Source organism: Condylostylus longicornis, unplaced genomic scaffold, assembly GCF_029603195.1.
Source record: "Condylostylus longicornis isolate FDR11 unplaced genomic scaffold, ASM2960319v2 ptg000155l, whole genome shotgun sequence".
NCBI classification, from domain to species: Eukaryota; Metazoa; Arthropoda; class Insecta; order Diptera; family Dolichopodidae; genus Condylostylus; species Condylostylus longicornis.
In genome coordinates, this window is record NW_026578123.1 from 916,836 (window position 1) to 988,924 (window position 72,089).

At 27.5% G+C, this 72,089-nt stretch overlaps 1 protein-coding gene across 1 annotated transcript; it reads right to left on the reverse strand.

Moving 5' to 3' along the window:
• Window positions 1–35,575: 35,575 nt before the first annotated feature.
• Window positions 35,576–38,173, reverse strand: LOC129615966 (PR domain zinc finger protein 13). Its single transcript, XM_055531409.1, has 3 exons — window positions 38,125–38,173; window positions 37,597–37,911; window positions 35,576–36,708 (listed from the first exon to the last, which is right to left on the reverse strand). Exons 1-3 carry the CDS (start codon window positions 38,171–38,173, stop codon window positions 35,576–35,578), a joined length of 1,497 nt encoding a protein of 498 aa, XP_055387384.1.
• Between the last annotated feature and the right edge of the window lie 33,916 nt (window positions 38,174–72,089).

Sequence of the window (72,089 nt, forward strand, 5' to 3'; positions counted from 1 at the left end):
AAATGCCAAAGGGGAATCAAATTGTTTCCCTAGGATTAAGAGACACTTTTGTGAAAAATGAATGTAATGTGAAAAAATCAATATTCTATAAAGACGATTTAAATGTACCTACCTAATGACCTTATAATTACAAGGATTTTTGGGAACTAATTGATAAGATACACAAATTTAAAATTGTAAATTTTTTGGTAAAAATTTTGGATATTAAAATTGCAATGCTGAAGTAGATTAGATTAGAATTGTAGATTGGTTGGGGTCAACCTCCCACCAGGTCACTAAGGTCGTAAAGATTTATTGTAATATCCCACCACAATCCCCTATAATCCCCAAATAATTAGAGATTCATCCAAGCGCCAATTTCAACAAGCCCGAGGAGCCACCCTCGTACTGAGGATGAAGTGAATCAATCGCCTCCTAGCTAATGCTTCACAAAAGCAAATAATATGCTCATAATATACCCGTCTAATTTTCATCACGGCAAAATCTAAACCCAGGTAGATTTTTTCAACTAATCAGGTTATTCCAATTTGTGTAAATGATGGGCTACTATGCAGTACCAAGTTAGGAGGTCAACCACCAGCCTGGCCTCCCCTCTCCTAGACTCCAAAAGTTCTTTGGCCTTTCTGGGACACGGACTAGGAATAAATAGACGCATTTGCCTTATTCCCGACGCTCGATCAAACACTTCTGTTGAAGGCGACCCTTCGTTCAGCCCCATACAACTTCATTTGACAACTCGACTCGGGCTCGGGCTTGAAAAAAGCCATCATCGTACCCGAACTTGAAAGACCTGGAGTAATTTGAGCCTAAAATAATATACCGATTTGTGTATACCGAAATCTTCATCTGATTTTTAATTTCACGTGAAGATATCGATACACAATATGATGGTACCATAATTGACTTAAACGGAACGGTTTTATAAGATTGCACTTACAAGGACCACCCACACCCACAAATGTGCTTTTTTGCTACCCCCCTGATCACCAGGCCGTCATTGAGCATACGATTACAGGTGTTCTATCTAAATGTTAAAACCGTTTTCACAAAACACCAATTAAAGATAAGACCGCTTTGGGTTCAGAGGACAGTATACATGCAAAAAACAAATCGCGTATGCTATTCAAGCATAATGTGAAAATCTGTATTCTTTTTTAAATCAAAATAATACAACAATTATATATATATATAATAAAATTGATTATTACTTTAATTTCGAATTCATATTTTACTCCAAAATGTATGCAATTATATTTATGACACCGAAATATCAACTACATATACTCAAACGCACAATAAATATGACTAATTACATTTTTCTGTATGAAATTTATTACTTTTCATGGAAGTAATTAGATATCTAAAAATATAAATTACAATTAAATTCATAGTCTTTTACAATATTGACTCTGTCTATATACATAAACATAATAATACTTATGTATATGTAATACAGTAATGTACCATATACACATTTACACAATAATATTATTATGAACTAATAATGACATAAAATTTGAAATAAATCTAAAAATTAGTTAAATGCAAATTGGATAAAAAATTTATTTGTGCATATGTTTTAGAAAATGTAAAGTAATATAAAGATAAATAAAATATTTTTGTTAATACATACACATATAGCCACATTAATGCACATATATACATGCATTTAGTACCGTTAAGTTCCATATAGCAAATTCATAGTGTTATACTACTTTAGCTACAATTTTATTATAAATAGAATAAATAAATATAGAATTGATGTTAACACACACAACAAGTTTTTGGAACAAATCATGTGAAAATTTTACATTTACAAAATTTGTAATTAGTAATTATAAACAGGCCGTAACAAATTAGATTTTTAGCGTATGTTAAAATAAATTAGTATGAATACAAACGTATATATAAACATTCTTGTAATATATAAATATAATTGTACATTAATATGTTTGTATACTGTGTATATTGTATTAAGAGTGATATTCTGCAGGGCATTTTTACTTTAAACGTATATAGGTAAAAATGATATTAATGAAATCTTAAAAATCAAATTAAGTATAGTAATTTTAAAAAATAAAGTAAAATCCCACTAATATTATTATAGAAAAACATGCGGGAAACAGAGAGGAATTTTAAAAATATTTTTTAAATCAACATAGAATTTACAAATTTTGGGTATTACTGAAATTGGCAGAGCACTAATTATCAAATATGAGGAATAAAAAATTTAAAAAAATAAAGAATGAGAAAATTCAGCGTCACTGAGCAGTTAATATTTGATATGTCTCCAAACTTATACTGGAAGAAAATTTTGAAACCAGACAGACTCCAAAAATAAAATTATTATGAAAAATTAACAAACAAGGTTCATTACAGAGCAGTGAAAAAATATTAAAATTTCAAATGTGGCAAATAATTTCAGGGATATTTCTTTGATCAATTATTAGCAAAAAATTTTGTGAAAAGAGGGGCGCAGATAAACTCGTTCTCGTACTACAGCCTATTAAGAAAAGGTACTAGATTCTTCCTTCATATAAATAAATGCTTATAACTTCAGAACCGTGTGATATACAATAGCCATCGAAAAAAAATCAAAAAAAAAAAAAAACAATAATAACAAAAATTTTTGAGAATGCGTTGCGCTCACTCGCATGAGAAAGAAGGCACTAGGAAACCACTACTTCACTTCGGCGGAACTGTCATCTACCAAGCCTTCAAAGTTGCTCAAGTTCATAAGGGGGGATGGGTCTCAAGGGAGTGTTGTTCGACTTTGTTCCACACCTAGTTGAGGGGCAACAATAAATCTATATATTTTCTGGTTGCGGTACTTTACATTCATAGAGTTTTTTGCTGGAAATTGATCAAAAAATCATACCTGAAATTTTATGCCACCTTAATATACCTGAAATTATATGGTAATAATGTTCTTGGAATTAATTTCTTTCTCAAATACATACCTTTCATTTACTTGCATCAATTAAGCTGTACATTTTCTCTATATTCAAGTTTAAATACCAAACACTTTTCACAAAATTTAAATTATTTCATTATACAATGGCATCATTCACGATACTTCACTGTTACCTTACAATTTAAACATGTTGTCTTCACTTAAGAGCGATACAACTACAAATCAATTCTGGTACATTTGATAACTATGATATGTCTGCCCGGATTTAATACGAAATGTTGATTTAAAATATAATATACTTTAATTTTAAGCTCCAATTTATAATTTAATAACAATATTTTAAAAATTGATTTCCGAACCATTAATTAAACCCATTTACTCTTTTATAAAAAAATTAATTTAATTTTTTTAACTCCTATATTTACAAAAATTCTCTTATGAAATTCCATCTACATCATAACCTTAATGTTATCAATTCACTTTATAATAATGGAGGGCAAAAAAAAAAAAAAAATTCCCTCAACCTATCCTCCTATATGTCAAAATATTAAAAAAATTTAACAAATTTCTACCATAATTATTTTGTTACTCTCTAAATAAAAATTATTCAAAGTATTTGTTTTACCACAAATTCAAAAAAACAAAATTTGGAAATTCTTAGAAACAAAATTTAATATAATTATCCAACAAAATTTAAACATCATGTTTCCCCCCTCCATCCCCTCATCCAGCAAAAAAACAAAAAAAAAATTGACTTTAAATCAAATACAAAGCAAATTTTAGGGCTAATTTTTTTTACATTTTTTTCGTAAATTTTTTTTTTTCATCTTGATATTGCCAATAAAATGAAGTCCCAAAAATTTCACTGGGAACACCATATTTTATTGAATTTTTTGTTTTGTTTTATTATGATCCCCTTCCATTTCTGTTTAAACATCATCACTAACGTCGTCGTTGATTCCGGCTTCATTATATGATGATAATCTGGACCCATTTCAAAATATTTTAAACATTTTTATAATAATATCCAATATCTATACCTGTGTATATCTATTCCGTGTGTTTGTATATAATTTTTGTGCCTAAATCTAAATTCCAATCTAAATTAATTCAAAAATCAATATTTATGGATGAGCCTAATTTATTTTTTTTTGTTTTGGGTTTTTTTTTTATAATAATATGTGGTTATTGTTGCTTTCCTTTTATTGTTATATTGCTTCCATGTGCTATTATCATCATCACCAATGATATATGATGGGCGACGGTGGTACAAAATTTTTGATTATTTAAACCATAAACGCGTGATTCGCATATATAAACAAAAATCATTTTAATCGATCTCAATAATAATGATGATAATAATAATATGAACGACCCTCTTTTGGCGCATCCTTAAAGCAAAAAAAAAATAAATTTAAATAGGTAAAAGGTATCTTATATAAAAAAAAAAAAAAAATAAAATTAATTTAAAAATAAAATTCAAAAGTTCTTCCTTTTTCATTAAAACAAAAAAAAAACAATATCAAAAAAATTTTTCAATAAGCTTTGAAGGTTCGTTTTTTTTTTTTTTTAAAGAAGAGCCACTTAACACGATTATATGAACATACCAATCAATTATCATTAATTTGAGGCTTCAAAAAAAAAATTTAATTTTTACTCGAATTTTAATTTCCTTTTTGTTTCAACTCTGGCTCTTTTTATTCTAAAAATCACACAGTTTATCAAACAAGAGCGCCATACAATTTCAAACATATGAAATCACGGCTCAAGAGCGCTAAAAAAATGAGCAGTATACAAAATAAACAAAAAATAAAGATTTTTACATATATAAAAATTATTTTTTAAAATTACAGAGCAAAAATTAAATGGAAGATGAAAAATATAACAGAAACAAGAAACCAAAAATTGAATTAATATTAAGGATACCTGTGGGTATATGCTATATAAATTATAATTTTAATAAAAGACGTTAAAATTTTCAGGGAAAAAATTAAACGATTACTGTTTTGGATATTAATAGGCGGAAACTGTACGAAAAAGATTTGATTAAAGAAAGATCTTTCAGAAAATATATGTTTTTTTCGTCAAAAACCAAGAGAAATCAACAAGAGAAATCGAGAAGTAGCAATTTAAGACTAATATAATGTATGTTGATTTATATGAAAGGGTTTAGCCGTTTGAAAATTATTCGATCCATTAAATTAGATTCAATTTTAGTTCAATATTCCCACTGTGCTTTGCTATGAATTTGTCCAAAACTATCTTGGAAAAGTGGCACAGATTTATTAATTTTTTATAATATCTGTTTGAATTTGAATTTTTATCAGTGAATAAACTTTATGCAATAATTAAGCCCATCCGGATAATAGCCGAATATTCGACACTATTTGAGTGTTATTGAAATAAGTCAAATATAATTGAAGTTTTTAACGCCTAAAAATATGCAGTTTTGTTCCATTTTTAATTTTTTGACAAGGTTACGGTTCTTTTAAGCTGATATATCGTTGTATTACTTCGGAAATCCTGTTCGTAAGTCAAGCTACAAATCGTGTTTAAACACGCAGTATAAAACAAAAGATTTTTGCAACTCATTTTGACACACAATTTCAGTACTATTAAAGCAAAGAACAGCTGTACACCCGATTAATTTTAACATAGCTCACAAATCGTTCATTTTAAACATAAACAAACTTCGCTCATTTAAAAAAAAAAAATATGAAAAATGGGCCGATATACGTCTCTATAAATAAGATTAATTATTATCAAAAGTGTTGACCGCATTTTACAATTGCAATTAAAATAAGGCATGTATCCTAGAATCCTGATTTTATGTAGGAACATTTGCAACTTATCTTTCTTTATTTTGCTTTTATATTTAGATGCTTGAGTGAATGTAGAGCATTAATCATTTTGTATTATAACGACTTCTGTGATTTACGCATTCAATATGTCGAAGTACCAAAAACAAATTTGTAAAAAAAAAGTATAAGGATCTACTGCATTAATAAAAAATGTGTAAAAATTTTTACAAACATGAAATTTAACAACTCTATAGAAAGTTGCTTAAAGTTGTTAAATTTTATGCGAAAGTGCATAAATATAAGTTAAATCTGGATAATAAATTAAGGTAAGTGTGTGTGTGTGTGGGTATGGAAAAATTTATGTGCAAGTATTATGCATTTTCTGTTTAATCCCACTATATCTCACAACACAATATGCACACATTAAATTTATATGAGATAGAAATGGTTGTTGCACATGTATGAAAAGAAACGAATACTTCGATTAAAGGTTAAGAATTTTTAATGTAAAAATGCTGTTTTTTTTTAACATTTTTATTAAAGGTCTTAAATTCTGAGAATCCTTAGGGTAGTTTATATGTGATACAGAAGAGATTTCAATAATAACTATTTGGGTCAATATACGAAATTCATTTATGTAGATATAAATTTTTACTACTTTATATTTATGTAGATATGTGTATACGGTTTGGGGTTCTTATATGCAAAGACACATTAAAATAAAAATTTCCATTCGACAAGGATTAAGATCAATGGACATTTTGAATATAATGTGCATAGCTAAATAAAAACTTTATTACTTCGTTTACAATGTCAGTACAATGTAGGTCAAAAATTTTGCGATTTTCACTACCCACATTAAAGCAATCGTGAGAATAAAAGAGTTAATGAACTAGTTAGTAGATCGAAATAACTATATACAACAATACAACAAAGTACATAACGTATATTTAAGCCTTTCTAATGTAGTTCAAATTTGTAGGAGCTATGAGCTCTATTGATCGGTTCTGATAACGCATCTCCAGCCAAATTAATATATATTATGGAGGTCACCCTATTCTCTACGAGAATCGTCGATAAGTGCTGTATAGACTTAACGTATATTCCACGAAAGCTGAAACAATGAAATATTGTCAAGATGCCTTTTCATTCCTAACAATTGAAGAAACTCTTTAGCTACCAAAAAGATCTTAAACCTTTCAGTCTAACATAATTTCTATTGACAATATTGGAAAAGTTGATAGATGTAAGGTTGATGTCCCCGGCTCAACACCCGTATGGAAAGTATATGTGAACGAAAACGATCCTGCCCTTTCTTATACACTGTATAAGGCACTTTCTTATACACAGGGTACAGAAAACTGCAGACTGAAAGGAGTACACCACTGCCGTCCCGGATGTTGAAGACGCCTTCAATAACGTTAAATCGCTGGAGATCACTGATTTCATCTCTGATGAATCTCACTTCGTAGGATTTTAAGTCCTCTGATAGGAACCTTGCTGTCAAACAGAGCTATCAGGAATAAACTTAGAGGCTCATAATTTGAGCGTAACGTTGTTTGGGATAACCTACAAGTAATCAATGACTCATATGCCTGGGGGGAAGGAAGGTCAATAAAGCTACGTTACATTGGTCGTGCAGCCAACGCGGCGTTCTTCCATTCTTCTGGACTTGAGGCCATGGTTGAACAATTGAAAATCAAAAATTATATTATTTTAATATGTTCCTAAGGTTGTGTTGTTCAAGGAATCGCGAATTTTTATTAGTTTTATTTTTACATTGCTAAAAGACGATAAAATGCATAAAAATTAAAAACGTTCCCAATTTTTTCCCAAATTTACTTAATTCGTATATGTATATATAAGATTTTAAAGGTATTGAAAGCTAAAATAATGAAGCCGTACACCAAGTATTTAATAATACAAAAAAAATCTGTACACCATTATACAAAGAGAATTTACATTTTCAATAATAAAATTAAGAAAGTACACGGACAACAAATAAAAGTATGTGCACCTACGAGTATCTTGATTCGGGTATGTATGTCTATAAGCACACAAGGTAAGGTAATATTATATACGTACATGTGTAATTGAATATGCGGAAATAAAATGCTGAAAGCGTACAAACGCGATTAATTTAAGTGGAAGCTTAATAAAAGTGCTAAAAATAAAGATAAATTTTCAACCTCCGGTGAAATGATCATGATTGCACGTTATGTAAATGGGAAAATCCATTTCTACTGAAAACTTTTTAAATTTTAATTCTATTTTCTGGTAAGAATTTTACAGCTTCCTTCTTTAAATTTGATAAAATAATTATAAACTACCAAATCTGGGGTGAATTTGAGAACAAAAGTATTGTACATATACATTTGAATATAAAACATATCAAATATTGTTATCAAATTCAAAATGGAGTAAGATCTTGCCTTTCGTCGGTGAAAAGTATTTGTATAATGTTTGTGATTCAAAATTTCCAATATAATAACTAATATTTTACTATAACTTTTAAAATGGCGATATGATTTGGATTATATTTCCTTAATTCGGCTTCTAATTCTTTCTTTAGAACATTTTTATTGGCGATATTTTTTGGGGCTTCCACAGGATTCTAACGACATTGATAAGGAAAGAGGAAGGACTTCATACTGCGGGTATAGCAGTCAAGTTATTTTGTTGAAACTATTAACAGACCCTTTGGGAAGAATAAAACGACAAATTGAATAGGATAACATTGTATAAACAGAACAAGTTATTAGAGGAACAAGCAACAACATGAGCATCTTTGAGTTCTGATCATCGTTCTACGAATTTGATAAGTAAACAGCTAAAGAAGCATTATATCCGGATATCTGAAACCAGCAGTTAATGATATAAATTAAACAGCTTGTTAATTAATTCTTCTTATTTGAATATTATTCACAATAAGCACTACTTTTTCTCCGCACTATATAATTGACACTGTGTTACAAACGCACCTAATATATACCGTCACTTTAAAATCAATGAAATTTTATATGACAGTGTTAAAGTCAAATGTTTGCATGTGCATCCTAAATATTTTCAATATGATAAAAAATTACGTGACGACGAATATTATTGTGTCATCCATCCTATTACAAAATATAAAAATCTTAAATTATCAACACTAAAATTTAAATACAAAAAAAAAAAAACCACTATAGTCCCAATTTATTAAAGTTGAACTTTAATGAGCTGCGGTTACAATGAATTATAATTTTTTTGTGTAAATGTGAAAAGGTTTAAAAAGTAAAAAACTTGAATAAAATTTCACTACTTGATTTATATATCCAGATTCCAGACCAGGTTTTTATCTCATTATATTTCCTCAATATTATTTCTTGTTTTTATCATAATGAAGGTCTTTACCGACACAAGAACAAGGAAAGGCAAAAAAAAAATTTTTTTTTTTTCCTCTGCGTTCTTGTATCCACGAAATTATTGTGCTTTGGAATGCATTAATTAGGTGACAAGGTTAAATTCACAATTAAATAAAAAGGACGATGGACCGACCGAATTAAATTAATTTTAAATGATCTCAATGATGTTTTAATAATGGTTAAAATTAAGGTAAAAATTTTACAAGGTACAGAAAACAAAATAAGTGATTTTTAAGTAATGGTTGAAAAGAAATCGTAAAAATTATGTTGCATAGGCATTTAAACAAAAAATCCAGCTCTTTTAATATAATTGTTGTGAATTTTTATTAAAAATTTAATTTCTGAATGAAAAATTAAATTTTATATATACTCGTAGATTTTTTTGCAATACAATAGCTATTATTAAAAGGGAAGGTGCTTCTGATGCTTTAAAAAACAAACATTTAATACAATATAGAGAAAAAAACTGAAGGTGTTCCGCGAATAAATTATTTGACATTTGAATGATAAAATTGTCAAATTTGATCTAATAATTTATGAACGCTGTTTCCGATATTTCTCATTATTCTATTTTGCATGATATCCTTTGTAAAATTTCCTTTAATTGTAAGGTATGTGTGGTATCTGCATTCGAACAGACATCCAAGGAATCTAGCATTGTCGAATTGATGATAATGTATTTGGTTTTAATTTGATATAAGAATTGAAGTTCTAATCGTATATTACTAAGGGCAACACAAGCACTTCCAGCACATACAACTATTTCAACTAGAGATTTATTAAATTTTTAGAAAAGGTCACTTTTCTACACTAGTAAACAATCTGCTAAAATAAGGTAAATAATACTATGTAACTACAATATTGCAGGATACCTTAAACTCGGCAGTCGTCTCAAGAACAAAAATCACTTTTGAGACCCAAATTATCCCAAAGAGAAGAACCTAAAAAAGGAAAATATCAACTATAATTTTTTATATATATGGACGTATTCTATCACTTTGCTTCAGGAATACGATCGAGTCTCAAGCACCCTATATAATATAAAATATATTACAAATGTCACGAATACAAAAAATGTACGATTTTTTCAACTAAAACTTTCTAATTAACTTTCTAATATTTTGTTTACATTAGCTGATGTTGTCTTGAAAATAATTCGAGTAAAATAAATAAAAATTTATCAAATCTGAGATTTCACATATCTTATACATTTTTCATTCAAGAAACGATTGCTTTTACATGTTAAGGCATAAAACTTAGAATATCACAAAATCGGACCCTAAATTTGTTTTGACCTATTTTCTTCTTTTTTTTTTGTTTTCAAATTATAATTCTAACTTGAAAATTTGATTACGAGTTTTACTAGCTATCAAAAACAAGAAAAAAGAAATTGTTTATTTCCTTGCAAATGAGGTCAATAAATTTTGTTTATACAGGTGAAGATTTGAATTTTAAATGACTAGAAATGGATTTTTTCTTTTTAGAACTTTTCCAAAAAATTTTTGAAAAAAAGTGCTTATTAGATTCACTCTGTCCGTCCTTTCGTCCATCTGTCTGTGTGTCTACACCCTTGAAGACAGAAAGCTGAAATTTAATACGTACATAGAACTTTACTAGAAACTTATTTTCGTGGAAGAAAATTTTTACCTACCTCCCTCCCTCTACAAGTTTTACCTCCGTAAAACCCTAAGAACGGCATTTTTTAACAATTTAGTGCAGTGAAACCATAAGCATTTTTAAAATTTTGGAAAAGCAGAAAAATAGTAATAGTTAAAAAAACAAAATGGCCGTTCAAATTTACCGTTATCTAAACTCCGTCTCCATCTCCACCCCCTCTCAAGTTATCGCCTTTTGAAATTTGTAAAATTTGAATTTTTGGCGCCTTATATTTCCGACCCAGCAAGTTTTTTCAAATTTCTATAAACGTAAAAAACTAACTGTGAATTCCATGACATTAAAAAATATAATTATTTTTTTGAACTCAGACAATTAACCTTTAAAATCGAGCATTATGTTAACCCCACTTTAAGTTAATTTTTGCTTTATTTCAAAGACTGCATAAATTGTTCATCCTAAATATATGCAATCCTACTATATTTAAGAGAAGTATTTTCACTAATTGTTGAAGGGAAAAGTGCTACAATACAAAACATTGGTTTGACCCAACTTTATTTTCTATAACATTATATTCTCCTTGTTTTTTGGCTATACCCATAAGGAATACTACTTTATATTTTGTACAATGCATCAAAATAAAAATGAAAACGAAATTATTGTAAATATAAAGTGCAAAACTTGTTGATTTTCTATTTTTGTTTTTTATTCTGTTCTGTTTTTATACGCTTATCCTTTAAATTTGCATAAATATAAATAAAATATCAGGATATAATAAAATAAAAACAAAAATGGAATCCTTTATTTAGGTTAAGAGTACAGAATATTAAAGTCATAGGTACGTACATACATCAGCTATACTATAGTAAAGGATGCAGGTACCTATGACTTTAGCTATAAACATTCATGTATAGCGCAAGTCCAAAGTTAATAAAACTTATGCAGTCATATTTTTTGTTTCTTTTAAATACAAAATCCTATAACAAATATATTTGAAAAAATAAAGGGTAACAAAAAATATTTTCAACAATATTTACAAAATAATTAAATTTCAAAAATAAATGAATGCACCTCCCTCCTCCCTATGGTCCCAAAATTTTTTAATAGATAAAAAATTTATGTTTTGTTAAGCTATTATTAGAGAATCCAATTAAGTATCTGCATTAGAATTAACTAAAATTTAATTCATTGGTCTAGAATCACTATGGGAAAATTACAGAAATTCTGAATGCGAAGTCAATTAAGTATTTTTAAGGTTTACATTAAATATGCATGTATAACACTATTTTTATTTGTTATTCAAAACGATTTCAATAGTTTGATTTAGATATAATCGCACATAGTCGCACTGGTGATAACCAAATTTCATGCAACTAACTTTATTTGTGTTCAATATGAATGGGAGCCATCCTTGGAAGAAAAGTATAATAATAGACTGTAGCAAAAATATTTTTGGAGATATTTAAAAAAAATCTTTTGCAAAACTTTAAACGCGTTTTCTGGCTAAACTAGAAGAGATAGAACGATTTTAAGTGTTTTTTTGTGATCACTGGGAGTCCACAGATTCTGCCAATATATGATAATATACTGTAGCAAAAATATTTTTGGAGATATTTAAAAAAAATCTTTTGCAAAACTTTAAACGCGTTTTCTGGCTAAACTAGAAGAAATAAAGCGATTTTAAGTGTTTTTTAAGATCACTGGGCATCCACAGATTCTGCCAATATATGATAATAGGCTGTAGCAAAAATATTTTTGCAGATATTTTAAAAAAACTTTTGCAAAATTTTAAGGCGTTTTCTGGCTAAACTAGAAGAGATAGAGCGATTTTAAGTGTTTTTTAAGATCACTGGGCATCCACAGATTCTGCCAATATATGATAATAGGCTGTAGCAAAAATATTTTTGGAGGTATTTAAAAAAATCTTTTACAAAACTTTAAACGCGTTTTTTGGCTAAACTAGAAAAGATAGAGGGATTCTAAGTGGTATTTATGATTAATGGGAACATACAAACACTGCCAGTATATTATAAAATATTTTCATACTATACACGGCGCCCTTGACTCGTGACAAAGTTAGTATACGCTCTATGCAAAAGTTAATATTCCCCTTCACTAAGGTGTATTAAGGCCAATTTCATGTTTTTCAAAGATCTTTTACTTGTTCAAGAGAGAATTACTTCTTTATAAACTGACTCAAGTTGAACCAAATTTATTTAACTGTTATTACTCTACCAAAATGCCATATTAAATGGTATTGAGGACAAAAACAAAGATTTTAACCCTTTCCCACCCCAATATATTTGTTTTAATATTTTCAAAATAGGTTATTATTGAATTGAACTTATTTCGTTTTATTTTACATATTTTAGACTATAATCCAATATTGAATACAATATTAAAAATAAAATAGTAAAAAAAAAGACCATTTAAAAATTAAAATAACCCCAAAATAAAAAGGAATAGTAAAACAAAAATTCATTTTAAATGTTAAAAGTTAAAATAAATAATTTATTTTAGTAATTATTGCTCTCAACACCTCTAAAATCGTAATATAAAATTTTTATTCGTTAATTTACGCTTTTACTTTTTATTGTTTAGGTAGGAATAGGTCTATAGTTTTTGTCCAACCAACAATAAATCCAGCGATGCAAAATATTGGGCAATATAAAATTTTAATTTTGATCATTTTTTGTATTATACATACAAGTAGTTAGTCCTAAAAAAAATTTGAAGTGGTCAGCATATTATCGACCGCAATGTATTTTACCTAGTATAGTTAAAGTGTAACAGAAGATTGAAAATGCATTTTGAACACTTTATTTCAATTTTAAAGAAGTTAGCAAGCTTTTAACTAACATACCAAGAAAAGTGTTAATTTGGCTCTCAGAAAAAGTTCTCTTTGTGCCATCCGAATATCCTGAGAAGTTCACCAGTTAGTTTCGGTTTTATCAGGAATACAAATATCAAATTTTAAGAAATTCAACCAAGTAGTTCTGTAGATATAGTAAAAAATGTAAAATCGAAAGGACCAGTTCCTGAAGTATGATATATCCCAAAATTTGATCAATTCGTGATATAACCGACTCACATATAAAAGTTGATCAAAGTTGGTTCAGCCAAACTTGAGAAACACGCGTGCACATACAGACCAACAGACCGACATCTCTCTAAAAGTAGTTTATTTACGCTTCTCTTCTATGGGGAAGTGCTTTCCCACCGAAATTTTTTACCATCACATAATATATCTTATTGTAAACAATACGATTGAATAAAATATTGGGTCATACGAGTATAAAATAACATCAATATGTAGGTAGTATTTTTTAATTATATACAAGGAAAAAAATATAAACAAAATTTTATTAAAAACCAAAAATTAATTATTCAACTTAGTCTGTGTACACCTATACTTTAGTACTCTGTATATGAGAACAACTAGACCGAATAATTGTATACGCGGTACCTCAATATAGCAGCCGTATATGGTGGGAGCCTATTTCATTGTTTTAAATTTAAAATTCTAATTTTATTTTTTTTATAAAATTATTATTTGTTTTCCAATTTATAAATTCATAATTTATGTTCAGAGCTTTGCTTTTAGAACTCAAAACTTATAATTATCATAATGAATATTGATTACATCAACCTCAAAATTTATTTTAATATTAATTTTATTGGTTTATACTTACATAATATATAAAATAAATTAATTTTTCGTTTTTAACGCTTGATCAAATTTTAAAAGTGATTTTAATTAAAAAATTATCTAAATATTATATTGTGCATAAAATAGGGTATGGAAACTTTTCAGAAACCGACTAAGGTCTCTGGCATTACCATTCTCCAGGACTGTAATCCGTTAAAAAATTAATGAAATAAGCCATTTAAATCTGTTCCTTGCCAAAGCTGAATGTGAGCAAAGGAGAATGAAACAACGTCTCATCCTTCTTTTCATAGCAGCGTCTACAGAGATCGTTCGCATGTCTTTCCATCATCCTGTCATGTTCGTCAATATGTCTGCGGTGGAGAAACAACAGATCCCTGTTGCGATGCAGATCTAGCCTTGGTTATTGTTGTTAGTCGACTTTCATGTTGTTCCGCTTAGACATCTTCAATAGGCTTACTCAATTGCCGCGTTGCGCAAAGAAAATGCCAGAGCATGCCCCTTTCGGGGCCTCTCATGGTAGACCGTTCGATACACAAACCCCCAAAATGCGCGTAGATAGTATGTGTTAGTCAATAACATGTGTTTTATCAAGCTGGCCAGGGATTAATGAGTTGACACACTCGTCAGTGCCGCACTGACCTACCGCGAATTGACGTCATAGAAGGTCCCCTCTATATTCCGAAAGGCAGCTAAAGTTTTATTCTATAGAAATATGGAAAAGTTTAATTCTATAGAAATATAGAAGTTTGTGTGTATTTGTTCGTCCACCAAGAACAGATTGATAACTTGTGCGTACTAAGCAATATTGTCGTTGTTTTAAGTATTATCTCCAAAAAAACAAATCATTACATTAGACCACAACTCCTCAAGCATTCTGAGTTCAGAAAGTCTAATTATACTCATAAATTGTGATAAAAAGAGTAGTTAAATTTTCAAAGAAGGTCCTAATCTTTAACTAAATTTGTGCTCATTATTATCTTTTTTGAAAATTGTTTCACAGACTTTACTCTCTCATTTTAATAACCTAATATTCAATAAATTAATTAAGACTATTTCTTTTTAGTTAAAATAATTTAGAGTCAAACGATGTCTTTTACCTATAGTGGTAGAGTTCGACTGTTAATTAGATAAAAAAAAAATTGAAAAGATCCTTTATAATTATTAATTTTCATTTCTTTGTTCATTGCAAGTTCATTGCAACTTAATGCGGAAAGTTGAATAAACGGTGGGTGTAAAAAAAATTTTATCACCTTATTCTTTGTGTAGTCTTTTTTGTACTTTTTATTCACATAATTAAAAAACTTTTTTAATTGGCAATTGATTTGTATTCAAACTTAATTCTAGAGATTCTATAAAAATTAATTTTTTTTTTGAAATTTATCAGTGGAAAATTGCCTTTTTTTGCTCTTGTGCAATTCCAATAATAATAAAATCAATTAATTTTAATTTTTTTTTTTTTATTTTTTAAATTTCTTTATCTACAGATGACATTTAACACCACGATGACATTATTATTATTCATTTGTGTGTTGCAATAGAGAATTATTGAAATATGCACAAAAAAAATAGAAAAGGAAAACGTGAAACTTCAGGATAAAAAAAAAAAGATCATCTTATAAAAATTTTCTGAAAAAAGCTACTAGACTGGAATAATAACTTTTCTTTTTAGCCTTTATAATCTAAAAACAAAATTATAAAAGGATGCAAGATCCGAATATAAAAGGATGAATAGAAATAAAATAATTTTGAATGATTATCGCTTCATTTAAATGTGATTTTTTTCAATATGCAATATTCAATTATTGAAAATTCTTAATATTAATTTTCAAATAGAAAATTCATTATTGTAGGTGTAGAGAATAATAGAGTATTCATTAATAAATTATTTTTTGTATTAATAATGAAATGAATTCGCATAATTTGATCTTATCTCAAATAAATTTGTGTGGAACAAAGCAACGCAACGCACAGTAATTGTGGCATTAATTATGTAAAGCCTTTTTTCTCTGACAAATTTAATTGTATTTGCTTAAAGCTCAAAAATATATTTTTAGGTCTAAACTTATGATCTTATGGTTTCTTTTTCTATTGTTCTTCGCCATGTTGCTCGCTACGTTGAACAGTACCAGAGATAGAAGGCATCCTTCTCTTAAACCAGTTGTTACATTTGTTATGTGATTCAAATTTTCTATTTTGAACAATCCTAGTCATGTTGTTGTCATATAGTCTTTATCATGCTTCAAATATCCTTTCCGTATTCCGCCGCAAAGGCCGCTTCGAAGTCAACAAATGTGATATATAATTTCGAGTTCCATTCAACCAATTGCTCCACAATTAATTTTCAATGTATTCGAGTGGTCAATGCATACTCTTTGCGAAAACCAGCCTTCTCCTCGTAAAGTTCCCTATCTAAATTGTGTTCGATTTTCGACAGGACCATGAAGGACAATACTTTATTTATTGTGCTCAGAATACTCTGGATAGTTATATCACGTCAATTCTTCCAGTGATATTAGGAGTGTGATATCATTTAATTTTTCATATTTGCTTCACAACTAAATACAAATTATTTTGTTAAAAAAATTTAAAACTTGAAAGTTTACTTAATTAATAACCAAAATCATCAGGTTTTGTTGCATGTGACCGAAATTTTTGGAAAATATTTTACAACCGCGAACATTATAAAATACAAACAAATCATATTTTAATCTAAACTACACTAAAACTCAAACTCAAATATAAGTAATTCGACTTTCTTTTGAAAAATTCCGTCTCGGAATTCAAGCATCAAAACCCAATATAATTCTATTTTTTAAGAAACAAAATATGAAGCTTTCATCAAATTTTTCTTGAATTTTAAGTAAATAATTAAAATTCTTTAATTGTTTTTTTTTTAGTTAAATATTTTCATTCATATTATTTATTATTGTTGTTTATTCTTAACTAAAATAAATATTAAAGAAAAAAAAAAAAATATGGGGGGAAAATTTCATGAATTTCATGTTTGCTTGTTTATATTTGAGACAAAACGAAAAAATCCAAAAACAAATAATAGTGAATCAACACATAAATCATGTTCAGAGCAACATAATTGCTTAACTATGTAAGTATAGAGTATAACTATGGTTTATATGATGAAAGAGTAAAACGAGAAAAAAAAGTCAGGCAGTTAAAAATATGGTTTAAATTAAACATTATTTGTTTTTGTTCTGTTTTAAGAAGGTAATCATCTTAAATATTAACTGAGCAAAAAATCAACAAGCAATTATCTAGACATTTTCATTGTAAGAGCTTCTTGCTTCTTACAACAGCGCAGCAGTACCATCAACAAGAACAACAAATTGATACGCTCAAGCAGTAGTAGAAAAAAATTTTTTTTTCTTCGAATTTGTTTGTTTCTTATAAAGTTTTTTTTTTGATAATAAAGGTCAGATTATAAGTAAGAAACGAAAATTACTTAATATATTATGTTTTTTAATAGTTTTTATATACCATACCCAATAATTCAGATAATAATACAAAAAGGTATATAAGGAAACAAAACAAAGATTAAAGAAAGGTTCAAAATAAATGAAATTAAAAACCATTATTAACACGCAAATATATTTAAAATGAAATTTTCGCTGATGTGAGTTTAATATTATTTTTTTTTTTAAAAACCTTAAAATTCACATCTTATTGTAGCTAATATATAGGTAGACAAAGATAGGCCAAATTTTTGCTACTCAAATTAATTGAAAATGAACTCTCACAACCTGAGAAGAGAAGATTCGTTATCAAATACAATACATTAAACAATGACGCTAAGAAACAACTGAGAACAACGGCAATTAAAAATTAAACTTACAGCTTAAGTCGCTATTGTGGTTTAATTCTTACTATCTATAGGTTTTTTTTTCCTCTGGGAACCGAAGCCCTTAAACCACTCTTACGTCGACCCTTTTTTGTGAATCCCGTTCCCACCTACATAAGTCCTATATCCAGGCCCCTGACAAACCGCAGTATAGCAGGCACATCAGGCAGCGAGATCATCCCGCTGGTTACAAAGCCCCTCTCACCAGATCATACCTTACGCAGGCGAGCAACCGCCTTCAATTCACACAATAAGTGCTCCATCGTTTCGTCCTCTTCCAGGCACAAACCTCAATCTTTACCTAAAGTTCAATAATCGTTACAATAAGTAATGTTATCATGTATTCAGAATTTATAGATTTCTGAATTAGAACATTTCTATGATACTTATATTAAGCAATATTAGTTTTATTCACCACACATATTGTAACAATGTTGTAAAATTTAAATTATGTTGCACTTTTAATGTACCTATTTGGCAACTAAATTTTCAATTAATATGATAATAAACAATATTATTTAAAATCAAATAAATACTAAAAGTATTTTGCGATAAAATACAAAACGAGGTGAATTTCGAAAATTAAGAGGTGAAAAGTGGTGAATTGTTCTAATAACTTTTATTGTCTAATAATATAAAGTCCAATTACAGCACAAGGGTAAATATTATTGTAATAAAGTGATGTTCATAGAAATTTTTAAGATTCGGTAACAGTTTTCGATAAATGTTTGCATAGCTTTTAGAAGGGGTTTATACCGAGATATATGAAGGACTCATATCGATACGTAAATTATGTGCATCATTGCTATGCAATTAAAAATTTTTAAAATTTATCTTATTTAAATTCAATTTCTAATTTTATTGTTTTAAAATATTTTTTTTCTGATTCTATCTCCAACCCTATTTTACGTCACATCTTCGTCAAATTTGTCTTATTGGATTTAAAGGGAATAAATGAAAATTTAACAAGCGAGGGAAATAAAATACAAAGAAAAAAAAATTCTGAATCATTTCCTTCAACAAATCATTTCTTTGGCACCATATAATTATTTTAAAATTGCTTTAAGCCCATCACTATGATTAACTGTATTAAAAACAAAAAAAAAATTATTTTACTTTTTTTTTTTGTTCTATAAGAAGAAAACTTAATAATAAAAATGACCCATTCACCATTTACCGTCGTTCGGACTTTTCAGTTAAGCGTACCCATTAATTTTCTTTTCAAACTTAATTTTAATATCATTTAAAAGTTCTCTCTCTCACCCCTCTCATTATTATTATTTCTCTTTCATATACTTTACTTCACTTTACTTTAAATACACTTTTAAATCGAATGTTATGAGAAACTATTTTTTTTTTTTTTTTGTTTAGATTTTCATTCCTTTCTTTCTCACATTATTTTCGGTTTCTTTTATTTCATGTAAAAAAAAAAAATATGAAGGGAAAGATTTTTTTTTTATAAAGAAAAAAAAAAAAGAGAAATGAAAGTTTATTTTTTTTTTTTTGCTCCCCCAGTAGTTTTTTTTTGCAACTCAGAATCTTTAGATATGCGGACGAAGATTATTGAAAAAGTTTAACAATTTAGCATTTGAAGTGGCAAAAATGTTCTTTTAAGCGTTATCAAAAAGAAAATTATAAGAGAAAAGAGTGAGTATTTTTATAATTGAACAAACTATAAGGTAATTTCGACAAATAACTGTTGTTTGTATGTTTATTGTAATGCAAAAAGAAAAGTCTTGCTCGAATAAGTACTAAAAAACGTAACTGTAAAATTAATTTTCTTCGAAAACTAGTAAAGAATGATTCCCATCAAAGTTAAATTGTCAATTTAAATTTCGGAATCAAAATGAGCGACATGGTTCGATAAACGCCAACAGAGTCCGAATAAGAGCGATCCGTAAAGTTCAATTCACTAAGAAATATTAGATAACTTAGCGAGAAGACGCTTAAATAACGAAGAGTTTGCAGCTAGGAAGTCTAGCAACATTGGTTTGCGCGGCTGTATTTTACTCTTCCTTTATTCCTTATGGTGTTGCTGAGCGTACATGAGCAAAGCTGATAGAATTAGAGTTATATTTAGCAATAGAGCTTTAGAAAACTGTGAAATAATTATACTCTCTTTAATTACTTTTATTACGGTTTCTAACAATGACTCAAAAGAGCATCATAAACGTTATTAAGGCTACGACACACTGCAGAAAATAACTATGCTTAAGGCAACAAAAAAAAATTGAAGAAAAAATAATTTTTTTTTATTTTTCTATTCCGGTTGCACTTTGATGTCTTAACTTTGAGATTCGTTTTTTCTTTTTTCTCAATTTTTTATTTAATTTTATAACTTATCTACCTTTTTTCTTTCTCTTCATATAAAATGGATTATGAAAAAGAAATAAGGAACTTGTCTTCTAAATGGAGCATTATAACGAAAAGGATCAATAAGGAGTAGATAATGGTATTCACATAAAACACTCATACATACACAAACTATAAAATTTCTTTAGTACTTGCACGATTATAACTGTTCAACACTATATACGTTATAAGTATATTTGTCAAATTTCATATTAAATTTTGAAGTATTAAAGATAATAATTACGAATTCGTGACTTTTGAGATTTGAAATCTTATGAAATGATGATGAAAGGTATAGAAAATGAGTATATAAAGATTTTAACTTGCTCATAATATTGTCATTTTAGTCTTTAGATAGATAATAATCTGCTTTCTTTTATTCTGATTATCTCGATTATCAAGATTAATGATCAGAAAATTTTTATAGTAATTTTAGATGGTCTATTATATTATTATAGTTTTGAATATAAATTTTCTTTGTATAGCTCGGACTTTAAAGAAAAATGTTGGTAAATTTAAAATATTAATTTATTTACGATAAAAGAAAGATGTTCTTAAACGATATCATTAATTTAATTGATTAAAAAATTTGGCGCAATGCTGCCAAATTCCATGTAAACCGTTTGTTATCAGGACGTTTGTTCAACTAAACTCAACTGAAAACGCATTGCTTTAGGTTGAGCTGAAGGGATTGGGGTTAGAAGGCGAGGGCACGTTCTATGGGGAAATCGAATTTACTTCAAAGCACCTTCCCAGTAAATATAAAGTGTTGATCTACAAAAAAAAAAAAAAAAACAAGTTTCTAGGTGTTTACGTTCTCGCAGGAAAAAAGTTGTGAGAAATCGATCCCCTCGACTTATTTGAATTTATCAAATGCATAGGTTTCGAGAGAGTACTTTAGGCATGATTTAATCTAATCTAGTTTGTATTTTGTATCGTTCCATTTCCGTTTTTTTGTTTTTTTTTTAAGATATTTGTAACATCTCTCTTTATTGTACTTTGTTGTCATATTCCATTTGTTGTTTGACCCTCGTTTTCTCACATAATTTCCGTATGCTTTTTGATATTGTAGGTTCTACTGTTACTTCCGTAATATTTTGTCTGTTCTGGTTCTCTTTTCTTCTACTCAAAAATAGTACAGAAACTGATTTTCTTTGCTTGTTGGCAGTCCATAAATCGACCTTTTTGGGAGTTGTTCACATTTCGTCATCATTTTTTGTGGGGTTATTGATTTACTCACATGATTTTATAAATTAATCATTTGATCTGCGGCCCTTATCGAATTTTAAATTTTACTTTGTTATAAAATTTACATTGCTTTAAATTGAAAGCACAGTTTATGACTGCATTTCTTTTGCTCTTTACCAGCTCCAAAAACCCTTTCAATTTGTTGCTTAATAAAATAAATTAAAAATGGTGCACACTAATACGCACATGGTTTGGAATTATATAGCATGAATCCTTGAAATACTTTTCTATTTTTAAAGATAAGATACCAAAGGAACAAAAAATATATGGTTGAAAATTTTAAGGTTTTTCTTTTTTGATATGTAAAGCTTTTAATAAACGTTCCTCTAAAGGATATTAGAAGTAATGAAAAATATTATTTTTTTTTTGGTTTTTTACTTTTTTTTATTTTTATGATTTATTCAGTTGAAAATCTCGGGCATAAGAAAAACTTTCAATTTTCTGTTCTATTTCAGTTTTTTTCTTCTCTTTTTTTTTTTTGTTGTTTGTGGCGGGTTATAAAAATATGAAATGGAAGAACAACAAGTACTCGCTCGTATAGCTTGCAATAAATTTTTGTAGTAGTTGTCAAATTGAATACGTGTGTAAAAAACTAAAGAACAAAAATTTTGTTGTAAAAACCACTTAAGACTCAACAAAAAAAAAAGAGGGAAAATTTGAAAAAAAAAAACAAAATTGTGTTTTTTTAGCTTTCAAAGAAAGTTGGAGTTCATTTTCGTTTTATTTTTTTTTTCTTCAAATTTCTCGGTACGAACACGAAAAAGTTTTGATCATGCAAATCTAATGCTTCAAAAAAATTTTTTATTTTATTTTATCCGTTTTAGTTGTTCTTATGTATTGCAGTCTTTTTTTGTTTTTATTTTTCAAAAGCCATTTTGTGGCCCTAAAAATACAGTTTCAACTACAACTTTTCGAAAAAGTTTGACAAAATATGTAAAGACTTTTTTTTTTATATTTTGTTTCAATTTCTTTGTTTCGCCCCCCCCCCCCCTCAAAATTTTGTATCTTTTTTTCCTAATTTTATTTTTTTTTTGGGTAAAAAGTACATGCATATAATATGAAATAAGTTTTTAGTTTCTGTCTCTTTATAACTGTTATAAATATTGCAGACAAAGACAAAAAAAAAAAGAGCGAAAAATATACGAGAGAAAGTTTTTGTTTTACACCGCTTGCAATTTACGTAATAAGAATGTCACATGTTAAACAATTTTTTTTTTCTGTTTTTCTATAAAAATGATGACTCTCTATAGTCTCTCTAAAAATAAATCACTCACATGAGTTTGCATATAATATAACAAGTTGTGTATGTAAATGAAACACATATAGCTACATATTTTTCTGCATATTGTCGTATTTGAGGGGGCTAATAATGTAAAAGTTGCTATAAAATCTCTTAAAAACCACAAGTATTAAGTTAATTAAAATAAAGGCTCACTTATACAGTCATGTCCGGAGGATAATCCTACCCCACTCGGTTTCCTTAGAAATCTACTATTTACAATACAGTCATGTACATTTTGTTCAGTATTGTTTACGTTAGGTATACACAGAGTAGTTTTTTAAAAATTTCCTATGTTAAAAAAATTTCCTTTTGTATTTTTAAAACGAAATATTTTCGAGAGAAGATATTAAATTTTAAAGATAATTACTAAAAGAATAATATAATAAAAAGGTATTAAAGAAAAATAAAGTTCATAATTTAAGCTACTTACCTTGAAACACGTTTACTCCTAAAAGTATGCAAAATTCCATAAGCCATTCTGAAAAAATGTTCCAATCTTAGAAAAGTTCACATTCATATATAGTAAACAAAAGAAAATTTATTGGTTATAGACTGTTGTTTTTTTCAATAAATTTAATCTTAATAACAAAATTTTTAACAAAACAGCATTACAGGACCGCTATGGTACAATTCAGCATCATCAATATAATGACATCAATAAAATCATTATTTAAATATTTATTTAAAAGATATTTGTAATTTTCTCTCTTCTCTCATATCTTCTCTCGAAAGATTCACTCAGTTGTAAGTTGGTGATAGACGGCACTACAATTGAACAGATAATAAGATTCAATTATTTGGGAGTTGAAGTAACGAATAACCGGGATTCAAATAGGCAAGTGAAGGTACAAGCCGGAAAGGGCGCTGCAATATCGAGATACTTACGTGATGTAATATAGAGTAATAGGTACATGTTACTGGAAAACAAAATATGTATCTACAAAACATGCCGTCGTAACATCCTATAATGACATATGCCGTCGAATCAAAATCTGATGGATATGTGGGTACACACCAAGAGACAAAAAACGCAGTACCGATACAGACGGCGACATTGGAGGAATCACGTCAAAAGAATGGATGACAACCGACTTGCAAAAATTGCCGTGACCAGCAAACCGTTTGGTGGTCACGTTTGGTGGAACGAATGGTGGGTCTCAACCTCACAAGACCAATAAAAAACAGAGCTGTAAATAATGTTTAAAACAGGCAAGCCGTCTAATACAAGAGAAGGAAAATGAAGACGGTATTTGTAAATACAATTATCTATATAAATCTCTTAAGCAAAAAATTATTATTGTTCAATTCAATTACACTAGAATCCATGATTCCATATATTTTCACACTTCGACTTTTCATCTCATGTAATATTACGATATTATATATGTACACACAGTTTGTTTTAAGAAGAAAAACGTGATAATCATTGTTTTTAGCTTTTGGTAAAAAATTTCGATCACCTTCATGCATGCTATGATTAATGTTCTCTCTTTTAAATAGAGTAACAGCAGCCAATAATTATAAAATGAATAGTTTCCTTTTTAACAATAAAAACATTTTTAATGTCAGGCCTTAAAACTTTTTTTGTATTCATTCAAACTTCTACACATGAATATATAATAATATTTAATTTAAAAATATAGGTGGTACGAAAATAATAAATAGCAACCATTATGGACAATTTAAAGAAAATAAAAAAAAAAAATTCATTGAAATCAATAATAAGTTGACTAAACCATAAATGCGTTCAGTTAAAATTTCTATTCATAATTTTTACTATTGAATATTATGTACGAAGTCAAATAATAAAAGAAAACAATTTTGGTTTAACAAAGAAGCACTAAAAATCATAGACGTAGACATAGTATGCATACTCTTGTACTATTAGTAAAATTCAATTACAAATATATTATATGAATAGTATTTATACTTATGGGTGCCTCATTTTGATTTTTCATACAAAAGTTAAGTTTTAGAGCATAATATTAAAATTCGAAGTTACAGCCTCACATTCGCACAATAGATGTATTTTCATCTCAACTTTTCCCATAAAAAGTCGGCAAACTAAGTTGTTTTTCCCGATATTATCGCGAAACCATTTAGAAAAAATATTATCAAGAAACCTAATAGATTCAAGTTAGAACAACATAGTGTAGACAGTTCCCGAATTTTGAGCTTCCTGTTCTCCCCGCCGTTTCGTTAATAATGCGCAAAACCATTTCGCTAGACAACCCAAAGCATGGCTCCAGCACATATCTATGGATCCACTGATCTATTTCGTGCACAAGAGAACACAAAGAACAGCACTGTTCTAGTATACTGATATATATCATAGGATGCATAAAATTACTATTGCAGCTTATTCCGATACGCTAATGAGCACTAAGTGGATAATAGTGTATATCTCTGCTAGTAATTGATGATCAATATTTATAGGTAGCGTCTGACATCCCTTATGATGTTTACACATTTGTATCATACCATCATTAGTTTTGAGCAAATCTGGCTCAACTTCCATTCGTTTTGAGCTACTACTCCGAAACCGAGCTTTTAGCCGCCTTTGTTTGCAATTCATCTTCAGGAAAATCTACAATTTACAACCTCACTGTTTTTTAATCCTTGAACCAAGGCCTAAAGGTAGCGTTTTGCTTAATGCTCAGGTGGCCCTTAAAATCAAAAAATCACCTTTACCACCCTTTTAACCCAGTTACCATTTGAACATTTTACTTGTTATCAGATAGCTTTTACAGAAAACCATTCACGTCCACACAAAACTACCTCACTGTAAGCATTCACTCATAATATGAGCGTTTAAACACCCTTGCTTGTAGTTAATAGACGATTCTTGATCTAGAACAAACTCCTCGAACGAAAATTTAATTCAAAATACATTTGCATTAGTGGGAGATATTCAGATATTACTCAAATCATTCACTCTATTCAATGTAAGTATACAATTTGTATTATTGTAATATTTCAGAGAATCAATAATCTTTATGGTAGACCATAATGTGTATCGTTATAGCCATCATCATTAAAAAAAATTCATAATTGAACAGCCTCCATTGAAATGTAGAAATCCGAATATGTACTAACATTTTTAATAAGTATAGGTATATAAATCGCTTGCTGTTCGTTTTTTTTCCAATTTACACGTGCATTGGACAAAGAAAATGTTAGTTAAAATAAATATGAAATTACTTTTCATTTTCAATTTTTAATTCATAAAATCGTTTTTACTTTAAACACGTACCTACACATACCTATACATAATAATAATGTAGGTACTATTTCTATTCCATGAGTTTTTAGAAATAATCATAAAATTCCTTTAATCTGATTACCATTTTTACTGTGAGTGGTAGAATTTAAAGAATAACATTCGTATATGAAGTATTAATGAGAATGTGTAAACGAATGTGTATGAGTTTAATAGTTAAGCTACTATAAATGAAATTATTTTAAATGTAAAATATTAAAGGAAATTTTTTGAAATATAAATTGACAATAGGATGGCAATAATCTTTTAAAAATGTGGGGATAGTAAAATTATTTGTTAACAATTCTTGCGAATTAATTACGAATTATTGAAAAGTTGAATGAAAAATTTTATTTACTGCTTTAGAACTTCTTATTTCTGGTCAAAAACTAATTGAATTCTTTAACTATTCAATTTAGATTTTCCCATCACCGTTTGTGTACCGCTAATGACAGTTTTAAGCTTAAGATTAGTTTTTTTTGCGTTATTATTAAATTCGTAGTATTTTTCATAAGCACCTACTTCTGACAAAAATTAATTGTTCTTCTATAGTAAATTCTTCTCTCTTATTTCTTTTATCGAGCTTTGCACTTTGAGCTGTTACTATAAACCACTTAAAATTTAGAACTGGATAACTTTTTGTACTACTGTGCACGACAAAGATAAAGAGTTTTGATGAAAAAATCCCAATGCATATTTTAAATCTCTTTTTATCCTTATACTCGTACCTACGATTTTTCCATAATTTCAAAAATGCATTCAATAGAATGACATTTTTGATTTATAGTTTTAGGGGGGTCTGTTAAATACAATAGTTCACTTCTACTGTTAAATACCATTCTGATTGCTCTTATTTTGCATATTTTGCAGTAAAAATTTAAGTTAAGGTTTTCGTTTTTTTTAGTCAATTCTTTACTATACAATATGCAGTAGAATGGTCATGTAAATAATTATAAGCACGTATTATGTACACTTGCATTCTAATTTAAGAAACCTTTAAAAATTCGCTTCAAAACTTACTGCATATGCCTATATCTGGGATATAGACAGGCCAGAAAACACATTTAAAATTTTCGAAAAATTTAAGAGTTCTTTTGTACTGGAACACAATTGAAAAAGTTATTCTAAGAAATCATATTTATCTTCAAGATCAAAATTAAGTGAGGATTATTTTAGTTAACCGAATTTTACTATCCCCCCACCTAATCTTCAATAATCTTATAAATATTTGCGAATGAATGGTATTACAATATATTGGAAGTAAATAAGAAAATACTATAAAAATTACGATAAAAATTGATAAGACCCTCAACAACTTTTTTCTAAATTACTTCACATACTTATTGTTAACTTAAAATAGTTTATTGCTGTGAAACCTATAAAGTGTTCGATAAAAAAAAAAAGACTTTGATTTTTTCGTATAACTATAAAAAAAAAAAAACTTTTATAGCATCCTTGACCATAAATAAAATTTTTCTATATAAAAGAGACTTTTTCTCCTTTTTCTCTTTAAATCACACACTATAATATTCTTTTGTTATGTAAATGCTGTATAACAATATTTAACTCTATAACTATTATAATAAATAATTTAAAAAAAAATTATACACATATCTCTGTACCTATATACCTACTAGTAGCACATTTTCTTTCATAATAAATGCTCATATTGTAAATGGATTTCACCTCTTCGGAACTTACAATGCTTCTTGTATTATGCTATTCATTCCAAAAGGCATTAAAAATAATTGAGAATATTAATCAAGAAATTTAACAATATACTTTTCATAAGTATTAGTAAGTAAATTATTGAGCTCTCAAAAATATGATTGATTATTTGAATTCGGTCTAAGTGTATTCAATATTCCAGATAAATAGTGAAAAATTAATTGGAAAGTGTAAAATAATTGAAATGAATTGTAATGAATTTAAAAATGATTAAATTTTATTACTTTAATTTTTAATAGAGTAAAATATCGAAAAATTGTTCAATATTGTTTTCAGATAAAGGAGATCTACCATAGTCGGCAACTAAAGTTAATTGGCTGAGTAGTTCTTAATGCAAATAGAGAAAGAAAGAAATAAGGAGGGGGTGCCACGCCCTGCATAGATTGTAAAGCATTGTCAGCACGTCCCAATACAATCACACCAAAATTAAATTAATGGAATAAGGTCTGAGAGCTCTGATCGCTATTCCACTATACTTAAATATAGCTTAATCGCACCCCATCGGTGGCCTGGCTGCAACCGATCCCGTATCTATAAAGACCACTAAAATCTCTACTTTGAAACTCCCCAGCCATCAGGGAGCTTAAATGATACATATTGTCCCAACATCATAAAATCAAACCTTTCTCCCCTAGCACATATGCCCCTAATTTAAGGATTCTTCATGGCTTGTAGCCCCAAGGTGCTCTTCGCAGCCATCGTGTTTAGTTACCCCCACGCATGCAACTCGATGTACCCTCTCCAACTTCTCCAGCTCCCTAGCCCGTGGCGTTGCTTGACACCAGACCACCGCCTTGTGCGGGAGAATAGTTCTTAGAACACATCCGTACAACCAATTAATTGACTACCAGGATACTTCTCCATCGCCTACCAGGAAACTTCTTAACTTAGCTGACTAAGTCGAGTCGACGTTAGATTTGTACTTTGGTGAGATGTGCTTGACTAATGTGATTTTTTTAGTTGTTCTCCTTAAACTTAAAATGATAATTACTTTACAATATTGAAAAAGTAATAATAAAATACTAACTTATAGGTGATTAATCAAACTTTCTCCATCTGTGTTTAGCAAGTAGCCCTTGTTCAACTTATACGTAAAATATGTATGCAATGAATTTGCGCATAGTATAGTTGACCAACCTCTCAGCTGGAATTTACTGATGATATCCGATATTCTATTTCCAACACCCTATGTTTTCTTAGCTGTACTTTGGAATGATATCTGACTATGTACAATTCACTTACATATAAAAATGACATACAGCTAACAACTTTCACTCTATTTTCCTATTCTTATCCTACCCAAAATTTTTATATATATTTAGATTTTTTCCACGGTCCTTATAGATACGGGATCGGTTGCAGCCAGGCCACAAATGGGGTGCGATTAAGCTATATTTGCAGATAGTGGAATAGCGATCAGAGCTCTCAGACCTTATTCCATTAATTTAAATTAAACATTTTATGTTCATATGACCGTGGTTTCAATTTTAAAAATCACTCTATTCTATTTTATAGGATTTTAAATTAAATTCTCGATTTAACTCATAAATACTTTGGTATCCAATCAAAAATAGAAAAAATATAATTTTACTCCCAAATATCTCAACCCATAAAAAAAAGGTCAGAAATGAAAATATAGCAGAACTATAAAATCAAACCAATGAAAAATAATAATAAAAATTATCTAAAATAGATTTTCTTATATTTATATACGAGATCTTGTTATACAATAGTTTTGTTGAACCGAAAAATAACTATAACAGGCGAATAACAGACCAAAACAAATAACTAGGATATTTTTATAGAGAAATTTTAAATTGAATAAAATTTCCATTAAGAATAGCCAATTCTAATATTCCTAATATTGAAACAATGCTCTTATAATTTTAACACTCTCATTGTTACGACATGTATTTACATATATGTACATACAAATGTATTTATATCACTAATAAAGAATTTTACGTGTTTCGAGAATATGAATTGAAAAGTGTGTGAAATTTGTTATAATGGTGAATGAATAGAATGATTTATTTTTAGTAAGTCGTATGAAATTCAATTAACTCTAAATATGGCAGATAATTATTGTTAATGTTAGAAAATACAAATACGAAATGTGATAAAATTAAAGTGAAGAACTTCTAATTTTTAAATATAATAGCAAATTGACCAAAAATTCAAAAAATACTGTTATTTCTAAGAACTACTGTGAATATTTTTACCGACCGTATTGTGTAAACAATAGGTAGGTTATGTGATGGCAACAAATTTTGCATATCGAGTTTTCGGTGGGAACGTACTTCTCCATAGTAGGGAAGTGTAAATAAACTATTTTTAGCAACCTGTCGGTCTGTCGGTCTGTCCGTCTGTCGGTCTGTCGGCCTGTCGGTCTGTCGGTCTATGTGTGCACGCGTGTATCTCAAGTTCGGCTGAACCGATTTTGATGAAATTTTATATGTAAGATTGTTTCCACCATGGCACGGATCGATCAACTTTTGGTATATATCAGGCCTCGGGAACTGCACTTTTTAGCGGGCCTGTTTTACATTTTTGAACATTTTGAAGAAAATATTCAACCGATTTACTTGAAATTTTATATATAAGCTCAGCTCGACCGTCCGCAAAAATTCGTATGTTTTGGAAGAAATCAGGCATCGGCAACTAGACGTTTACTACGGGCCAAATATACATTTTTGTGTATATAAAGAGAAATAATCAACCGATTTCATTGAAATTTAATATATGAACTCCTCGTATTAAAACAATGAACATATAACTTTTTTGGAAAGATCAGGGCTCGAGAACTGATTTGCGGGCCGATTTTACATTTTTCACCATATCCACAGAACAAATTGATGGAATTTCTTGAAATTTGATATTTGAGTTCTGGTTGTTACCGAAACTAACTGGCGAGCATTTCAGGGAATTCGGGTAGCACAAAGCGAAACTCTACTAAGAGCTAAATTTACATTTTTCTAAGTATGTTAACTATAAGCTTACTAATATCCCAAAATTGGAAAGAAGTATTAAACAGACATTTTTATAATATTCTGTAACACTTTCATTTAACTAGACAATACACAATGCGGTCGGTTATGTGCTGATCACATCAGATTTTTTCCATTCTAAATTTTTAAATGTTTGCTTTGCTTGTGTGAAAGGTGGTAATATTTTAATAACTCTGTATAAAAGAAAATAGTGCACTATATGGCAGCACATACTGCAGTGTGTGCCGGTTACCGGTGTTCTAAGGAGTCACAGCATTGTTAAGTATAGAAATTATAAAATTACCACTGAAACTATTAACCCTTATGTAAAACAACTTTTTTTTTAATTTTTCATATCGTTTTTTTTCTAGACGGTAAGCAGAAGAAATCTGAAATTCTAGCAGTTTTTAAACTGCAAACTTTTTCAAATTTCTATAAGATCAGAAAGCTAACGAAAAATGCCGTGTGATCAAAAAATATGATTATTGTTGTCAACTCACGCACTTAATCATTCAATTCATTATGTCAGGTTAGTTCCGGTGAGGTTGATTCGCCTATCAGAAGGTTCACTCAGATCGGGTACGTTCGTTGTGATACCACCGGCTCTCCATATCCGCACCATCACGTTAACCAGCCGTATCCTTTAAAAACCGCTTAAAACTATGCTCTTTGAATTTTTTTCTTTCCCTCATCCATAAGGTATGCAATAAATCAATATATTTTGATGCATGAATAAAAAAATTTTAGGTGACGTAGTAGATTGTTTTAAAAACCGTATTTTCCCTTGTTTCAGGAAAAATTATAACTTTTCAATTCAATACTTTGATCTTTTCAATTAGTAAATATTTTATTATTAATCTATTTTTATGGTTATTAATTTGTAATCTCCATAATAACATATGAGAAGAGAAAAGCTTATTGTTTCTTAATTCCGAAACAGAATATTACTCAAATCAGACAGATAACGCTTGCTCGTATGTTATGTACAATATACGAGCCTCAAAATATGTTTGAAAGAGATTAAATGATTTCTACAAGGAAGTCTAAAAGAAGAAATTGTGTAAATTCCAATTATTATTAAAATTAATATGAAAAATAGTTGCCTTACTTTGTAAGCAAAAAATCCATAATAAATACAAGCGTCCAGTTACGAAATTAAGAAAAAAGTAAACTGATAAAAAAAGCAATTTTCCATTACAATTTTTTTTTATTTTTCTTTTTTTTTTGTCTTTTGGAACACTTTTAAATATATTTTACGCATTTTGTAATTTTCCATTTCGATTTTTTGTATTTACGAATAAATTTTTGCTTTCTATGCTCTTATTTTTACCGACCACATTGTGTATACAATAGGTAGGTTATGTGATGGCACCAAATTTTGGAAATCGAATTTTCAGTGGGAACGTACTTCTCCATGGTAGGGAAGTGTAAATAAAATATTTTTAGTAACTTGCCGGTCTGTCTGTTTATGTGTGGACGAGTGTATCTCAAGTTCGGCTAAACTGATTTTGATGAAATTTTATATATAAGTTTATTTCGACTACGACTGGGATTGATCAACTTTTGGGATATATCAAGCCTCGGGAACTGCACTTTTTAGCGGGCCTGCTTTATATTTTTGATCATTATGAAGAAAATATTCAACAGATTTACTTGAAATCTCATGTATAAGCTCAATTCGACCGTCCACGGAACCTCCTAACTTTTAAAAGGAATCAGGTGTCAACAACTGGTGGTTTACTACGGTTCCAAATATACGCTTTCACGTATATAAAGAGAAATAATCAATCGATTTAATTGAAATTTAATATTTAAATTCTTTATGTTGAAACAATGAACACATAAAGTTTCTGGAAAGATCATGGTTCGGAAACTGATCTGGGGGCCGATTTTACATTTTTTACCATATCTACCGAAAGAATTGATGGAATTTCTTGAAATTTGATATTTGAGTTCTGGTTGTTACCGAAACTTACTGGCGAGCATTTTAGGGAATTCGGGTAGCACAAAACGAAACTATACTAAGAGCCAAGTTTACATTTTTCGAGGTATGTTAACTAGAAGCTTACCAATGTCCCAAAAAATGGAAAGAAGTATTAAACAGACATTTTTATAATATTCTATAACACTTTCACTTAACACTTCAATACACATTGCGGTCGGTTATATGCTGACCACACCAAATTTTTTTTATATACTTTCAATTTTCTTTTCATCATCACGCGCTTCACATACTACTCTCGTCGTCGTCGTTTAATATAGTTGACATGAGTATCACGAACGTGATTTAATCGGATTGGTTTTAATTTTATTGTTTCTGTTTTTGAAACTAACAATAAATAAATAAGAGTAAATAAAAAATTTTTCAACTCCGAGGATCGCAATAAAATAAAAAAATATGATCATAAAAATTGAACAAAAATTAAATTGAATTGCGAAACGAACCACAAATAATATGAAACAAAAATGTTAAGTCGGCTCGCTACATCCACTATGCAAAATGCTTTTAGGCAGTTAAATTTTTAATAATGCACTCAAAAAATAAAATATTTTGTACTGCAATAGCAACAACTCATATAATGTTATGTCTCATAACTTGATAAGAAAACCCATATTAAATTCCCATGAATTCTCAAATAGTTTCGTTTAAAAAATAAAAAAAAAAATACATATTTTTGTTATTATGGTCAAAAGATTATCAAACTACTTTTCTTTACCTTACATATTATCCGTATAAATATGCTCATACTTTTATATCCAAATCATATGAACACGCGCGTTAAATATAATTTTGTGATTCATAGCAATTGACTATTGGTTTATCACCTAAAAGTAAATTGCACCTATAAGTAAAGTAAAATTTTTTAAAGATTCTTGTCAGTATTATATTTGTATAGGTCTTAGAATGTAATGTAGCCTTTGTTTATGTTAAGAATTAGAACTTATTTAATAAATTTGATAGTGGCCCAACAAACATAAATTTCTATTGTTTGTAAATATTGTAATTGGAAAGTTAGTATAGAATATTGATGATAAATATACGAAATCGAATGCAATTAAATTACAAAATTTATTTGGGCTAGTCAATAATTTTGTTGTAATGCGTAAAAACATTGTATTGCGACTATTAAAATTATGCGATTACGTCATTTATGAATTAACATGAGATTTTTACATATTTCCACATTGAATAGCTCTATAGTTTAGTATGTTATTTCACCATAGAGGAGATGATTAACAATTAACATTGTGAATCGTATTATTACAGCCGGAAATTACCTAATTGGGATGCATGCGATTGCATCAGAAATAACGTCTCATGCAAAAATTGCTTCGTTCTAGTAGAAAAAGCAACAGCAGTATATCAATTTCGTCACTGTTCGGCCGTTAACACATAAGCAAGTAGGCAATTTTACGAATTAGATATTGACTGAAGTTTCGCATCATATACTCGACAAACTCCTATTTTTTAGCACATAGACGGAGATATTTGAACTACAGAAACAAGAATCGAAATCCGCGCTTAACATAGCATTCATCATAAGAATTATGAATAAAGCGGAACTGCCAGAACATTATCTAATCGAATCTAGTTTATTAAACTTTTCAGTATATATTTGAGCATTAATTGACCATTGTTATATTTATAGTTTTTCGGAAAACGTGAGATTAAATGGTTTAAATTGAGAGAAATAAAAATTCTGAAAATCAGTTCACTGTCAATACTTGCTTTTATATATTCAATGATATTTTCTACACGAAAACTCTGGTATGATCTTCATAGGTAGGTACTCCAATTTCGTAGAAGGCATTTTTATATTACAAAACTCAAACATGTTGTCAATATTCCAAGTAAAATAAACAAAATCGAATACTCAAACAGAATATGAATCAATTTTTATGCCAACAAAATTTTAATTCACAATTACAACTGAGAACATCCCGGTTATATAGCTTTAAATATTCATAGCCAACATGTATACACAACAATATTAATCAGCAGGAAAAATTCTATCAACTTGAATAGTTCATGAATCTTTTTTATTCCGAAACGAAATCCTTAATATAACTAATTTGCATTTGAATTAGATTGCAATAAAATAAAACCCCATCAAAAATCATAAAATATAAATCCTTTATAATTTAATAATTTTTCTACAATTCCATTTTCTTATTCAACAATATTCTAAAATTAATAGGAAAAAAAATTCAACATACAAATATAAAAAATTTTTATAGATATAAAAAAATATACATACATAGTCTACATTATGTAAAATTTTTCAATTTTCCTAAATCAATAGCTTATAGGTCTATTGCCTTCCATAAAATCTAAAAATAATCTCCTTACAACTATTTAAAAACTTAAATCTATATTGATTCAGTTTCGCAATTTTTTCTCCATTTACCCTTTAAAATTCAATAGCTATATTGTATATAAATAATATAATAAAAATAAAAATCTATGATATAGTTGTAAATTGTATACTGGTATCATCATCAACAGTACCAGTAGTACAATGTCTGGTTTCAATATGCCTCTGTAAATCTCTTCTTCTTGCTAATGTTTTATTACATAAATGGCAACGAAAACTAAGATTACCACTTTGCATATGAAGACGTACGTGTTTGTTAAGATTACTGGGATCACCAAAAGGTCGAAAACAATATTTACATTTTAATGGTTTAAAACCAGTATGTGTTCGTATATGAATTTTAAGGCCATATTTTCTACTATATAATTTTCCGCAATATATACATAAATGACCTTGTTTTGATGCTCCCATATTACTAACAATTGTTTCTATTTGTGCTGCTGCATTTAATGCTGCTGCTGCAGCTACTGCTGATGCTGATGTTGGTGTAATCTGATGATGATGATGATTATTATGTTGTAGATGTGAATGCAATGATGAAGATAATGTTGAATTTGATAATGATGGTGATAGTGATGTTGTAACTAATGTATTCGGTACAGATGTAGAACTTGAATATATAGATAATGAAGTAGATGATGGTGGTGATGAAGATGATGAAGAAGAATTAAATAATGTTCTATGCAATGGTGATGATTTACGTACTAATGGTAAATGTTGATAATTGCAAGTTGAATACTGATGATGTAATAATAATGGAGTATGTGAAGGAATATGGTTAACCGCAGACACTTGTGGTAACTGTTGTGGTTTTTGTTGTAATTGTGATGCTAAAGATAATGGTACTTGCGATGTTGGTGGTGGTGGTGGTGGTTGTGATAATGGTGGAGGAGTAACTCTCTTAAATGCTGATTGATGATCATATTGATATAAAGTTGGTTGTGATTTCATTAAAACATGATTATGACTAGTAAATAGTAATGTTGTTGCTATAGATGCATTTATTGATTCTTGTGATGAAGGCAGTAGCATTTGTGGCTTTATATTATTTATACTTTCCGATAGTAAATCAGATGAAACATTCTTTTTTATTGAATTTATTAAATTTTTCCATAATATATCTGGTGATTCATTAGAACATGATGTTGCTAAATGAATTTTTAAAGGATTTGGATATTCAAATGATGCTTTGCAATTGTGACAAATATAACAGTTATTTCCTGTAAAAAAAAATAAAGATGCAAAATGTAGGATTAATTTTTCACAGTAAAATACAGTCATAGCATTTATTTTTTATAGTATTTTTTATAGAAATGGTATCATTATGATTAAACTGAATTATTTTTAAAACAGGACGCTATTTTTCCACAAATTCCAATTATTTCAATTAAATTTATTCCTAGGCACACCAATTGGTTGAAAAATAGGAATTGATTGAAAGAAGAAAGGTACAGATGTATTAGATTCAGTAATTTGACTAAAAACCGACAAATCAAAAATTACAGTATTCAAGTAAAGAAATTTGGAAATTTTGAAGTATTGAATACTTATAGGCGCTTATTTCATTTTATTCTATAAATAAGAATAGGAAATATTAATAGTAAGAGAAAATTATAAACAGGAAAAGAAATAGTAAAGCCCACCGGATTTTTTTGACAATAACAATGAACAGTTTACAGTTAATTTATATTGTTGAGTATAATTGCTTTAAAGTGGAGTTTTCGGACTATGTCTTGCTTCCACATCGAATTGAATTATATTTAATATTTTGGAGAGTTTATGAATATGCCCTAATGCGACCGTTTTTAGCTTAAAAACAATTTTAAATAATAATGCAAGAATGAACAGAAATGAATAAGAACTTCTTAAATTAATCCCGAGAACAGCTATAAACCGTGAAAAATAAGAAACTCTTATATACAAGTATCATGTATTAAAAATTTTCAATTTAAAAACGGCCTTAAATCAAAATATTATTTTAAGTAATTCAGATTCTATTACACTTTCTGACACTCATACATTTTTGAATATTAAAAAAATTTCTACATTATTTCTTAGTCACTCTGTCATTTAAAAATCAAATTCAAAAATTTATTCACTTATAATACCTCTTATATTTATTGGTGTTAAAAATGGTATATTCATTTTAATTGAAATATCTTCTGTAAACCATAAAAATAATTCTTCATTCTCATTAATTTCTCTAATTGTTCTTAATCTTATTTGATTATTATTAATTAATTCAATAATAACATTATTACTATGGACATCTTTTGCTAATTGTATACATTTAATCCAACTGGAATCACTTTTAAATGATATTGATCTTATATAACCATCACTATTTGATATTTTAACTTTTATTTTACGATTATTACAATTACGATTTAATTCATCACTATTAATATTACATGTAATTGAATCTTTTTTAATATTTTCAACACTAAAAACACCATAATTAAATTTTTCTTTTTGTTGTTGCTGCTGCTGTTGTTGTTTTTTATTAATTCTATTTAAATCTAAATTTGTTCTATTTAAAATATTTTCAATTTTAAATAAATTATCTTTATCATTTGAATTTGTTGTTATTGTTGTTGTTTTTGTATCTGTTGCTGTTATTGGTACATCAATATGACCATTTCTTGATGATGAATTTATAAAATGTTTTGACATTATTGGTAACATTATTTAAATTTTTTTTTAAATTGGAAAATAAAAAATTGTTATGAAATTAAATTAAATTAGAAATAATCGGAAAAGAAAAAATTTAAATAAAAAAAATTTTAATAAGAATATTTTTTTTGAAAAAAAAAAAAGGATGTTTAGTCCTTGCGATCTAATTGGAATATGCAATCAAATTTAGTGGTAAAATTTATTTTATATCGCAAAACATTTCATTAGAATCATAATATTAAATCGCAAATGTTCTATTCCTCTTGTTGTTGTTGTTGTTATTTTCCCTTTCATTTTTGTTTTTCTAATTTTATTCTTGTTTTTATATATATATATACATACAGATATGAGATGTCACAGATTGGCAATAGGAATTTTATAAATAATCGGTGACCCTAATTTTTTAACACAGAATAAAAACATCTTTGCAGTGATTATAAAAATCATATTGCCTTAATATCACAAAAAAAAAAAACACAATTTTTAAGGGGGTAAAATTTTGTTCGAAAAAATTTTTGTACTATTATTGAAGGTGTATTGAAATAAAACCTAAAGAATATTAGGACAAATTGTATTTAGTGAAAATTTGTAAAGATTTTCACGAATTTACGCGAAAATTTTAAGCTCCTTAATTATCATGTTTTAGAATATCGTATGGTTTTGTTCATTTGTAACGAATTTGAGCCTGAAAAATTTTGTAACATAACTGCTGAATGACCCGGAACAAACCTCGGTATAATAATTACTTTTTTTTTTGTCAATATAGAATCTTTATTTATGGAGTACTATCTTATTTATTGTTCATGGTTTAATACTGTATATACAAATCTCCGCACTTTAAAATGTATATATTTCTTTGTTATGTAAAATTTTTAAATGTTAACGAGGGCTTATGGGTTATGGGAAAACTTCTATTCCATATTTTAAAAATTTTGGAATAATTTAGAAATAATATCAAAATAATCCTTCACTGCTATTCTGAACAAATATGTTGTGATTGTAAGAATTACTGCAGCTCAATTACTGATAATATGAATTTGGTACTCGTATAAATTTTTATCCCAAAATTTTTCTTATGTTGGATAGAGGGTTTTAGTCCTATAAGCCGTCGATGTATAAAATAGATTTTTATATTAGAATATTTGAAATTTTTCTCGCACAATTTCAATTATGAAGACAACCACACACGAGCACCAGAAACGAGGTAAGTTCTTATGGTTTTATTTCCTAACACAAAGTAAGCTGCAAATCATATTATTTGTACTAAAAAATATAATATATATACACACAAAATATGCATATATATATTACATATACATACATACATACATCATTTACATTATATCCTTTTTTTTTGTTATGCTGATGATGCTATTAGAAACAGTTTAAGTAAAGTTATACAACATAGAGAGAGCGAACGAGAATATTAACAATAAACAAGGAAAATAAAGAACTACAATATAAAAACTATAACAAAATGAAAACATAATCACAAAAAAAAAAAATCAAAAAAGTACAACAAAAAAAAAATTAACCAACAAGTGCAAAAAATCTCATAGACCTAAAACTTATCGTTTTGTTGCGGTCTAACAGGAAAAACGCATATAAAAATAGAAGGCAAAAAAAATAATAAAAAAATTTGTTTTATTCTTTATGTTTTAAGGATAATAGGAAAAAATACATTCAGGATAACATTTTAATATACAAATTATATTACAATAAAAAAAAAAAAAAAAAAAAAAAAAAAGAGTAAGAAAAATAAAAACAATTTTTTTCATACCGTTTCTAACATTTTGTTTCAAAGAGTACCACAATAAAATATGCGAAAATTTCTTTTTACATTTTTGGATTTCAAAATATCGTTAAAATCTGCTAAAGGATCTTATTTTTACATATTGCTGTATATATACATACTTTTTAAGATCTTAATCATTATTACAAAAATATTATTCATTCGTGTATTTTGAAGTATTTTACGATTTAATTTATTAATAAAATAATCTTGATTATTGAATCTTTTAATTAAAAGCTAAAATTTAAATACACACATATGTATACTTTGAATTTTGTTCGGAAACAATTGAATTTGAAAATAAATTTACAATCCAATTTATTAAGGCTGTTTTTCGTGAATTTTCACATAAAATTTTACTATTTCCTATAGAGAAGACGACGTGAAATAAAATTTTTAGAAAACTTTAATTATATAATTATTTCTGAGGCATGTCTGGCCTTATTTCACCGTAATAAAACGAATTTTTTAAATAGCTACGTCACAATGGATAAAACATGAATTCACCATTTCACTTCTAAATCAAATCGACAGTTGGCTGAATGGACATCAGCGGATGAAAGCCGTCCAAAGACTCAAACCTCTGCTGGCAAGGTTATGGCCTCCGTATTTTGGGATAGCCATTATATATTGTTCATTGATTATCTTGAGAAAGGTAAAATTATTAACAGCGAATATTACATGGCATTATTTGAAGAATTGAAAGTTGTAATTGACGAAAAGCGAGCGTACACGAAGAAAAAAAAACTTCTCTTTTATCAAGACAACGCACCATGTCAGAAGTCAATGCAAACGATGGTAAAAATGAATGAGTTGAATTTCAAATTGCTGCCATAATCGCCATACATTCGCCTGATTTAGCCCCCAGCGATTATTAGCTGTTCTCAGATCGCAAAAAGATGCTGGAGCATCTCATGGGAAAGAGATTTGAATCGAATGAGGAAATTTTCGCCGAAGCTGAAGCATATTTTGAAGGAAAAGATAAATCGTTCTACAAACATGGTAACGAAAAGTTAGAGAAGCGCTGTTTATTTTAGAAATATTTTTCATATTAATTTCATTTAAATTTTAATAATTTCCATGAATTTTTCTATATGAATTACGGGCGTTTCGCAAAAAATTTATTCATTTTTAAAAGAAAAATGTTGCACCATTTTGTTTTTCCTTAAAATTTAAAATTGATATTCAAAGAATAATATAAAATATTTTTTGAGTATTGAATTCTAAGAAAAATTACTATAAAACTTTCAATAAATTTATTTGGAAATCCTACTAATTATTCGAGAATTCATCAAAGATTTTACTTTCGAAGAATCATTTCTCAAACTTGAATAGGGCGAATTATAAGGAAATATTCTTTCATACATGATTAGTGGTATTAGGCCCCGGGATTTCAAAATAATTAAATAATAAGCTATTACTCAAGATAAATATAAATTATTTTGAAGACATTATAGAAACTTATTGAAAATTTAATAAAGGAAATAATTGAAATTCATGGTGAAATTCATATAGATTAGGCTGCCTCATTTTCATTTAATATTCAAGATTCCCTTAAAATGCATGATTTAAAAATTATTGGCCATTATCACGATCTTAATCACAATTAAATTAATTGAAATTTCATTTAATAAATTCAATTATTATGATAATTAATTAAATAATAAATGGAATTGCTACACACATACAAAATTCATAATATTTTTTCTCATTATATACGCGTCTATATTCACGTCCAAATGAAAAAATAAAAAACAAAGAATTGTGCAAAAATTAATTAAAACTTAAAGAAAAATTGTAATACTCGTATTAAAATCTTTAATTTTCCGTGATGTAAACTTAATAATAGCATTAAAATGAACAATATAACAGAAATACAACAACAACAACAACAACAGTAATAACAACAACAAATATTAATGTCAAATTAAAAGCAATCGTCTTTTATATCTTTCAATTTTGAATTTATAATCTTCTATACAACTCTAACATATGTACAAATAAACTTCCTCTTCAATAGAAAATAATTTTTTTTTCTTTTTCTTCTTCTATCTCTTCTATATATTTAACCACATTTCAACATATAAATTTCAATAAAAAAAAATTTGCAAATAGAATTTTAATTTTGTTACTTCTTGCAAATTTTAGTTTATCTGTCGTATAATTCACTTCGAACTTTTATATAACTTCGAACTTCGAACTTTTGTAATCTTAAATTTCGGAAAACATACAAATTATTTGAATGTAATTCAAATAGAGAGAATAATTTATTTTTGGTTTTACAACACTGAATTGGTAACTCTTCTAGAGAATTCCTAAATAATATTATAAAATTAATTTTGAGAGTCCTCCAGTGTGGTAAATGGGAGTAACAGGAAAGAATTGACTGTGAATACTTTTATAACCTCATAATACCTTGTAGATTATCGAGAGTGGTGTGGTAGTGCACCGCTCATTTCCCCACAATACCCTCTTGTGGTCTCAATACCCGAATAAATTGAAAGCTTTCCCTTCTCCAGTCAAAATTTCCCAGAAATTGTGCTAAGGTCAAAATTTCGCAAGTACCCTCATTTTCTGGATCCAGCCTCTTAAGTTGAATCAGAAACCTGTAATGCTCTGTCAAGATACCGTTGACAATTATCACTTAGTTTCTGCCCAATCTTCCTGAAGCTTCTCTATTAGTATTGTCGCAAAAGTTTTCTAGCCACTTAAAATATCGGAAAACCCCTTCATCGCTCCAAACTCCACCCGTTTGTTTTCCTTTTTATTTCATTTTTTTCCACATCCACATGTCCAGGCACTCAGCGCAATGTGATAGTGTTCATATACTATATAATACCTTAGAAGGCAGCCTAACTGGTAATGGCAATAACTTGTAAATTTTGGGGGAGTGGGGAGACTTCAATGAACAGACTCTATGAAAGTGTGTAATTGATTTTAACATAAGAAGAACAATACTAAAGGATTAAATATTCCAAAGAAATTTTTCTCAATAATAAAGAGGAGAGATCTCGAGCGTTATGAGAACGTTACACGAGAGTATTCAATAGAAATGTGCTTAAAAATCATTTGCATATTACAAATTACTTATTTTAACACAAATTTTAATTTTTTTTTTTTCTTTTCATTTCTCTTATTTTTTTCAATTTTGTAACAATTTCTAACAAAAATTACATAATTTCAAGTTAAAAATGAGAAAAAAAAAAGAGAAAAAAAATCTCTACCGCGTATTACGATGTCGATGACGGTGTTGCGCGTTAATTTACTCCAAAAATAATCTTTATTGTACTTTTTCTTTTTTGCGTCTATAAATTTAGGTTCGAATTGAATTTACGATCCAGTTTAATTCGTTGTTTTACTCTTCTCTCTTTTTTATTCGATTCTAACGGTTCTTTTATATTGTATTTTACTTTTTTATTTTTTTTTTTTTTTGTGTGTTATTTTGTTTTGTGCTCCAACAGCATTAAATAGGGCACATAGCTACCAACAAAGTTTCTGGAAAAACACCAATAAAATAAAATATAGAGAAAGTAATATAAGGAATAAAATAAAAAAAAAAATAAATAAAAGTTAGAAAAAGAAAGTTACAAATATAAAAAAAAAGAAGAAAAACACAAAATGTTATTGGTAAATAAAAAAAAAAATGCAAAAAAAAAAAAAACAAACTTCCTACTTTTTAAATAAAAATCAAATTGAAACAGTTTAAATTTTTTTTTTAGATATCCTTGTTGATTGTAAGTATTTGTACAAGTAATGTACTGGGAATAGGATATCCTGATAGGGGAAATCCAACAAATAATGGTTATTTACCACCAGGAGATACTGGCGGTGGAGGAGTAGGTGGCGGTGATGATTTTATGCCATCTGGTCCGCCAATACCAATTATTAGAATGATGGCAAAACTTAATCTTGATGGTTCATATAATGTGAGTATTTTTATATTTTTTTTTTTATTTGTATATGTATGTAAGTTAGTGTGTATATTTTCTATTAAAAAAGTTAAAAGAGAAAAGAGAAGAAAAAGAATAAAATTTATATTTGAAAAATAATTTTTAAAAGAAAAAGTTTTTTTTACTTTTGGTAAATTGTGGAAATCTTAAAAAATTTAGAACTATTTTTGATTATTAGAAAAACTTATTGATTTGCTAAATGTTGTTTGTATATATATACAAATATGTATACGTATGTATATCTTACATAACTTCACCTTAAATGATAGAAAATAAATTGAATTTTTCATGAGTTTTCAAATTTTCTTTTTCTCTTTTTTCCTTTCGTCCTTGTTATCCTTATATCTGCTATTAAGATTTTGATCAAACATTGAATAATGTATGACCACAAATTGAAAAGGAAAAACGATATTATTTTTTTTTTTTTTTTTTTTGAAAAAATTATATTGGTTGTAAAAAATTTTTGTTTGTGTGTATTTAAAATTTGAAGATATTTTTTGTTTTAAATTAAAACTAGTTTTTAAATTATAATATTCAATTGCGATGATCGAAGTTAAAAATATTAAAGTTGTTATATCGTAAATTGCTCTTAAAATGGAGAATACTTAAAATTAATTTCGAAAATTAATAATATATGAGCGTTTTGAAGTTTAGATAATATTGTTGAATTTGTGTAAGGGCGAAATATTTATGAATGTTGGGTATATTTTAATTCCTGAATGTAATTTGATAATTAAAAGACTACATTATTTTTGGTTACATAATATTGATTGGGTTGTAGTACTAGATGTGTAATGATTATACAAATTACGTTATTAGGTTTATGAACAGAATAGTGCCACCATAAATTATTCCGTAAAAAATTTTGTTCAATATAGAAATTATGTCTCTTTCGATATCAAATACTATTACTAGATCGTACAATAGAGCCACCAATTAGCTTGAAAATGAATATCTGTGTTTTTCTGTAAGCTTTATAAAATTCTTCTTCAAATATAGCTAGCATTGAAGCTTTTTTCGAATATACTATTTTAATTATTAAACAATTTTTTTTATTTTATTTAATTATTTTTATTTTATATAATTCTCTTTGATATTAAACCTTCAATATACTTAATAAAATTAATTAAAACTGAAATTTTTTCAGTAATGTGGTCAATAGGCTAGTTTTAATTTTTTTGGTAATATTTATTTAATTAAACCAACTTAAGCCGCATTAATATTACATTTCAATTTAACAGTTGCAAGGAATACATTATTCTAATACAGAAATTACAAAAATCAATGACATTAATAATTAATTTTCAACTCTATATACTTTCTAACCAATCTATTATATTGAAATATTATCAAGTTCGAAAAATTATCAATAATTTATTTTAATACTTTTAACTGTAAATATACACTTGCTTGTTAAAATAGTTACATAACATAATATTATAATTATAATCCATGAAACCACAATTACATATACACAAATATTATAATATTGACCATAAGTACCTAAAAATTTTATTTTATATATAATATACTTCTTTAAACCTTTCGGCCCGGCTGTTATACATATATACCAGTAAAGTTCAAACATTCTTAAAAGTAAAATATAGCATTGTATTTGGCTCTTTATCATTTCGTACTGGCATGATTCGGCACACTACATTTTAATACGATTTTTTTATCATCACAGATAGTTTGTCTTATATAACAGATAATAGATCCGACATGTCAAACATATTGTGCTAATTATACTATTCGAAATCCGCGTCGAATAGAATTAATATACATTAATTTATTTGTAAAATAAAATTTCATTTAAAATTAAAAATAACGCCTTCTACGGATATCTGCCGCAGGCCATCTCGAAAACCTTTACCTCTTACACAACTTAATAGATAAATTCAGCTAAAACAGCTGTTCTATTATTTTAATTAATATTATTTATTGTGTTGTTTTTGAGTTGATCGTCGTGCACTCAATTATTCTTAAATATATTCAAAAAATAAAGTTTGGTGATAGTACAATTGAAGCGGCAAGTGGACAAAGGGGTTAACTAACATTTTGACGAAAATCTCGTAGCTTGGATAGAACATCATTATAGTTCATATATTTTCAATTGTGATTAATCTTGTAGGTAGAAACTTAATTGAAGACCTATATGTATGTTAAAAAATTTTCTAAAATTCTCTTTATGTTACAATATTATTCAATTTTGCTCTTCTCTTTATATAACAGTTATTCCCTCTTACGGAATAATAACTGAACTATCATCAATCTCTCAAATTATGTTAAAAAATTCAAAAATTATCAAAATATGTAAACGTTCTGTTATTTATAGCCCATCCCTTATATATGCATAATAAAATTGACATTATTTTAAATAAATTTCAAATTTCAATTGAAAAAAAAAAATTTTAATCATATTATATAACAAATTTTTTTTCTGTTATATAATTAAACTTTTTGTTTTATTTAAAAGACAACACACAAAACTCATCCTCTTATATAATATTACAACAATTACGATAAAACCAATTATATTGTGGTTGGTTTTAATAATGAAATTAAATTTAATTAAAATTTATTTCATGACATAAAATATAAAATATAATATACATATATTAAAATTTATAATATAAATTTTGTTAAAATTGACCTTTACATTCGGAAATCGAAAACTATATACACTATATGATTATACACAAAAGAACTTTTTGAGGGCACAAAGAAGGGCACTCTTCCATATTATATGTTTCTATTTATTTTAATTTTTTTTTTTTCTTCTGGTTTAGCTTTGATAAATTATTGGGAAAAAAAAAATTTTTTTTACAAAGCAATTCATGGTTATTTTCGGTCAATTGAAGGCGATACCATAAATACTAATTGAATTTATTACGTGTTAATTGTTCACAATTTCTCTTTTTATTTAATTACGATACCGTAAACCCAAATGAAGTACCACCAGAATAAAAGTTTTCTCTATCTTTTCTCTTCCTTTTTTTCTTGTTGGTATTTTTGTATTTTACAATTTTTACAATTTTCCAAGCAACGAATACTAACCAAATCGGAAAAATAATGGGGTAGAGTAGGTATATATGGTTTTTGTTTTTATAAAATGAATATAAAAAAAAATTGAAATAAAAATGTTACAACTTATTTTTTCCTTTTTAAAATGAATGAAAATTACAAAAATAAAAAAAAAATTTTTATAAAATATTTTTTTTTTTGCTCTTTGGTTTCATTTTCTTTTTGTTTTTTGTTTTTGAAATCAAAAGGGATCAAATTCTCTAAAGAATGATTTGGTCCTTTTTTTTTTTTTTCGTTACTCTGAAATGTTACCAATGTTTTTCTCTATATATTTTTTATTTTCTTAATAGCTGAACAAAAAAAAAAAAAATAGATAAATAAAATAGAATAAAAATAAATATAAATTAAAAGAGATATAGAAGAGAATAAAATAGAAAATGAAAAATTATAACAATTTTTACTCAATTTGAAATAATGAATAACTCAATTTATTCAAAAAAATGAGAATAACAATATTGATTTTATTACGGATATCTACTGGTATAATTGAAATATTTGACGTTCTACAGGCTATAAGCTATCGGCAAAGTACAACCCGTAGGAAGCATACGATCCATTCAAAATGTGGCATCATTCTGTTTGCAATATATTCAAATTTATTATTTTGTCAACACAAAATAATCAAATAATTTAGTTGAAAATTACATTTCTTTGTGGAAGTAGGTAATGTAAGCAACTAGGGCTTCCCATATTTATACTCACATAATACGTGAGTTATTTACCCATAACCCACAAAAATTTGGCCGACGGTTGCTATAAAGCGTAAAATTGTTAATTTACATATTAATATTAATATAGAAAAATGTGATTTTCGATTTATCTGGTGTTTCAACGAAATTTCGGAACATTCAATGGATTCAAGCACATGAAATGATCGAAAACGTAATTTATTGTAGAAATTTATATTAAGAAAAAAATTGTATTGTGGCCATTAATTGGTTTGTGTCTAGACTAAAAATATTTTTTTAAACTATGTACTTACAGAAGTAATTTGTGGTGTCACTTATAACGGGAGTAATATTTGTGGGGTCAGAGCTTAGAATTTTCGAAAATTAAATGAATCAGAAATTGCCTAAGATCAAAATACTGGTTAACTTTATATTGTATAGGTACATACACAAAAACACATGAATCTGCTGCATGTCTTAAAAGAATTAATTATTTTATAGCAAAGACACGATCCATTTATCTTCAAATTTTTATGTAAAACTTTGAAATTATACAGTTAATCGGGTCTTAAAGTCTTAAAGATGTTCAACTTACATATAATATGGCATATTAATTCTTGTCTTAGAGAAATAATAATTTTTTTTTTATTTCTCTCATTTCGGCAAATATTTCCCTAAAATATTGTTCAACTTCATTAATTTTTACAATATTTTTTTAAATATTTCCAATTTATACAACTAAAAAATCTACCTTTTTGGACATACATCATTTTGATTTTTCAGAAAATTAATATAAAATATTTTACAGAAAACATTAAGACAAAAAATAAAAAAAAAAATAATATCGATTGCACAGTTAAAAATTTGTTACAAGTTCATTGGATCAAAAATGATATAGAATTGAATTGAAATGTAATGGAGTCATTTATAAATCCCTACATATATCCTCTTCTGTTTGTTAAAATCTACAACAAAACAAAATTAAAAATTAAAAGAGAAATAAAATCTTTTAAAAAAAAAAAAAAAAACATATTATCTATTAAATGAAAAATCACTTTGATTGAGAAATAAAAGTTAAAAGCTTTAAAAATTTTGAAAAAATCTAAAGGGAATTAAAACAGAAATTAGAAAAAAAATTATTTCTAGGATAAGTGTGTGTGTGTGTGTGTAATATATGGTTAGACTGATCGTAAACACATAATATCTTAAAACTCATCATACTACATCTATTTTTAAAAAATATTACTTAAAGTCCCATTAGAGATAATTGGATTTTATTGGACAATAATTAGAATGAAAAATTGTATGTAATATATAGCTATCGAAAATTAAATTATAAATTTAATAAATAAAATAAAAAATTTATAAGGTCATCAAATAGAATTGGAACCACAAAGGTTTGAGTTACACATGTACAAAATTATAGTAGGAAAAAATTTGTCATCCAAAATCCCAATATTACTATTCATAATAACAAAAGAGAGATTTGAGATAATCGGCCCCATCTTAATACGAGTATCTAAAATGAGAATTCAAAACTAACTTTAAATTATTGAAAATCATTGCAGGAACTTTCAAAATTTATATCTAGATCAAGTGTTCCTTATAGAGTCAATTCAATTCCTTGTAGATAAACCTATAAAGAGAAAAATCTTCTATTCCATATTCCTGTCAAACATAATTTTTTTTACGAAATGTAAGCATATTTGCTCCGCAACCTAAAATGTGGCTTTAGCTTTAAATAAAATACCCGGGCATTTTCATACAACAGTTCCTATATTGGAACAAAATTTTTATTATTCATTTACAAAACAAAATTAAATTTCATATGTGTGTAAACAAAATATTTTTTCTTTTGTTTCTTTTCAGTACGAATATGAAACAGGTAATGGAATCAATGTACAAGAATCTGCATTCTTTAAAGATATTGAAGGTGCTGAACATCCTGTTAAAACAGCAACCGGATTTTTTTCATATACAAGTCCAGAAGGTAAAGCAATATCAGTTAATTATGTTGCTGATGAAAATGGTTTTCGGCCACAAGGTGATCATTTACCGACACCACCGCCAGTACCAGAAGAAATACAAGAACTAATTGATAAAATAGCTGCTGGTGGTGGTTGTGATGGATCAGATGATGGTAAAGGTGGTGGTGCACCTGCACCACCTAGCGGTGGTTATGTGTATTAATTATTAAATTTTTATTTGTTTGTTTGTTCTTCCCCATCCCTCCCTCCTCCCCCTTCAAAATTTTAAATTAATTTTCAATATGTTACAAAAATTTTTTTTTATTAGAAATTACAAAATTATGAATTATTATTTACATATTTAGAATATGTATGTGTATGTGTTAATAAAATAATACGATATAGTTATTGAATTATTATTTAATTACGAAAAAAAATTAAAAAAAAAAAAAAAAACCAAAATTCTCCCTTCTTACAAATTTATTTTAATAAAATAACAAATTCATCTGTGTTTTAAATCCAATATACCACCAATAATTGCTAAAATAATAATTTCAAATTAGAGAAGACAAGATATTAAACCGTGACCATTACAATATGGTGTGTGAATAGCAGCACATGTTTAAAAACAAGTGTACAAGAATCCGAGCAAAAGCACTTGTGATTCATTTTAATGCACTGCAAAAACAAAATTTATTGTATATAAAAAAAAAAATAAAATGTATAGCAGAGTATGTAGAGTATTTAAGCTGTAAATAAAACAACAAAACAAGAAAAAAAGACTCGTTGTCATCCCTTTTAAATTGTTAAAACCAAAAAATTAATTCGGTTACCCTTCGTTTTTTGGTTTTTATCCTTTTAATGCGTGGTTGAACCCGTATTTTGTTTTTGTTTTTCAATTTTTGTATATTTTGTTTGTAAATATGTTTTCCACATATTTTGGTACAGTGGCATTGTATGGTGGCCAATGGTGAAAATCGATTTTTTTTTTATTTCTTAATTTCATTGCAATCTGTGGTAGGGCTTACTTTGATTTTTCGCTCATTCATATACCTAAATTTTGTTTTTTGGAAGGGATTTTTAATATTAAAGTTTTTTTTTCAATCCTTATGATATTATGGTTTTATTAGCATTATAGATATGCTTTTGATTTCATCATAAACAAAATTACAATGCATACAAAATTTAAAAAAATTTCTAAATGCACGTCAAATACATAAGCTTTTAAATTGAGATGATTGCTCTCTACTTTTAAAAATTATGGAATTTGGCAGTAAATGTGAGCAAAATTAATATGAAAACTTAGTTCTATATTATTATTGAGCACACAAATTTAAAGATAAACTCTTATACTATATAACAGATTTTTATATATGAGATTATTAAAGCACCCTTTATATTATAACGGGAAACAAAAAATTTTATAGAACTGAGCACTTACACAAAATAAATTTGCCTTCATACACCTTACTTTTAAAACTCACTCATTTACCTTTAAATCATTAATCACAAAAGAACTATTAATACTCGTATTTTTATTTTTTATAAAAATTTTGCCTACATTCAACATATTTAATTACAGAACTCAAACAATTCAAAATTTTTTTATTATAAAAATAAAATATACAAAACCTTACATAATAAAGACCTATAAAATATTTATTCATTATTTGTATAACAGTTTGTATATCAGTATGTTTTATAATATATAGAGCGTTTTTAATAATAAGATTACCCCTTATTCAAAAAAAAATAAAAAAGGATCATTTAAATCTTTCATTCATAACTTATATAATATATGATATATGTATAATAGTATTTAAGATAAAGCGCACTTGTTACATTCACATAATTTAATAATGAAGTTAATTTTTCAATATCATATCATAAATTATTCATATACATATTATGTATATATGTAAATATTTTAAATGAATTAATAAAAATAGATTTATGTAATGTGTATTAACAAAATATAGGGTGTCTTATGAAAAGACTCGAATAAGAAACCTACCAGATTGTAAACTGACTCTGGGATATACTTACTGTTTACAAATAGTTCGATTAACAAGAAAGAGCGCATTCAAATCGAATACACTGAATTATTCATTTGTGAAACAGCTCCGTCAACACTCCACTATCTTTTAATATCATCACTCGTATCAAAAGTTAAAGCAATTAATATTCGTAACAAATCGGAAAATTTATGTTCGGGCGTCATTTTCAAAAAATTATCAATTCCAAATTTAAATTCGAATTCTACATTTTTGAATTCATTAAAAAGACTATAATATAGCGACGGTAACAATTACTAATAAGAAATTTTGTAAACAAAAGTCTGTTTATGCCATCTATTGGCACGTACCGAATGCGTATTAAAAAAAATTTCATTTAAATTGTATAATAAATTTAAGAATGTCAAATAATTATGATATCAAAAAAAAATATTTCCTTCCTATCAAAAATTTTTACAAATCTATAATATCAAAAATTTTACGTGACAAATCTTAAACTCAAAAAAAAAAAAAAAAATTACAAAAATATCGAAAATTATTTAATTCCCCCCTGTCATTAAACATGTCAATTTCTTACTGCCTTTATGGCATTTCAAAGTCCTATTTTTTATTATTCTTTTTTTTTTCCTGTTTTCGCCAATATCTTTTCGCTTACATCTCAAATAATAAATATAAAATGCTTTTACTATGTAGTTTCATTGTAGATTTGTAAATGAAAAGAATTTATAAAGTTGTTGAACATTTTATAGCATCAAGTGTTTTTTTTTTTTTTTATTTTTTTACCATATCAACAATCAATAATGATGATCATTAAGATTATATTATGATTATATTAAAATTTTAGAAATTGAATCGGACCGATGACGACATTAACGACAATAACGACAAGAACGACAAGTAACGACCCCTCATCAAAATATAAGATTTTTAATACTAGACCTAAACCATACTCTTATTATGGTATATTATTATTCATGTGTATGTGTTTAAAGATTACTCTTCCCTACTCTTTTTTTTTTTTTTTGTTGTTTGGTTTTCAAAATGGTATTTCAACATGTTTGACATGAAAGTAAACCGGAAAAATCAAAAGAAAAAATACCATTTTAGTTGCAATTTCTCTTATTTTCCATTCTTATTAGAAGAATTTAAAATTTTTTGTAAGTAAAACTAAAAATTCTTTCGTCACGGTTAACACTGTCAGCTGTTACAATTCTCATGCATTTTAATATAACAAGTCAGCTATATTATGTTATTTTTTCAATGTGTAAGTATTGCTGTAACATAATGTTATATGGATTGTGTGTTAAACGACTAATGAATATAAAGGGTGATTTTTTTTTTGTATTTGGATATTTTTATATTTAGTAAAGCGTCAACATTAAATTTTTAGGTTATTTATGACAGAAAACCGATTTTAAACTGCTGCTGAATTACATAAACAATTTTTAAAAAGTTAAAAAACAAATATGGCCTGTTATTCGCCTAATGATTTCATTGTAATCTAGATTTATCCGATACGATTTCCGATATACTAAAATATTGTTCAATCTGTTGATTAGATTATATAAGACACAACAGTGAAATTCATTAAAATTGGAATTGTAATATTGAGCAGGATTTCTCATTTTTTTTTTAATTGTTGGGCTATTTAAGAACAACTAATTGCTGAAGCAGTCACACGAATAAAAGTTGATAATATATTGAGAAAAAAATAGTGTATTTTTAGGTTCTAATAGGGCTCTAATAGTGTATTTATCTAAAACAAAACGTATAAGCTGGGCGGATATAATCTAAAATTTGAATTAGGATTGTATATTACATCAAGTTTTCTGAATTCATTTATTTGATCTGGAAAATCATTATTAATGAATTGACTTACTCTTTACGAATACTCCCAAATTTCTCAAATTTTCTTAGAAATCAAAATTTAAAGATAAGTTGACTACAAGAAGTGAGCCAAGCAACTGAATTTTTCAGACTATGCGATTTTGATCTCGTCTCAATTATTTCCTGTGCCGTTACTCAAAGGCCATTGCTTTTTAATTAAATGACAAAAGAGCAACCTTTGACACATTAGATTCCGACGTTGAGATGATCAATGAGACGGCTGTTTTAATATACCCGGAACTAATATCAAGTCTTAAACAAACAGAAGCATTTTTACTAAAATTGGCTTTTTAGCCGCACTTTTCAATTTAAAGCTGCAGAAATTTAAAAAAAAACATTCCATTATTATTTTACCAGACGTAGCAATATAAGGATAACATTTCGAATATTATAAAAATCTCGATTTTTTAATCATCTACGATATACAAACTAGCAAGGATTTTGCACTGCACAAAAATATCAAAAAAGTAAAATTTAAAATAAAATTCAAACTTCTTGTAATAGGCTTGGTTTTCTCTAAATATTTTCATTTTAACTTACCTACCTAAAACACAAGTTTTAGAGTAGCAATTCATGTCTGTTATGTTAAAAAAATTTTTTTTTTTTTTTTTGCTTGATATTAACAAGAAAATACCATCAAGGGTCTTTGAGTAATCATCAAAACGAAAAAAAAAAAAAACAAAAAAACATAAAAACTTGTACAACCTTACTGATTATCTAAATCCTGTAAATGTCCTTTGGTTGACTTCCCTTAATTTTTTTTTTTTCATTCCTTCTTATTGTTTTTCTATCGCTATGCCTTATTGTAGTGCACTATTAAATTTTTTTTTTTTAATAGAAATTCATTAAACGGCATTTTTGTCGGGTTTTGTTTGTACAAATCTTGCGTGATGTGGGAAGAGTCACCTGGTTTTTATGATTTTTAATAGGAATTTAGATTTATCTAAAAGGAAAGAAAAGCGTAGAATTTTTTTTATGGTGACTGTTAGTCTTTGGTTGAGTAAAAATGCAGGAAGAATTGAATTTTAAATAAATATTAAATGTTATTTTTAATAACAAAATATTTTCTATAATGGGGTTAAATTTCAAAAACAAAAAAACGCAAAGAGAAGAAGAAAAAAAATTTTCAATATCTTTTTTTTTTTTTAAATAAATCCAGATGCTGGTGTTCACTGAAACATTTAGCCTTGGTGGCTAATGAATTATGTAAATAAAATAGAGAAAATAAAAGAAGAAAAAACAGAAAAAAGGCAAAGAATTTCGAGGAAATTTTTGAAATCTTTTAATTTGAAAAATAAATATTTACAAATTTTTATATTTTATTTAATAAGAGCAAAGGCTCTTTCTTAAAAATATTTTGTTTCAGTGAAAAAAGCGACAATTGTTGTGTAATTTAGTCAAGGTTTACATTAAAGTTTAATCAATCATCTAGGTTTTTTACATTAAAAATGAAATGTAAGAGAATTTTTCAAAATTTTAGTTAATCCTTCACAAAAATCCTAAAATTTAAGACAGAACTGGAGCACAATTCCGAATCTAAAATATTCAATGTAGTTTCCCGATTAAATTGAGAAAAACTTCATTGTAATGAACACAGCTTCTTCGATGGAAATCATATCAAATAGAACTGGTGCCTTAAATGCTGTATGAAAAATTTTTAAATTGGAACAAAACGACGGATGAACATATGGTAGTCATAACATAATTAACTTGTGGTTCATAACATGTTTCTGTCTTCCTTCCAAAGCACTATACAATTAATGTCAAATGGTAAGTTTATAATGCTACTAGAACACTCATTCGTGCAAGTTTCTTTCTATCATTACTAATTTATTATTTTGTACTATTAACATATTACAATCGTATACTTATAGTAAAATCTATTATAATAGTTTAATTGGAACAACTAATTCCAGAATAATTTACCAGTAAGCCGTGAATTACTGCATTACCCTATGATAATATCTATACCCGTACGAACGTATTTTCGAAGGGTATACTAAATTTGCCTTACCGTTTGTAACGTTAAGAAATAATTGTCTTAGATATGGATTCAGTGTATATTTTTGATCAGCGTCGAAAACCGAGTCGATTTAGCTTTCTCTGTCCGTCCGTCCGTGCCAACGATAACTCAAAAACTAATTGAGCTAAGTTTCCCAAATTTTCACAAATTATTTATTATAGTAAATGCCAGAACTAAATTTAAATTAGATATGATTGAGGTACTGGTTCGGGTAGCTACCATACAACTTCAAAATTTACTTGACTATATCCCACAAACTATAAAAATTGTGATATTGAAATTTCACACAAACTCGAATATATTAGTAGGGTCAATGTGTTTGATATAATTCGTTGAAATTGCTTGGCTCTTTCTGCTTGGCTCGCCATACAACTTCAATAGTAGTTTGACCATATCCTAGAAAACACAATACTGAAATCGCGTATAACAGAGTTGACAACTCTACTTTTTCTCGTTTTAATTTCATTTCAGATGCAGAACAAAATGATTATGTTATGTTTTATAACAATTATTCTGAGAATTGTACAAAGATTGCCACTGAACTGCCACTGTATTAATAATCATTTCCTTTAGATAATTTTATTCAGAATTCAACACGATTATTTTAAAGACCCGAAATGGAACATCGCAATATTTGTATATTCCGAATTTCTGCTTTTTTGTGTTTAATCCAAAAAACCTTTGAATTTTTCCCTGGTAGTTACTTTTTAATTGAAATAAATACCATGATTTTACTGAAATTAAAAAAAAACCATTTATATTACTGATTTCATCTTAAATCTAGCTTAAAATAAAAAATATCAAAAATAACCATAACTTTGTGCATCTAAATTTTCTTATGAAAACAATTTTTATATGTTAAACGTATGCTTACACAAAAAATCTGAGTAAAACCAAAAAGGAAATCCTTTAAATATTTTCTTTTTCTTTCTTAAATACGAGATACTTTTGAAAATAAAAAAAAAGTATATTCAATATTTAATTTCATTTTTTTGCAGTATTTTTTGAAAAAAAGTAAAAGGTTTGAAACAAAATCTAATACCACAATTCCATTTTTTACCCACCATATAAGACCCTCTTATTAGAATGCATTAGTGAGTATAAAATCCATTTGTAATTTTTTAAATTTAATAAAAATGCAAAATATAAATGCATAATTCGAATATGTAAATTTTCCATTTCTAAACTGAAATAGATACTAGTTCCGGATTTAGAACATGTTAAAATTTTTTGTATGCACTTCATAGTTCTACAGGATAAGCTCTGCCGTCTCTTAATTTTCTATGGTAATTTAATTTACATTGGCTCTTGGAAAAACGAACTGACATCTGTATATTTCTTCTGCTGAAATTAAAGATATCCGCCGTCCTTTTTTTAAAATGAACTGTAGATGAAGATTATCATCTTCTCTCATTCTTATCATCTTTCCTCATTCTCCACTGCCTGCCCCAAAATTTCTCTTCTATGCGACGGCTATGTGTTGTCCAAAGGCGTCTTTCATAGCATATTGAAAGTTCATACAAGAACTTTATTCCGATGGTTTTCGGGCTCCCTCCTTTCTGAGGTTATCTCCTTCTTAATGAGGATATTTGTTTCCATATTTCCGAATATAACTGCATACGCAACAACTGAAAATGGAAGGACATTATTCTTACTTCCAAAGCTTTTTGAATCACAGTTTAAAAAAGTCAACCAATATAGCCACTTCCTGACTATTCCAAAATATTGTAATATCAAAAGTTACTCAAATGAATAAAAAGCGTAACGGGTGGGTGACTCCTGATAATTTTATATCACTAATTCGATTATCACATTGTAAATAATTGGAACAACAAAATTAATATTAAATATCAACATTAATACTTACGGAATTCTGTTGAAATATTTTCTAATATGCTATCCACGCTTAATTTTCTAGAAAACCCAGGCATTGATGCATATTATAATTTTTATATTGTACTAGATAAATTTTGAATTCAGTATTGATAATAACCAGGATTAGCACTTTAACTTCCCTCTGAATTTTCTACACTGTGAAAAAACTCAATATTCTATACAATATTTTTCTTAACAGGAGCATTCTGTACCTGTTTGCATTTATTAATAATTAAGTATTTTACATATTTATATAACAAAAGTAAACTCTAATTTTTTCCGTATATTTTTATTCTTCTTTGAAAACAAAAAAAAAACAAATGATAAATGCAAATAAAACCAAAATTATCCTTCATCATTCCCGAAATTAAAATTACAACTATATGTAAACCTCATCTTTAACTATCCTTTCACGTTTATTTTCTTATTATATTACAATATATTTAGAGTGGTTGCACACATCCTTCTAAAATTATACATAGCCCAGGAAATTTAGATAAAATATATTATTCGCTATATACAATTATTATTCTATTTGAAATTTTAAACTATATATTATATGGTAGTGATAAACAAAGCACCTATATACAGATCATTTCGTATCCTAGGTACCTACATATCCTTAATAAATGTAAAAAATAAAAAGGATAAACCTAATATTTAAGTCCATTTAAATGCCAAACATATGCATTTATGTTGATGCAAATAAAAACATCCTTGGACGAGAATTATCCTTCCGCAATATTTTTTATTCTATAACATTACATTTTCATACAAACATTGAGAAACACATTTACGTACAATTTACGTGTCCTTATTACATATTAGATTTTCCGTATATATATGTTTGCATGTGTTCAGTTTTAGTATACTTAATTGCATATTTGTGTGCATATCAAATTTTTTTGTTGAAGAAGACCATTACCCAATTAGATATAGTTTGTTAAAAGGAAAAACTTACATTTACATTTTGATTTTTTTTTCTGTAATAAAATTTTTGGAAAATGCAATTTGTTGACTTTTTTAATTAATTCCGTCCATTCGTCATATTTGTTCTTCTAATTAATCAAGGATTTCTTAGTATATATGTATAGTATTTTTTTGATTACATGGAAATTTATCGAAAATTTCTCTAGCCAATATTTTGAATTTGAAATTGATAGTCAATTATAATTAAAATTATAATTTACATAATTCTGCTGTATGACTTCATTATTTTCAAAAATTTATTCACTTTATTCTTAATTGTAATTGCCTTTTAGCACAGTGATAATTTATCTAGCAAAAAGAATTCACAATTTAAATTCAATCAATTCTAATTACTAGAATAATTATGTTTGTTTGTTTGAATTTTCAATGGAAGATGATTTCTGATATGACTCTATATAGCTTGCAATATGTGAATGCCAATCAAGTTTACAAGATACTCTGCTGGTCTGAATAATATTTGGCAGATTCCTTTTTCATATGATTAATGATTATTCTCACAAATATCAAAGTTATGTTGTACCATTAGCATATTTAAATTTTAGGTTTGCCCAATATCAATGAGATAATTTTCAATGAATTTACGTGCTCTTGTTAAAAAACAAATATTTCGATTTAATTATTTTGGATAATTAATTTTTTTATAGCTGAATTTCGAAGGAATGCTCCAAATTACGTTATATTGACATAATTTAAGAATTTCATAATATTGTTATTTATATAAAAATCCAAAGCAACCTCTTTCGATCACTGCTTTATATACTCGTAAGCTGGTATTATATAGAAGTAGTGTGTATTATAATATGCTCGAAATATTAAATTCCCTTTAATGGAACAGAAAGTCTTATGTATTCTTAAGAGTTACTCGTACGGTTGTACTTAGTATCCTGTACAACAGAAGTTTTCACTTGTGTTTTCTTGCGTTTGTTTCAAATTACTTTGCAAGAGGTCAAACGAATATTGTACAACTTCCAAAGTCCTGTTTTGACTTTGACCATCAGTGTAACAAATCCTCCCATGAAAATAAATCGAGAGTAACCAAGTGTACACTCATTTATTTAATTCCAATTTCAATTTTTGTAAAACTCATCATATCTCATTACTGGTCATAAGTGTAAAATATTCGCCCCGTCATGTAACATCATGTCTCATCACGTCCATTACATTACTTTACGTCACGTCGCATCACGTCACGTCACGTCACGTCGTGTCACGTCACGCCACGTCACGTCATTTCACGTTACGTAATATCACGTCACGTCATATCACTTCACGTTTCGTAATTACACGTCACGTCACATCACATCACGTCATCTCACATTATGTCCCTTGACTACACGTCACGTCACGTCGGGTCCCGTCATATCACCTTACAAAAATGTTATCCAAGAACTACCATAATTCGGACTGATGTGATAAACTATAGACTGATAAACAGCCGTCCGATATGGCAGTGTTGTATAGAGCTCCAAAAAGTCTTTCATTCAAATTTTAAAAGCTATAAGACATTCATTTGAGGTACTCATATTGAGGTATGCTTTTATAATATTTCCGTTTCCCCTCAGTATATTTATTTATTCATTTTACTGACAATTAAAACGACGATCCTTATGGTTTTTTTATAATATTATTATTTTTATTATTATTATTTTTAAATGCAAATTTTTTATGCAAATTTAATGAAAAAAAAACAAAAACAAAATATTTGCATCTAATTTAATTTCTACACTATGATTTTGCTTTTTATTATGGTTTTTCTGTAGACCATATAGAAAATGAAAAATTACATATTCTAAGAAGACCTACTAACAGAACAAAGCGTTCTTGTAAAAAAAAAATAAATTTCTATATATTTATTCTTATCACATAATAATATTAAAGTACTAACACAAAAATTTTAACTTTATATATGTACGTAAATTGAACATAAAATATAAGTATATATTTTAATGATGAGGGTACAGTTGTAAGTAATATAGGATTGCATATATCCAGGATAAAATTCAGTTTTGTTTATAGAAAATTATCAGAGTAAATTTATCTAGACAAATATTTAACATCTGTTGGAATTATAATCTGAAAGCCACATGTGTGTACACATACGTATAATATGAAATCACATAACGGTAAATATATACTCGTATATGATATACACACATTTTAAATGAAGTTTCCAAATACGAACCTATGATATAGTATATAGTGATTCCTATATGGATAAAATAAGAAGAGCAATTCAAGGTGCTTCATATGTGAATTTCATATAATAATATGTATAAAAAAAATTAAAGTTAATTGTAAATTAGTGATGATAAGATTTTTGTAGTATAGAATAAAATAATATTTAATGAAGTAATGTACATTATAAGTTTGTAAATATTTATAAGTAACAAGTGGGATTTTGAAGTTGTTCACTAGACTGGTCAAGTTTGTATATTATTGTTTAATAAAAGTATTAAATATTTGTTTATTCATAATATGTTTTACATTTCCTGTGAGGAACGAGGAAAGTATTAAATTTTAATTTTCTGAAAATATATATGTATTTGATTACTATACGGGATTCTATTCCACTATATCTTGTGAAACAGTTCCCACAAACCAAATGATATTGGCTCTAATACCTCTCCTTGCCATTATCAGTAATTGAAAAATTGAAGTCAACATAAAAAACCGACAACTCGCTAATGCGAAGATAGGAGATTAGAAGTAAATTAGGAAGTATATTCTCAGCATATAACGATGTCAATCTCAGAAAGTTTTGTGTGGAGTATGTAGGTTTTGGTATGATTGTACGCACTTTGCTAGACAAAACACCATTAATGCGGATTTATGATAAGTGTTAAAAAAATTGTTGTCGATTACATTATTCGACAACCCCTTCAACTGGTTACAATCTCCATTAGAAAACATTATTTCGGCAGATTGTAACAAACCCAGAGTATGTATTGACGTCTGACCCAAAGCAAATTTAGAAAGAAAAAACTATGGAAAGAACTAAGATTTTATTGGAACTATTTTTTATTGGGAACTATATCAGAAAACAGTGGTACTTATAAACAATGTATACATATGATTAGCTTATAATAATAATAATAATAAACCCCATGAGCCATAAAATTAAATTAACAAAATTCATATTACAACATGGAAGAATAACAAAATTAATAATTTTTAGTAGATTTCTTAATTTTTTTTTTTTTCGCAAGCTATTTAAGTTTCACGGAAGATTTCAAAATCGAATATTTCATATATATATATATAGCATGTTATATTAATTTAGCAAACGAGAGTAGTATTGGTTATACTCAATACATCTTGGACACATTGTTGTACAGTATTAAGAGCATCATTAACTGTACTATTAAGTTTCAGAGCATCTTGAATTTCAGCTAATGATTCACCAATACTATCACGAATTCCTTCTAAACATTTAACAGCAGTTTCTTCATCATTTTCTAAACAACCTTCGATTTGTCCTAAAAGTTGATCAACTAATCCAGTGACTTTTTCAACTAATCCTTTAACATTTCCTAATTCTTTTGCAATTAATCCAATTGTACGGCCAGCACATCTTGCAACACTACTAATTAATTGTCTTACAATTCTTATAGCTTGAATTGGTATTTTATTTAAACAATTTTCTAAGAATGCACGTAATTGATCAACAATATCTAGAACAGCATTTTCAATATCTTGTAAAATTTTCTGTATAGCATTTTGACGATCAACTAATTCATCAATCAATTTTAATATATTTTGAACTTCTTCTTGAACTAAAATTAAAATTGTTTGTAAAATTTCTTGAACTGCTCCAGTTGCATTTTGAACAGCTTGTGATAGTGCTTCAACTAGTCCATTAAGAATATTTGGTAAAGTTTGTAATAATATATTCAAAGTGTTATTAACAAGTTCATTAATTGTAAGTGATATACGGCTGACTGCTTTTAAAATTGGATCTAAAATTGATTCTATAACTGGACCTAATGCAGTTGTATCAGCCCGAACGGCAATTTGATTTTCAATTGAATATACGCCATTGCTGGTCTGTAATGCAGATAAAAAATGTTTACTTAAAATTATAGTTTTGTTAATAATATTTATAGTTTCTAAGATAACAAGTTAATACGTGTGAAAGGATTTTATTTATTTCATTTAAGCTTGCACTTTAAATGTTTTTCGTTTTTTCGTGAAAATTATGCAGGTGGTTTTAAAAATATCATGATTCTAACAATGTGCGTCTTCGGAGAACGAAGGCTGCGGCAAGCCAAGGAGCTCCTGGGAGATTATGACCAGAGGCGATTTAAGAAAATTATAGCGATGGGCAAGAATCAGGTGCGAATCCTCACCGACATTTTGACGAGTTACTGCAGACTTAGGGGACACCTCAGTCGGCTGGCCTGGAAAATGAGGATACTTGTAGATTCTGTGGGGAGGATAGGGAGACCTCGGTACATCTTCTGGGGGAGTGTAATGCTCTTGCTTATAGGAGGGGAGAGGTGCTGGGGGGGCTTTGCTCTAACGGCGGCGGAGTTACGGTCTTCCGGTCCTCACAAGTTGCCCCGCACTCAAAGGGGGGCCGCACAATAGATCCTTATAGGTGGTTGTGGTGCACTGTTGCCCCCCCCCCCCCCCCCTTGTACAAATCTGAAAAATCTACAATAATATCCGTCTCTACAGACAGCAATTCCTTTATAATTGTTCACAAAAAACTCTAAATTTTCACAGCTGGACCTCCACTGATTCATAACGGTTTGCTAAGGTCTTATCGTTTGAATAGAACTTGACTTTTTCATTCTTTCACGAATGCTAAATTATTTTTTAAAAACGCTTTCCACTTATTTTTTTTTTTTTTGTTTTAAATGATTAGTTTTTTAACACAAAAGATTATATTTTGGCCCAAAAACTATATTTTTAGAAAATTTCGTATTTTTGAACACTTACTACAATTAAGAACAAAATGGCAGAAAATACGATACATAATTTTGACATAGCGCGATTTAAATTTTTTTTCAAACTGAATTTAAAAAGCTACGATCGATTTAAAGCGATTTTTCTCAAACTAAGCTTCTATTTTATACTAAAATAAGTTTGCAAAAAAAAAACAACAAAATGCAAGTAAACTGATTTTTTTTCCATAATATTTGTTTAGTTTTATCTTCCAGTTTTTCTAACTAAAAAGTTCTTTAAAATTCTATAAAATTTTACAGCTTTAATTCTAATTTGACACTTGATGTAAAATAAATAAAAGTACAGATAACACGTAATTGTTTCTAAACTCTGATAAAAAATTTTCATCATAATTAAACTTGCAATTTTTTTGTTATCTTTTCGAAGTAAATATCAAAAAAAAGTGCATCTTATCTACAGAAAATGCAAAATTGCATCATTTAAATCATAAAAATTTTTAAGTTAGAGCCATAGAATGCGATTCTATAAATTTAAGTAGGTGTTATGTAGGTCAATATCACTTAGAATGCCTATAATAGGATTTGAATAAACGTAGAGACGAGCTTCGAATAAACTTTGAAAAAACGAAATTTATGACAAATTTGGTTCAAGGTTGGTTTACGACTACAAGTATTTAGATCATGAGATTGGAATTGGTAGACACAATCAAACATATGAAATAAGTCGCAGAATAAGTTAGGGCCAAGCTGCATTTGGTAAACTGCACAACATTTTTAGAACTAATATACCGACAATCCTAAAAAAGAAAGCATTTGATCAATGCATATTTCCAATGATAACATATAGTGCTGAAACATTAACCAGAAGCTCTATACAAAATGTGATATTAGTATAGTAAGGACAGTGGAACGTGCAATGCTAAACCTTAGCAGACTGACTGGGTGCCAAATACCGTCGTCAGAAGAAGAGCAAAGCTTACAGACATCATAATCAAAATAAGGAAAATGGAGACGGACAGAACATGTGGCAGACAACAAACGGACTAAACGAGTGACGTCTCAGACAAGATCGAAGAAATAGAGGCAGATCACTTACAAGACGAACTAACGGCTTTAGAAGATTAGCTCTCATCAGTACTGAGTGAGCCATTTTGGTGCTTAATTATGCGGCTAATAATTTCTAATCATTCATAGCATGCAAGGTTAGGTATACATAGTTATTGCTAGATGTTTTGTCGAAACCTTTAAAAGGAAAATACCTTCAAAATATTATAAAAACTCTAAGTGAAAGCATTGTTTTATAGAAATTTCTTATAGATTACAGAAACAACATCTTAGTTTTCTTTCATTATAATTATTATTTAATTTTATTAAGTTTAGAAACTTATCAAAATCAAAATATGAACTTTAAATTGCATTTTATATGAAAAGCGAATTTCTTTTTATCTCACATAAAATATTTATACTGTAGCATTATCTAATAAGATAATAAAATTTATAATTGAATTTAGACAAGGTTATCAAAAAACTTAATTAGTTTATTTACTAAACTTTTCTCAATAAAAATTATTCTACAATTAAAAACTTGATTATTCTCTTGTATATGTGAAAAATAATTTTCACTTTATTCTGATCATTATTCTTCGAAAAAATATATATTTTTACAATTTAAACATAATCTGAACAATTTTTAAACATTTCTTTTGCTCTTTGTACAGATTCTGTAAAGGTAGACTAAATTAGTATAGAAGCATGTCAATTTACGACGCCGTTTTCTCTAAAATTAATATATGAGCGTAATTGAGACCTATAAAACATAAATGAAGTAAATGTGACGGCTATGATTAGTTGTGGAAATCAAAAGGGAAGTTGTTTCTATCTCTATATTGGTTTACATAAATCTGCAATCTACTAATATAAATTAGCATATTAAGAGAAATTAATATAATATTTGTCTTCTAATACTACCGAAGTGTTACGGCGATAATTCCTGTATTTTGAATTTTTCGTATGTGTCTGAAGGTAAGAAGTTCTACATAATTCATGTCAGACAAATATATCTGACGTACGCGATTTGGTAGAAGGCTACGTCACTCACAGACGTCCGACGCAAACGATACATTTGTATTATGTTTCTTGTATTATCTTGTTTGGATGCGTCTGGCATATAAGCGACTGGCATTACATATCGAGAAAAAAAGTTCTAATATAACACCATGTCAGTCAGATATGTGTGACATAAAAAATAGTGTTTTTCCGGGAATTTCGGCAAAAAAAAATTTTTCTGTAATACATTAAGTTTCCTTGATACATTTTTTACTAAATTATTTAATAAAGTTACCATAGCCCATGTGAAAATTTTGCTGATAACATTGTGGCGATTAACGTGTTAATAACGAATTTTAGAACAAAATTGTATGTTAAATGCATAGGCATGTGTTTGTTATATAATAGGGAATTTTTGAACTTTAAAAATAGCTCAAATTATTTGACCATACCCACACTTCATCACCCCAACTAGAATTCTCACAAACCAGGAAATTCAAATTTTAGAAATTATACTTTGTATAACATATTTTAGCGACAAATATTTAACTTTTTTGTATTATTAAACTTATATTTAATAATTTTTATAATTTCAATTATTTAAAATGTCACGTACACATACTTACGTACCTATACAGTATAAATATAAAAATATAAGCAAATTTAATATTTTTTTGTTGAAATAACAAAAAAAAAATTATTTATTTTTATTTTTTTAATATTATTCATAACATTTTCTTATTGTGTGCCGACATACAGATAAACAAACATTAAAGATTCTGTTATGACTTTTGTTGTTTTTGACTTTTGACATATAAATATTTACCATCATATTTTTTCTTTTTGTTCGTTCTTTTATTTATTTTATCAATTTTTGTTTTTTTTTTTTTGTTTTATCGTTTTTAATTTGAGAAATGAATAATAATATACTTAAGCTAATCAAAAAATGTCATACACATACTTAAATATGCGTAGGTATACATATATTGTATATCATGAGTATATACGTATATGTACATGTGTGTATAAAATAAAAAATTGTTGCCCTCATAAATTTTAATTTCCAATTTCCTATTTTATTATAAAATTTTTTTTTGTATTGATAAAAATCTAAATGTACCTACATAATATCCACTCTAAATAATAATAAAATACTCTTATCTACACCTATATACAGGGGTATATATGATGATAAGTGTTCTATATATATATATGACATTTATTTATGAATTATATAATCATGTGCTATAAAATTGCTTTTAAATCAACCGACCATCAAATATTTAATATATTTTGATGTCCTTTTATTTTTATTTTGTTTTTTTTTTGCTTAAATCTTTTATAAAATTACCATTCATCTCTCATTCAAGTTCATAATTTTTTTTGTTGTTTATTTTTTTAACAATAATTTTCAATATCAATATGAATTCAATACAACACACATGGCTATAGACTATAGAGTATAGAGAAAATTCACGTATATAAAAAAAAAAGGGATAATAAAAATAAGATGAAGAAGAGAACTGAAAATAATAATAATATTCAAAAATATTGTCGTCTTCTATTCTCCAACGGACAACAGTAACAATAACAAAATATAGTAGCAAGAGCAACAACAGCAACGAATAACAACAACACACGAATAACAACAACACACGAATAACAACAACACACGAATAGCAAACAACACATGAATAACATAACAGTAAAAAAAAGAGTAAAAAGAAAACTTTATTTATTTTTTTTCGATTCGAATTGTCATTATTCTTCTTGTTGCCCTTTTATTGTTACTGCCATGTTACTATCTTATTCCAAAAATAATAAAAAAACAAAAAAAACACAAAAATATTGATTGTGCCAATCCTTCATGCATTATTAACATTCCAATAATTTTATTGATTAGGGATACTTTCTAATATTTTTTTTTTTTTTTGGTTTTCTTTTCTTGTTTTTTGTTCTCTTCTCTTTCTGTTTTACGTTTTCAATTCCCTTTTCAATTTAACTTCATTCAATATTATAAATTTTAATAAAAAAGAATGTTCATTCACATGCTAGTGTACCTATATGAACTCTTCTTATTTGTTGTGTTGAATGTTAAATTGTATATACAGAGAAAATATTTTGAATTTTATGCAAGAGAGAGAGTAGTAGATATTTATGAGAGAAAAGGCAAATTTGAGAGGAGAGAAGAAATTTGAAGGCATTTTTTTAGTTTAATATGCTGAATCAAATTGTCAAAAACTTATTTCTTTTATTTTCTTTTATGCTCCCTACAATAATGTATACGTTCATATTAATATATTTACGATATAAAAGGGTATTGTATAGGGCGCTGTTCTCAACATAATATTCCGATCATCATTAATAGTATGCATACGTATAGTATATGCATAAACTTATGCTATATTAAAAAATTCATTGAAATTGAAAATAAAATAAAATCAAAAAAATAATGAAAAAGGACATAAAAAAAAAAGGATTTTACTACATAAATACTAACTATTTTCATATAATGTATGTATGTATATAAGAACAGTAATATTGTTATGAATACTGATTTAATACATTCATATGTATATACATATATGTAACAATAATATAAATCATACAGTTATTTCAAGTTCGTTTATTTTTATTGCAAATTGAAAGGATTGGCCCCTTTATAACAAATAAAATGTGTCAAATGTCCTGACCATCTTTATACAAAAACAAAAAAAAAAAATAGAATATCAAAGAAACCAAAATTCAAATAAAACAAAAAATATAAAAGAAAAACAATTTTAAGTTTTTTTTTTGCTATAAATATTTGTCTGAGTCTGAATCGTCTTTGTCTATACTAAACTCAAATTACTCTACGGTATTACACAGAATTTATTTTTTAGTTTAACCGTTGTTATTTAGGGTACCTATATTGGGGAATAACAACAAAAATATATATGAAAGTTGTATATGATTGTATACAGTTATATTTTATAACAGTCGAAAAGAATTCATGAATATTATTGGAATAGTTGGAAAATTTTTAAGTGAATCGTGATATTTCAAAGGTATAGGATTCATTTAATTTTTTTTTATTTTTATTTAAATTGTAGACTTCATCTCTACAATTGTAGAGTTGTAGAGTTTTTGCGTTCCTTCTAAATGAATATTTTTATTATGAATTCTTGCCAGTACTTGAGCTAATATATACAGATATAAAACAGAAAATCAAGATCAAAACCTTGATCCGCGGGACAATAATCGAGAATTGGAATAATTCACCGTAATAACCATTTGGAGCAATTTTGAATTATAACGATGTTGAAGACAGATTTATTAATGATTAATCGATTAGATAATTTGTACTATATTAATTTAAAATACAAATTGTATGCAAATAGATTGTGTATTGGGATGACAAAACACCGGAACTGCCTTGAATCTATTATTGTGTTATGTTAATACTAAAAGTTGCAGGAAATTGGTTTCATAATACAAGCTCAAATCAATAGAGTCATTGAGAAAACCTTTTTTTGTAATAAGCCATTCTCAATTACTGCTTTTATTTGGACTCTCCGATACACTATTATTTTCTTAAAAATTCTTATTTCTTCTCTTGTTTCAAACATTTGAAATCAAACCATTCATACGTTTCTCTGTTATAGGAAAAAAAAATGTGTTATACCGATAAAAAAGAGAAGACAAAAATAAAAATATTTGAGGATAAAAATACTCACATAAAACGTTATTCACATAAACTTCATTGAACCCACAAATATACAATTTTATTACTACAAAGCTAAACCAAAACAAAAAATACAAGAAGAAAATGACAACAGAAACAATCTCAAAATCAAAAAAAAAAACATTAAAATGACAAGGAATAAAAACAAACTTTGAATGGACAATAGCAGTAATAAGAATAACAGCAAAAGCAAAAAGGATGAGTGCCTCTAAAATTAAAGTTCGCTAAATGGATTTTCTGCTTGAAGCTTACACATTATATCCTTACACTGATATGATATTTAATGTGTCACTTATAAGAAAACGACATTTAGAATAATAAACGAGAATAGTAGATAGAGAAAATAAACAAAAACACCATAGCTATATAAGGTAGTCGTTTCTGTACAAGGCGTTTAACTATAAAGAAAACAATCAAAATGGAAAACTTTTAAAATTATTGGGCGGTGGGATAAAGAAATGGTCTGTATAATAGATTTTCTTTATAAAAATAGAAAATACTCACTCACACACTATTACTTGTATTAAATGGAAGAGATAAGAAATTTTATATAGCTATGTGTTTTGTTGTATAAGGGTGAGTTGCATGAAAATATATGAAATTCTTGCACGGATCATAAATACATAATAATCAAAATTTGATATTTAAAAGTTTTATGAAAATCTTTTGTTATGTCCCGTCAGATCATCAATTATTTCTAATTCGGGAGAGTTCTTTCAATAACATTTCATCTCTTTACTTCTTTCGGATTTGATGAACACGGAAAATAGATATGTATCACGGAAATAGTTTGACTTTTCAAGTTGATGTGTGTATCAACACTAATTGATAAATGAAAATTGTTCGTTTGCATTCCACTGAACCTAAATGACTGAGAATTGTAAATAAAACTTTCAAGAATTTTTGAAGCAAAATACAATTTTCCAAAATTTTGTCGAAAATCGGAAAATTTTTCTGTTACAATCTTGGATGGGAGGAAAATTGTGTGATACAACCTTGGATAAGAGGAAAATTGTGTGGTACAACCATGGATAAGAGAAAAATTGTGTGGTACCTGCTTAGATAAGAGGAAAATTGTTTCGTGGCACACTTTGGATTAGTAAAGAAAATTCGAAATTTCTGTGACAAATATTTTTCGAATCTAAACCAAATGGACTTATCCCTAGATAAAGTGTAAGTTACAAGCTAAATTTAAAAGTTTTCCATTTCATGGTCCAGTTCAGAATAGTCAGTTGAAATCAATATACATATCTGAATATTATAAGCATGTGAACACTATTTATGACAAAAACCTGCCTATGTTCCAATACATTTCTTTTTTTATTTTATTATTAATAGGCTTTGAGAACCCATTAATAATAAAATGCTAGATTTAGAAAAATTATGCCTTTAAGTGGGTCTTGTATGTTATTTTCTTGATTTAAGCTTGCATAAATGATTTTATCAAATTGATGAGCACACTTCTTGGACATTGAATTCTTTTTTTGCTTCCTTTCTTCAAGTTATAAAATCGTAAAATATTAGGATATTCTTAATAATAAAAATAATAACAGTAATAAAATAAATATTATGATAATAACTTTTAAATATAAAGGTAATAATAATCGTAAAATGTTTATGTAATAATTGTTATATAATATAATTTTGATTATTTGATATTTTATAAGAAAAAGAAAAATTCTATATAAATGAAGGTCATTTGTATTTTCTTTGAATTATAACAAATTCGATATGCTATTAAATAAATTTATAAAATGAACCTTAAACTTTTTATAGAATTTATAAAATTTAAGAAATTAAGTGAAAATATTATTCATTAAAGTGTTATCATGAAAGTTATAGAACAATTCTAGTGAAAACAGGTAATTCAAATAGTTTTGATATCTCTTCAGTCCCCCTAGAGATGCAGATGCCCGTAGTCTTTCAGGCTCAAATTACTCGGCTGCCTCGAAAATCGACAATGTTTATTCAGAACATAAGTGATATGTTCTTATCCAGTTAGATGGAATATATTCATCTCATAGAACAAATTCATCTGTATAAGAACATATCATGTTCTGGTTATTATATGTTAGAACATTATTATAAGTTCTTGTCCATACTGGACACAGTCCACACCTGAAAGATTGTCCATAGTACCACTACTTAAGGCGATTCTTCCATACTACTCAACTCTTTCTCTTGAATCCTCTTCTTAAATATTTGGATCTTTCAATTACACAAATGAACTTCCATCTAAAGAAAGACCCGAAATATCTCTGCCTGAAATATGTCACCGACTGATACGAGCAAAGTAGGTCGTCGTTCCCTCCTCCTCCTATTCGTCATAACAGTTTCTACAGAAATCGTTTATGGGAAAGCCAATCGTCTTGGTATATGTTCGTCAATTAGAACATAATCCCGTTGGATATCACATTCACACCCGTTACACATTAGTTTTCAGTAGCAAGTTTAGTTTTAGTTACAACATTCTTGTCGCATTACATATTGTTCCATTTTCCCATTTGGATTCTACTACAATTCGCTGACTAGGATTGTTCTTGATCTAGATATCTCAGAATCTAAAATGTTTATCGCGGTCTGACTGCCTATTAACATCAATACCTATTAACAACACTATCAGCAGATGATACTTCATTTCCCCCTTGAAGCCAGAGCAGGACTTCAGTAATCCAGAAGGATACAAAATTCAAACTATAGAGGAGAGTTCGTTTCTGATAGCTTTCCCCCGGCAGAATTTAAATCCATTGGTCAAATGGGTTGATACTCACTTTTACAAGAATACAATCATTATACAAGAATACAATCGATCGTAAATCCTGTTTATAATCAAATATTTTTCTTTTAATCATAAAAATCTATTAAATAAATTGAATATTTTTATATTTTTTAAAATTCTATAAATAATATAAACGAATAATATAATATTGTTATTGCAATAAAATTGTAAATTCAAAATAATATTTAGAAGAATTTTTTTTTTTTTTCATATTTTTTTTT

Coding starts and splice junctions, on each gene's coding strand:
- LOC129615966 (XM_055531409.1), bottom strand. CDS start 38,173: ATGTTACCAATAATGTCAAAACATTTTATAAATTCATCATCAAGAAAT. Junction 37,912..38,124: donor AAATTCATCATCAAGAAATG/GTCATATTGATG, acceptor ATATTAAAAAAG/ATTCAATTACATGTAATATT. Junction 36,709..37,596: donor AACACCAATAAATATAAGAG/GTATTATAAGTG, acceptor TTTTTTTTACAG/GAAATAACTGTTATATTTGT.